The 72089-nt window shown below is 41.2% G+C and overlaps 2 pseudogenes; both read left to right on the forward strand.

Annotated features, from left to right (window-relative positions):
• Nucleotides 1–11132: 11132 nt before the first annotated feature.
• LOC144455681 (uncharacterized) lies at nt 11133–47143 on the forward strand (annotated as a pseudogene).
• Nucleotides 47144–69500: 22357 nt separating this feature from the next.
• On the forward strand, nt 69501–70640 carry LOC110210491 (annexin A7 pseudogene; annotated as a pseudogene).
• The last annotated feature ends 1449 nt before the right edge of the window (nt 70641–72089 follow it).

Here is a 72089-nt window from a genome sequence, read left to right on the forward strand (position 1 = left end):
AGAGAATTTTTCATGTAATTGTGGATCTCTATTCCATACCACCTGCTTTTAAAAAAAGGATATGCTAAATTCAACATATTTTCAAAGCTGTCCTCTTTATATATCTTCTGAATTTACTTTTGTTCTCCTTGGTGCATTAAAAAAATGTTTCTTACTTAATATCACTACTGAAACCCTTCTTCCTCTCCCACCTTAAAAAGCAAGGGGAAAAATCCTTTGTTTTTCATCATTGATCAAAACAAATCCACACAGTGGCCACATTTGAAAATATATGTCTTCTGCATCTTGAGCACTTTACCTCTCTAACATGCTTCATCATAGGTTCTCAAGAGACATAGTTGGTCACTATATTGATCAGAGTTCTTCAGTCTTTCAAAGTTATTTGTCTTTACAATGTCATTGTTATTACATAAATTGTCCCAGTGTTTTCTCATTTCACTCTGAATCGGTTCATACCAGTCTTTCTAGGATTCTCTGAAGTCATCCCATCATTTCTTAAAGCACAGTGATATTCCATTGCATTCATATTCCCCAGTCAATAGGTACCCCCTCAGTTTATCATTCTTTTTTCCTTTTAATTCTGTTTTCAGAATCTGTCTTCTGTATTTCGCTTGTGACTATCCTCTTCAGTATTATACTATGTCTTAATCTCACCCTCCATGTCCTTGACATTTTCCTAGAGAATTTAATTTTATTTCTACATCAAACTGTTTGAGTGTATGTTCAACCCTCCTTTGTCTGGTTCAAATAAGAGTGAGGTTTATCCTCCCCTCCCCCATCCCTTGTTCCATGCGTATGTACTCCTTTTTTCATGCACTTCAATTATGGGTAAAAATAGTGAGTTCCACTCCATTTTTCATATGTATACATACATTCATAGATATGGATATTGACATAAATATAGATATAGATATAAATGGGAACTCTAGATTTGGGCCACAATATTCCTGACACTTTGTTTTTGTTTTTAGGACATAATTGGTGGATTCTTTCTATTTTTACTTTGCCATCTGGTTCTAATAAGTCTTGAAGTTTTCATTTATGATTTCTTGAAACATAGTATTCAGGCTTTTCTTTTTTTAATCATAGTTTTCAGGGAGTCTGATGTTTCTTAAATAATTTCTCTGACCTATTTTTCAGGTCAGTTGCTTTTGATAGTAGATATCTTCAATTTCTTCTTTTTTTTTCAATGTTTTAATTTTGTTTTAATATTTTTTGTAGCCTCATGGAGTTATCGGTTTCTGTTTGGTCCATTCTAATTTTCAGGCAGTCTGTTATCACTTTCTAAGTTATCTTACTTCCATTTTTTTCCCTTTTAGAACAAGGATTCTTAACCTTTTTTGTTTCATGGACTCTCTTGGCAGTTTGGTGAAGCCTACAGACCTTTTCTCAATATGATGTTTTTAAATGCATAAAATATGACACCTAGCATTACAAAAGAAGCCAATTATATTGATCAAATAAGTATCAATATTTTTAATAAATAAGTTCATGGACTTAAGGTTAAGAACCCCTACTCCAGAGCTTCCATTTTGTTTTTATTTCTGGCTTCATTTCTTCTAGGTACATATATTCTTCTGTTTATTCAGATCTATAGTCTCAGTCCCTGAAGTGGGGCTTTGCTCTAAGGCCAGGCTCTGTTCCTTGATGCTTTTTTCGGGTAGGATGATTGGCCTTACTTGGTCACCTGGGTTTCTGTACTGACTTTTACCTCCCACAGCACATCTATATTTAGAGAGCTGGTAGGTTTCAGGCCTCTAGGATCTCTGGATTCTTAGGGTCCTCTTTGGAATCTTAGGTTAGAGTGCTAGGGTCTTAAGAGCCCTGGGACATGGGGTGTCCCAACATAAACACTACCATGTTTGGATTGGTCCCTGATACAGCTGGGTTGGAAACCTTGCTTCCAAGGTTCAAGATGTGTGTTCCCAACCATCCAGGGGCTTACCTATGGAAGTCATCATCTTGCTGCCTCTGGCTGCAGAGCCTTGTGCAGGCTACAGGTGTCTCTGGTCTGTTGCTTGCATCTTGTTTGCCTCTACTGGCATTTCAACAGGCCCCTTTTTCTATGACCTGTGGCCTTCTGGATGACTTTTTGTGCAGTTCTCAGGTGGATAAAGTTATTTACCATAATTTCTCATTGTATTTATAGATAATTTTTTTTGGTGTGGGAACTGGGTGGCTGAGACTCTACTCACGCAACCTCCTTGGACCAAAATCTCTTGATTCCTTTCTTGAATAATGTATTCATGATGTATGGGTGTCAAATTTCAGTAGAGTTTACCTATTTTTGGTCTCTTAAATTCCGTATTCCTGACCCATGTTTTCCAACATATTTTCTACCATCTTTGCTTATTCTCATTTTCATTTCGCACGTCTGTATTTTTGTATTGGCTATCCCCCATGACTAGAACGCTCTCTCTCTTCATCTCTGCCTCTTAGAATCTCTGGCTTCCTTTAAGACTCAGCTAAAATATCACTTCTGTAGGAGACCTTTCTCTGTCCCTGACCTCACTACACTTCCTCCAGCTACTAATGGCTTCCCTGCTAAGCTTACTTTGTATCTACTCTGTACAATAGTGTGTACATACCTATTTGTGAAATTAAACTGTAATCTCCTTGAGGGTAAGAACTATTTTCACTTTTTCTTTGAATCCCCAATGCTTAGCATAGTGCCTGGCATATATAAAGGGCTTAATAAATGCTTATTGTAGAATGTCTCTATCTCTTTACCTTCTATAAGAGATGCTGGTGAGTTGAGCTGCAATAATTTTCATTACAGCCTTTTTTGCAAATATATATCATGAGCGTTCAATATGTGGTGACCAAATGTCCCATGAAATGATGTTTCCTTTTGCCTTTGTTTGGATGATAAAATCAATTCCACCCACTTCTTTACTTGATTCTCCAAGAAAAATCTGTGAGTCATTCTTCATTTAGTTGTGACTTTCCTCTATTTTCTGATTCCATTTATAGTAATAATGTTAAGACTGATACAATTTCATTTTTAAAGTAGTACATCCACTCACTGGTCACCAAACAAGGATCTCATATTTTGAGTAATAAAAGCTAAGTTAATATTTCTAGAGAAGGCAAAAACTTTATTACGGTGAGAACCCTTTCCCTTTTTTCTCTGTTCTGCCACCATCACTAAAAAAGCAGAAGGGAGGACCATGTAGGAGTGAAGGCCATTTTATATTTTCCTTTGTTTCATGTATTGCCAAGGCCAAATAATTCAGTGCCTAGGCTAGTGACAGTGAATTGGGTTGGTTCTTGGAAAGCAGAAATAATCTGTTACCAAAATGGTACTCAAAGCTTTTCCAGCGTTAATAGAAGCTTCCAAAGCTTGGGCTCTGTTAGCAGAGAACTTCATATTACAATGAGGCATTAAGAGTAGGACTTCTCAGAGGAAAGTGGTTAGAACGCCCTCAATAAATGCTGAATGTCTGAATGAAATGAATCCATTGGATAAGGGTGCTACCTAAGGGTGCCTCTTGCTTCTGTCCTTCCTTGCTTTCTTCTTTCTCCTCCTCCTTCTCCTCTTTCCTCCTCTCTTTCTCTCATGGCCTTTTCTGATGAGGACTTCTCCACATGGTTTCAGTTAGGGTGCTCAAGTTATAGGTCAACTTCTCTCTCTTTTCTTTGAAGAATCCATTCTCCCTCCTCTCACTTCCATAGTTGCTGTGTCCAGAGGAGTTCAGAGTTGGGAAGACCTATCTTCCCCTCCTCTCCCCTGGGGCAGTTGACCTCCACCCTTACCTCTTTTTCTTGGAAAAGTGTCAAAGAGGAGATGGAACCTCATGTTCCTGCCTGGATAGACATTGGCAGTCTTGCCTGAGAAATGTCTTGTGGAGTGGAAAGGGGAGGAGGGAAAAGGGGGAGAGAGAGCATTATCCCCTAACTAGCCTTTGTCTTTGCACACCAAGTTGAAGCCAGTGTGTGTTCTGGGGCTAGGGCCCTGGAGGCCTAAAGCATGTGAGAGGCCATGTTAATTTTTCCACGGGGCACAGAGATTTACTAACAAATATGCCATGGTGCACAAAGACCAAGCTTGCAGGAGAAGCCCCCACTCCCAGAACTCTGGTTGCTGGGGTGCTTTGACTCCAGCCTGTCTAGGGAGTCTGCTGGTGCCCTTTGTGGTATGAACTTTCTCTCCCTCAGAGATGAGATAAACAACATCTACTTTTCCTGCTTTCCGCCTCTTTGTCATTGCATCATAAGATCATAATGGATCTGGAGGTACAAGGGACTTCAGAAACCTTGCTCCTTTTTTCCCATTCCATGGGAAGAATTTAGCCCCCCCCTTTCCTCCCTCTGATTCCCAGATGGCAAAGGATGAAATTTTCTGAGTTTTCCTTTCCTTCGAACCACAAGTATTTTTTTTTAATTAAGAACTACTGTATGCTAGGCTCAAATGAAAATAGGAAAGGCCTCCTGTAGGAGGTAATATTTGAGCTAAGACTTAAATGGCTGGACATTCTAAGAGGCAAAGGTGAAGGAAAGAGAGTATTCCAAGCTTCAGACATAGCCAGAACTGAGGTATGACTACGCAGTTTGTTGGACTTAGATGATTGGACATGGAGTCCATAAAACCTAAGTTAAAATTCAGCCTCCAACACTTAGTGGCTGTGTGACCCTGGGCAAGTTGCTTAACCTTCCAAACTCAGTTTTTCATCTGTAGAATGAAGATGACAATAATAGTACCTACCTTACAGGGTTATTGTGAGAATCAAATTATCTGTCTATCTATCTATCTATCTATCTATCTATCTATCTGTCTGTCTGTCTGTCTGTCTGTCTGTCTGTCTGTCTGTCTATCTACCTATCTACCTTTCTGTCTGTCCATCTATCTATCATCTATTTATCTTTTCAGATAGATTTTTTTGAGCCGTAACTGTGCAGCAAGGTGTCATAGTGAATAGTGTTGGACTTGGAATCAGGAAGACCTGAATTCAAATCCTCCCTCAGACACTTAGTTACTATGTGACACTGGGCAAGTCACTTAACCTCTCCTAACTTCAGCTTACCCAGCTGTAAAATAAAGATAATTATAGCACCTATCTCACAAGGTTGTTGTGGGGATCAAATGAGTTAACATTTGCAAAGCACTTTAAAGTACTATAAAAATGTTAGGTATTCCTATAACTAAATTTTCTGGCACCTCAGGAATATTCAGTTGGGTTTGGGGTAGAGGAGTGGGAAAGGGCTTGAGCCCTAAAGTATGACAGCTTCTCTGTGGTTAAGACATTGGGAGCCTAGGATTCTAGTGACACCATGTATGTGACACTGGGTATGAGGTGCCTTCCACGTGGGACTCAGTGGGTCTTGATATATAATTACAATAGTATATAGTTATTAGTATATATAGTATACAGTACAATATACTATATAGTATAATACACTATAGTATATAGAGAGTTATAATAGCATAATTGCCACAGGCCATCTAAAGTATAATAAGCCCACTCCTGGAAGGACAGGGCAGGCAGTGGAAGGGGCATATGTTGTGTCCGGGTGTGCACATTGGAACTGACCAAACTGGCTTGTGGTTAAGAAACTAAGAGGCCAAAGTGTTCAAAGAAGGCAGGGCTTGTTGAAGGAGAAAACTGGGACTGAAGTATTGAAATGACTGGAGAGCAGGGAGTGAAGCCCAGCTCCATAGCTTTCAGCAACAAGGATCTAGACAGGATAGAGTAAACCTTAAAGGTGGAGAGGAGGTTGTTGAGTGACACAACACTTTTATTTTTTAAAGGGTCTGTAAGTGGCAGTGGGGAGCAAGGAGGGTGCCCACATGTCCTTGTGCTAGGGTCTGTGAGCGAACCAACAGCCAGTCTTGGAGAGGTTGCTATGAGACGTGATATCTTCGAGAGAAGGCTTGGTTTCAGTGAGCCCCAGAAGATGGAAAAAACGTGAGAGGAAGAGATCAGGGATCACAGATTTAAGCTAAAGGAGACCTCAGAGATCTCTAATCTAATCTTCTCATTTTACAAATGAAGAACCTGAGACCCAGAGAGTGTAGGTGACATGCCTAAAGTCACATAGAGAGTAAGTGGCAGAGGCTGGGTTCGAACTCATGTCCTTTAGACTGGAAGTACAATCACCTTCCCACTGTATCGACACAAAGGAAGGTCCCAGAGATGATGTGAGAGAACAAATGAAGATAATGACCGGGAGAGCATGAGATTAAATTTACTATAGAGAGGGAAGGGCGGGGGGGGGGGTAGCTTCTGTGGAGCTGCTTTCCCTGCAGAAACCCCACAATGATCCTGGGCATCCAACATGGCATAGGTGGGTCCCCAAGCCAGGGTATTCATCAGTGTGGATCACCAGAGCTTATTGATTTACCTGCATAGAGCAGGAGGTTATTCTACCCTGCCCAGGTGGGAAGGAAGGTACCTTGGAATTGAAAATTATGAAATTATACCTTATACATCCTGTTTGTAATTCCTGTCCCAAAACCAATTGGTATGTAACTCTCTCCTTATTGGTGGAGTTGAAGGCCCTGCCCTGCCTGAGGGGCAGGTGGGAGTCAGAGGGGGAGAGAGAGGGGCAGCAGCAGCAGCAGCAGCAGCAGCAGCAGCAGCAGCAGCAGAAGAAGAAGAAGAAGAAGAAGAAGAAGAAGAAGAAGAAGGAAGGAAGGAAGGAAGGAAGGAAGGAAGGAAGGAAGGAAGGAAGGAAGGAAGGAAGAAGAAAAAGAAGACAAAGAAAAAAGGAGGGAGAATGACCAGACTGCACCCAAAATGCCCCTCAGTGCGCCCGTTAGAGACAGAATCTCGAGGCTGGAGGACCTGCGAGTATACCGAGTCAAGTTCAGCTTATCTGAGTCTCTCTTCTCAGAAAAGCTGAAAAGGAGAATCACGTGGTAGTGCAGGGGAGGAGGGGAGGGAGAGCTTCAGTTCTCAGCATTTCCTCTTTGAGACTCATCATTTGGGTGCTCCTGGCTTCCAGGTTCAAGAGAGAAAATGAAAGAGGCCAGCCTCACTGCAGGTTGCTGAAGAAAAAAGACCCTGGGAAGACACGAGAAGAACTGGGTAGTATCTATCATGTCCATACGCCAGCTTTCTACTCCAGAGACTTTGAGGAGTTTCCCCTTTGTTGTGAGTCAGGACCCTTTCTCTGAATTGAGCTGTTATGTTGCTCCCAAGGAGAGCGCCTTCATTCTGTCTTGTTTGGTATATGTTCTCCTATGTATGCCTTATCTGATTTCTGTTTTGCTATCATTTGAATAAATGGATTTCTTTGCTATTTGATAGCATTGTGGAACTGCTGTTAGGTGGGAAAAGGGTCAAGCTTTGGATATAGGGCTTGGGGTCACCCTTCCCCGCCAGATGACCAAGCAGCACAAAGTCTGCTAACGTTTAAGGAAGCAGATAGATGAAATTCTATTTCGATATTCCCTCTCCCTCTAAGGAGAGCAGAGTGGCCTCTGGCCCCAACCTCCTGCTTCCTTTCCTGGCAAGAATTAAAGTCTTTCTTGGAGAAGAGTTGGAGGTGAACAGACTAGAGATCTCTATTCTGCTTCCCTTCAAGCCCCACACAAGGAGCGTCAAACTGTAACATGTGGGATGTGGGTCTCTCTACAGGGGGGCCCACTTACTCACTCAGTCCTTACATATAGGGCTCAAGGTCACTGGGTCCTATGTGGAAGGCATCCCATACCCAGTGAAATACATCATGTTACTATAATCCTAGGCTTTCAGTCTTTTTTTTTCTTTCCTCCTTACTTCTTAGGATGCTCTGTTCTGAGCTCTCCCCTCCCTTTCCCCCATATCTCCTCTCCCCCACCACATTCCACAGGATGGGATGGTCTGGGTTCCCTTCACCTTTCCCTTGCTTCTCTCTTCCTCACATCATCCAGGAAGGGATGTTCCAAGTTCTTTCCTCCTTCCCAAATCTTCCTATGATTCCTACTCTACATGATGGAATGCTCTGGATTCTTCTCCCCTTCCCCACCTATCTTTTCCATCCACTTCACAGTGTGGGAGGCTCTGAGGTTGGCTGGGCTGTATTGAATTTTCTTCCAGGTTTGTGAGGTGGTACCTAAGGAAAACTCCTGCAAGGAGCTGGGAACCTTCACTGAGAATATGAATAGGAGAATATGAACAGATTCCCAGAACACTTTGAATAAGTTCCTGAATGATGGCCTCAAAATGAGTCACTAATGGATTCTAAGGATATCTGGTATATCATTACAGACTTGATGGCCTGTGACTTGTGTCCGTAACAGTTAGGGAGAATGACCAGATTGCACCCAAAATGCCCCTCAGTGTGCCTATTAGAGACAGAATCTTGAGGTTGGAGGACCTGCGAGTATACCCTGACTCAAGTTCAGCTTATCTGAGTCTCTCTTCTCAGAAAAGCTGAAAAGGAGAATCATGTGGTAGTGGAGATGCTCTCTCTCTTCCAGGCTCAGGATGACCACTGAGCAATGGAGGTCATCTGGAAATATAGGACTTCAGAGCTGGAAGGCAATTGGATAATTCTAGTCCCAATCCTTTAGGTCCAGGAAGTATGGGTACATGAACTGCCAGGCAAAGGAGACCTCAAGTGGCTTTACGAACTTCCTTCACAGCCCAGGAGCAGTGGAGAAAGATTATTCAGGACTGACCCATTCCCCACTGCTGCTCAGCGTCAGAACCACACTCTTAGGGATGCTCTCTTTCTGTCCTAGAAGTAAGAATGGTGTAGAAGAAGGAAAGGCTGAGCCCTGGACAGTGTTTGAAGAATAAAACTAGGGCGAAAAAATCGAAAGGAAAGAAGTCTTCTAAAGAGACAGACTGGGGGAAATGTTGGTACCAGTGATAAATTGATAAGACACCAAGTATGCAAGTGTGGGATCCAAGCCCATTTCTTAAAGGGAGCATCACTTTATAGTAGAAAGGGCACTGGCTTTGGACCTAGAACTCCACCAATGTGACCTTTCATAAGTCGTTAAAACTCATTTATTTGTATTTTTAGGCAATTGGGGTTAAGTGACTTGCCCAGAGTCACACAGCTAGTAAGTGTCAAGTGTTTGATCTGAGGCCAGATTTGAACTCAGGTCCTCCTGACTTCAGGGCCAGTGCTCTATCCACTGTGCCACCTAGCTACCCCCTAGTTAAAACTCATTTTAAAATGGAAGTGGTTGGACTAGAGGAATTTCCAAGTCTCCTTCCATGGCTATAAGCCCTCCCCCAGCTCAGCCTGAAAGATGGTAGGGTGGAGGTGAGGTCAGAGGCTTGCCACTAACCCTTAGCATTTGTTCCTCAGACAAGTTTTGGAACCTGTATGTAAGACTTTTTCTCAGCAGGTTCCAGCACCGAGACAGAGGCTTGCCACCCTCTCGCTCTCCCTTTGTTCACAGGGGTGTTTTGTTATTCACCAGTAATTACCCTAAATGCTACATCTGTTGTCATGACGACATATTTCCCATCCTTAGGTAAAAGCCCTATTTGCAGGGGAGTCAGTCTCAGCCAGGATCCTAGGTCTCCTTCCTCTATTTCCCTTCCCCCCATGTTCTTCTCTTTCGTAAGCCCCTCTTCTCTCCTTTTCAGTTCTTTCTTCCTTTCACTTTTTCTCCTATTCATTCTTCCTATTTCAACTTTGCTTCCTCTTTTCATTGTTGCTCCAAGTTTCTCTGTTTGTCTTCATCTCTCCCTTTTCATTCTTCCCCACACCTTCCCTCCTCCATCCTCATTTTCTGCTCTTTCCTCACTAGATGAAACCCAGCTTTATGACTTTATCAGGTTAGAGTCTGAGCTCTGGCTGAGAGAAGGGCTCTTCCTAGCAGGGGAAGGATTGGGCCTGCAGTAGTCTCCTACCTCCTTGGACAGGTTAAATGGTCAATAGTTATAGTAAATGGCATTCATATAGCACCATAAGGTTTGCAAAATGCTTCACATATATTATCTCATTTGAGCTTCACAACAATACCGAAGTAGAGATCACAGGTCTTGTTATCTCCATGAAGAAACTGAGGTTCAGAGAATTTAAGTGACTTCCCCATAGTCACACAGTTAGAAAGTGTTAGAGGCAGAATTGGGACCCAGTGTGGTGGTCTGGGTGACTGTTGAAAGGAGAGAGATGTTTCCTGCTGGGGAAGCAAGAAGGCAGAGTTCTTTGGTGGTCGACTAGACTGTAAGCTCTCCCAATGCAGGGACCATGTTTTATCTAAACTTTGTCTTCTCCCTTGGGGTCTAGCATTAGTACTCTGTACACAACAGGCATTTAATAAATGTTCACTGCATGAATGAATTGAGTGGTTAAACAATTGGACAGAAGGAGTTTAGAAGCATTGTCTTCAAGGCCTGGAATAAGAAAAATTTCCCATTTTCAGCTTCTTCCTATCATTCCCCCTTCTAGAATGTCAGAGCATCATAGGATCAAGAATCAATTCCTTCCTTCCTTCCTTCCTTCCTTCCCTCCTTCCTTCCTTCCTTCCTTCCTTCCTTCCTTCCTTCCTTCCTTCCTTCCTTCCTTCCTTCCTTCCTTCCTTCCATGAGGTGGGATCCTGTATAAGAGAACCTGGCTATGATTCTCTTCATGAGTATTTGGAAATGAGTTGCCCTACTGAGTGTTTGGAAAGCTTTTCCAAAGAAATCTTGTCTTTGTATGAGGACTCTTAGAAGTTGTTAATATCTCCCTTTCCTCTAGAAATAGGATGTGGAAGTACTGGCTCTTTTGCTCCCCTGGCTCTTTGAGGGAAACCAACTTAGGCCTTGGTGGCTCCTAAGCTGGGGTGGGGGACTCACTGATTCCTTCTATTTTAGTGACCTATCCAGAGCCTCTCAGCCCCAGCACCCCCTCATAAGACTTCTGATGGCTTTATGGCCAGAGGGCAGCGTCATTCAAGTGATGGAAAATGGCTGCCTGATATCTCTGAAGATGCTTTCTCTTCAGGTTTTAAATCTCTTTTCATCCCTCCTGCTTCCTCACTTTCTGCGACTTTACATGTCTTCTTCTGCATGGTATAGTAGAAAGAGGACTGAACTTGCCCTCAGAACCTTGCCACTGACTAGATGTGTGACCCTTGGCAAGTCATTTTAGACCTCTAGACCTGTTTCTTCATCTGCAGATTAAGGGGTCTGGGCTAGACGATCTCCAAGTTCTATTCTGTTTCTGATATTCTCCATTGAATAGGTATGTGTCATTCAGACATGGATATGATGATATCACCGCAGTTCAATAATGAAGAAAGTGAGACTGTGTTTGAGGTGAAACAGTTCCATCCGAAATCCTCTCCAGTTCTGCCCCCTCCACTTCCCACTTACATGTTGGGGCTTCACACAGCCCTCTTTCAACACCCCAGTGACACCTTGCTGGAATGGTCCCCTTTCCAGCCAGAGTTCCGCTGACCTCCCTCAGCCTCCTCTGAGATATATTGTGGATGTGTACTTTCTTAAACAAAATAATAAACAAAAGTGAGCAGGATGTCAAAACCCCACTTGGGGCCCCACTAAGATACATTTCTGTAAACAAGAGGAGAAGGAGGAAATCAGAAGGCACTAGAGGCTCAGCATCTAAGGATGGGGTGGGACAAAGAACCTATGGTCTATGACCCCTGCGTCTCTCAGGAGAGATACATGGGGTCATCGGGCTCTTTGTGGAGAATGGGTCCCAGGTTGATCTCCAGCTGGTGATCAGATTACAGCCCAGAATGTTGGAGACAGAGTGACCCGTGAGTCAACCCCCTGTGATGAAGACAAGCCTCCGCTGGGACAGGTAGGTGCAAGAATGAGATAGAGATAAAGCCAGCCAGTGGTTTGCTTTCCTCTGCCTTTGTTGCCTCTGAGCTATGCTTTCTGAGTTCTAGGGCTTAAGGAGGGAGCATTCTTCCCTCATCCCAATGATCCCTGGAGAGGGACTTGGGGAAGCTCGGAACACACTGTCCCAGGAGTGAGAGCTGTCAAGATGATGGAGATGAAGGTTTATTTTTAACAGCTGAAACATGTCAGCAAAAGCCTCTTCCAGGCCAAGGGGAGGGCTCCAAAGCCCTGAATTTCCTTCCCTCCTTCCATCTCCTCTCTGGGATGTGAGCCACATTCTGCTTGTGGGTTGCAGAGCCCTCGGGCCAAACGGGACCTGGGAACGCCAGCCTCTGACAAAACGCTAGGTCCCTCACCCCCTGCTGCCGTCACCACCCATCCTGAGGGCTCCTTTGTGGAGACTACAGCCCTTCCTCACCCTTCTCGTCTCCTGGCTCCGTCCTTAGGGGCAAGGCGTCCAATAGCAGCAGGCTCTCATGCCGGCTGCCTTTGGTGTCATCTTACTGCTCGCACAGGCAAGTATGGGAAGAGAGCATTACGGAGGGCAGCTCTGCCAAGCTTTGGAGGCTGCTAGAGAGATTGCTCAGTCGGAGTTGCTGCAATCTTGTCCCCAGAGTCCAGCTCCTCCTGGGCTCAGCTCTCTTTCCCGGTGCATACATTTTGGCAAATCTGCTCCCACACTGGACCTGTGAGTTCCTTGGTGTAGGGAACTCACAAACAAGGAATCTCCCTCCCCCAGTGCAGCTCTGTACCTTCTCAGCAATGTCTTGTCTTAGAGAACTTCCCAGAGCACTAAGAGGGGGTGACTTGCCCACAGTCACCCAGCCAGTTTTTGTCAGAGATAGGACTAGAACCCAGGATCTCCTGACTCTGAAGACTTCTATCCAAGTATACTATGCTGTATATTTGGTTAATCAATCCAGTTGGATTCCTAGAACCTTCAATTCCCCAAGAGAACTTGGAGGTCTTGGATAGATCAATAGGATCATAGAATTCAGAGCTCAAAAGACCTTTGGAGATCATTTGGCCCAACCCCACCCCTCATTTGACATATAGGGCAACTGAGGCCTAGGGAGAGAAATGACCTACCCTAGGTCACACATAGCAGAGGGGGAATTAGAACCTGGGTCCTCTGGTTCCAGATCCAATGATTCTTCCATGACACCACAGAGAATTCTCTCTCTTCTTTCTGGTTCTATTCTGCTCCAGTCAAAACAGAATTTTCCTTAAGTACCTGGTCCCCTGAGAAGGCAGGTCATTCTTGGCAGGTTAAGGTGCGAAAGACAGCTCCAGGGGGCAGCTAGGTGGCACAGTGGATAGAGCAGTGGCCCTGGAGTCAGGAGGACCTGAGTTCAAATCAGACTCAGAGCCATAACACTTACTAGCTGTGTGACCCTGGAAAAGTTATTTAACCCCATTGCCTAGCCAAAAAAAAAAAAGACAGCTCCAGAGAGAAAAAAAAGATCCACAATCATAGGCAGACTGGCTTTCCCTGTCCTGAGCTTGGCCTCCCTACCTGATGCCTCCTCCTGAAACCTGGGGACACCTTTGCCACAACCCCACCACTTCTGGGGCCCTGCCCAGCCTTTTCTACCTTTTGCTTTAGTTCAGCCAGGGGTGGCATTTTACAGGGGGGACTTTACTAGGAAACCAAGAGCAAAAGGAAACAAAACAGGAATTAGGCACAGAAATAAGAAGTTTGTAGAGCATGGATTTCTCCCCTTAGGAAACTAAGGTCTTACTTATTTACTTACTTACTTACTAGCTTATCTATTCATTTATCCAACTATTTATTTATCCATTCATTCTTCTATCTATCCATTTGTTTATTTAACCCTTTATTCATTCATTAATTTATCTATCTATCCATTTATTTAACTGTTTGTCTGTCTATCTATCTATCCATCTATCTATGTATCTGCAGGGTTAGTCCCACCTTCCTGTTCCCTCCCTATTCTGAAAACCCCCTCCAGAGGAGAGCACTTTCCTACCCCACTCTAAAGAAAGGAGGTAAGGCAGTACTCCATGGAGGAAGGAGCATTGCCTTGAATAACCAAGGAACTATGTTGAAATCCTGGTTGAGCTACTACCACTGCTATGAAGTTGGAAAGTCACTTCCGGTCTCTGTAAACTTAGGGATTTGCAGTGGATGATCTCCCAGGTCCCTGTCAGCTTTAATTGCAAAGACCCTTTCCCTGGGCTTCAGATGGTTCTTCCCTAACCTTGCAGTCACCTCCTTTTCCCTTCCCAAAGGGAATCTGAAGAAGCCTTCTTCTTGACCCTGACTTGTTTCTCTCAGTTTAGGTAGATTTGCCTGGATGATATTTATTCACAAGCAAGTCATTAAGGCTAGTTTTACCCTTAGATGAAGCTCAACTGAGAAGCAGGTGTAATATACTTAGCTTTAGAATCAAGAGACTTGGGTTCAAGATACTTAACCACCTCTTTGACTTTGTGTGGCTCCAAGATTTAGAGTTGGAAGGGACCTTATGGGGCATTTAGCAAACCCTCTCATTTTACAAGTGAAGGAACGGATGCCCAGAAAGGTCAGGGACTTGTCCAAGGTCATACAAGTAGCGGTGGAACCCTGCAAAATTGGAACCCAAATCCAGTGGGTTTTTTCTTTGGTTTTTTTTTTTAACTATACCACAGTGGATTGAATGAATTGAGGTTGGGGGAAAGGGTTCTCCAATACTCTTAATCTTAATTCTCTGGATAGACCAGAAAACTTTGGGAAAGCACCCAGGAACCCTGGATACAGGGGTGAGTTGGCTATTGCCTACTTCCTGGTGTCAGGACTCATCACCTATATCCTAGCCACAAATATGATCTGTTATCCCCAGGTAATCTTTCTCCTCTTGGCTGAGACATCTGGGATTTGGAGATGAGATCCACATTTACTGAATTTGCCTTCCCTGAGGTTAATGTGAATTCTGGAGTGACTAATATACCTTGATCTGATTTTCCAGGACTGGGTATGTATTTGCCAGCATCCATCCATCCACTCATCCTTCCTTCCATCCATCCATTCTCTCTCTCTCTCTCTCTCTCTCTCTCTCTCTCTCTCTCTCACTCACTCACACACACACACACACACACACACACACACACACACACACACACACACACTTTGAAATGCATTTGCAAGATAGTTGCCTGAGGTTAGGGATGCAATCTATGTCTATGTAACAGAACCATTTAATATAACTCCTTCTTAGCTAGAGAACACAGTCATGTTCTAAGCTTGGAGCACCCATTTAGATGACCAGGGAGGTAGAAAGTGATCAAGGCAACTTCTTTTTGCAATTATTTTTGAGATGTTTTGACCTGCTTTCCAAGATTCCCTCTAATGATTTTCCCAGTTACCCCCTCATCTCTTTCACCCAACTCCAGGGGAATTTTTATAGAATCCTATTCCTACAATTTTATAGTATCAGAATATTTTAAACATTCTGCAACAATAAGACAATTTCCAGCCACAGTAGGAGGAGGGTTGTTATTTCACATTGGACCCTTCTACCATTTTAGGCTGAAATTTATCCCCACAAGTATCAGATCTTCACTCTTGGTAGAGATACTCTGAGCAGTGACTTCCTACCCTGTTCCCAAATCTCCCTTGATGTCATGTAGCTCATTAATTCTCTTCTTACTCCTTTTTTCTGTCTTCATTTTCCCTTTTCTCTCTACTGCTATACCCCTCCCACTCAGACATCTCAAGTTCTACTTGGCTTTCATCCAGGACTCTAGGGTCCAATTACTCAAATGTCTCCCTTCCACATCACCCATGATAAACTAGCACCTATGTGACAGTGGTTAATTAGGAGCTCCATAATCAAATCCAGAGCTCTCCAATCACCTTGGTGATCTTACAGGACAATGGAATTTTGAGGTATCTTATATGTACCTCCTTATGGAGAGTGTGGGCAAACCCATGACATTTGGACACCAAGGTACTGGAAAATTGATGAAAGCCAAGTGGAAGTTGAGGTGTCTGAGTGGGAGGGATAGAATAGTGAGAGAAAAGGGAAAATGAAGATGTAGCTATAATTCATCCAGAGAAATTGGGAAACAGGGCAGAAAGCTACTTATTAGAGTATCTTTGCTCAGACTGAAGGTTTGAGACTTGTGGGGACAGATTTCAGGTTAAACTAGTAGAATGGCCCAATGTGAGAGAACACCCCTCCTCTTAGTGTTGGTGGAAATTGTCTCCCAAAGGAGAGTGTGGGCATGCCCATTGATACCTTGTTGAGAGGACACAGGCAACTCTTGATTGGCTTTCAGTAACTAGAGCTGCCCCAAGATGATTGGCTGACTGGGATTTAGGAGGACAGGCTAATGTCAGAGGAACCACCTTTCTGAGTCAACCTACAAAAGAGAGCAACAGACAATTCCTTATCTCCTTTTTGTTTTGTTTCATTTTGTTTTTTTCTATTCAGAAGTCAGATATAGTACATTAGGATGAAAAGTATTCTTGAGAGGGAATGGAGAAAGGAGAAAACCTGTGTACATGCGGTTTCCTCCTCACAAGAATGGCTGCTTTGGGTAAAAGCACAGGGGAGTTTTATGTGCTAGCCCACAGGTGGCATGGTGGATAGAGCACTGGACTTGGGGTCAGGAAGACCTCAGTTTGAATCCTGCCTCAGATACTACCTGTGTGATCTTGGGTAAGTCACTTAACCTATCTGTGCCTCAATTTCCTGATTGTAAAACAAAGGGGTTTGAGCTCTAAACCCTAGGCTCTTTTGACCACTTGGCCCAAGAGTACTGTTCTTTTTTAAAAAAATTAATTTATTTTGATTTATCAACAATCACTTCCACATGCTTTTGAGTTTAAAATTTTTCTCCCCCTTCCTCCTCACCACCCTCCCCAAGACAGCACACAATCTGATATAGGCTATTCATATACATTCCTATTAAACATATTTTCACATTAGTGATGTTGTAAGTAAGAATTAGAACCAATAGGAGGACCACCAGAAAGAGGAAACAAAACTCAAGGGAAGAAAAAAAATAGCAAATAGTATGCTTCAATCTGCATTCAAACTCCATAGTTCTTTCTTTGGATGTGGATAGCATTTTCCATCACAAGGTCTTTGGAGATGTCTTAGATCCTTGTATTGCTGGGAAGGGTTAAGTTTATCAATATTAGTCATCGCACAATGTGGCTGTTATTGTGTACAACATTCTCTTGGTTCTGCTCATTTCACTCAGCATCAGACCATACAAGTCTTTCCAGGTTTTTCTGAAGTCAGCCTGTTCACCATTTCTTATAACACAATAGTATTCCATTACATTCATATACCACAACTTGTTCAGCCATTCCCCAATGGATGGGCATCCTCTCAATTTCCAATTCTTTGCCACCACAAAAAAAGCTGAGATACATATATATATATATATATATATATATATATATATAATATATATATATATATATATATATATATTTTTTTTTACATGTGGGTCCTTAAGAGTACTGTTCTTGATAGTGAATTTTCCCAGCCTGAAAAGATTACAGCAGCTGGGAGAGTGGTGGGATATCCTGGGGAAATGCACAAAAGCAGATGAACACTTGCTTACATGGTCTAAGGGGAGAGCTCCTGAGAGCAGATTTTCTAGGTTCCAAGAGATAGCAGCAGTCAGAGAAATGACGCAGAGAAGAATTGGATTTCTTGTCCATAGGGAGTTTATGGACAATGGTCCTGAACCCAGCCTCCTGTGTAGAGGTGAGGAGGACTTTGATTTTTTTCTTTTAAATAGTATTTTATTTTTTCCAATTACATGTAAAGACAATTTTTATTATTTACTTTTTAATAAAATTTTGAGTTCCAAATTTTCTCCCTCTCTCCTTCCCCACCCCTCCCTAAAATGGTAAGCAATTTGATATAAGTTGTATATGTACAATCATATAAAACATTTTCTTATTAGTCATGCTGTATAAGAAGAAACAGAACAAAAGGAAAAAAGCTACAAAAAATAAAGGTAGCGAAAATAGTATGCATTTGTCTGCATTCTGACTCTATCAGTTCTTTCTCTGGATATGGATAGAATTTTCCATCGTTATGTGTTTTGGAATAGGAGGACTTTGATTTTATAGGCAGCATGGTCCCAGAATCCAACTGTCTAGTCAGAGAAGATATTGCTTGGACATTATCAACCTTGGGAATTGTCTTGAGACTCTAAAGGTTCAAGTTTGAGAGTTTGGGGACCAGACCTATAGATAAAAAAGGAACTCCTAAGTAGGATGCCTCTTGGCAAAAGAAAAAGATTATGGATGTGGTCCCTGCCAGCAGAGAATTCAGCCACAAATGTCAAGGGCAGGAAGAAAGAGTCCTGGATAGGGATTTATTTGATAGTGGAGTTCTGATGGGAAGAGGGTTGCCTGTCCCAAAGCTTATTCACCTTCCCAAAAGTGGGGTGACCAAACTTTATGGTGATATTACATGTCTTTGGGGTGCCCTGTGAAAGGGCTAGGAATTCATATAAATGTCTTTGTTGTACCACTGTCAACCCCAAATCCAGGTCCTTCACACAAATATTATGACTGCTTTACATGTTTTCAGTTTCAGCTTATGTGATCCTGTGAATCCTTTGTGCCTTTTATGTTCTCTGTGGGGCTAAGCAAAGCACTCCTGTATCTGATATTCATTTGTTACCTCGAGTACTTCTATGGAACTGGGGACCGTGTTGTCCACATTTGTGGGAACCTATGCATGAGAATATTGGGAGTTTTTCCCAGGGTAAACTGCAGGTTGGGAAATAACAAGTCAAAATGAAAATTGATCCATGGGTCAGTCCCTGATGTTGGATGTGATTCATACTAGGCCATAACTGGGGGAGGGAGATGCTACTGTTTATAACTACAATCCCTGCCATTAACACAGACTGCTGCAGGTATGGAGGTTCGGGAAATATGCATAGCGTGGAAAGGCTTCTCTTCTCAAAGAGTTAGTATATTTTAGGTAACGTAGCTTTAACCCATGGTGTAACCTATTGTGATAAAGGGAGTGCTGCTGTCCTTGGCATCTATGAGCTTATGATATCTTACTGGACGTTGGGCAAAGTTGCTGACATAGACATAGCCCATGCCTTTCAGTCTAGGAGCCACTACATGGATACTAATTAGCAGTAGAATCATAGAATCTCAGCATTTGAAAGTACCCGGGAAGCCATCTAGTCCAACCCATACCTCAGTAAGAATTCCTACTAAGCTGTACTTGACAAGTGGTCATCCAACCTGTTCTGGAAGACCTCGACAGTAAGGAGAAACTCACTACAGCCCAAGGCAGCGCTTTATGCTTTTGGCTAGAAGGTTTTCCTTTTATTATCAAGCCTGAAATAGCCTCTTCAACTTGCACCTCTTGACCCCAGTTCTGCCCTCTGGAGCCAAGCAGAAAGCCTAATCCTTCTTCCATGTGGCAACCCCTCAAATACTTAAAGGTTGTTATCATTTCCTCTTTATATCTTCTCTTTTATAGGCTAAGCATACCCAGTTACTTCAAGTGATCCTTCTACAGTATATTCTCTAGGTCTTGAACCATTCTGGTTGTCCTCTGGATGCAGTCCAGTTTGCCAATGTCTTTCCTAAAATATAGTTCTCAGAATTGCACGTCATATTCCAGATATGGTCTGACCATGAAAGAATTCAATGGGACTATAATTTCAATAACATTATCTTCCCATGTTCTAGATGCTATACCATTCTTAATGGAGATTAATATCTTAATAGTCGTGGCTGCCATGTTATGCTGTTGGGTCATATTTAACTCATAGTCCACTAAAGCCCCCATTTCCCCCACATAAATGATTGTCTAGTCGTGATACCTCGTCTATATTTGTGAAATTCTGTTTTGTTTTTAACCCAAGTGCAAGACCCTATATTTATCTCTATAAAATTTCATTTTAATAAATTTGGCCCATCATTCTATCCTTTTGAGATCTTCTTGGAGCCTGATGCTGTCCTGGAACATATTAATTTTCCCTCCCAACTTAGTGTCATCTGCAAATTTGATAAGAATGTTATCTATGACATCATCCAAGTTTTTTTACAAAAAAATATCAAAAAGCACAGGGATAAGAATGAATCCCTAGAGTATTTGACCAGAGATCTCCCTCCAAGTTGACATGGAGCCATTAATCTTTGAGTTTGCCATTCAGCATTCCAAATCCACTTAACTGGACTATCGTCTCACCCATATCTTTCTCTCTTGTCTACAAAGATAACAGGACAAACTTTGTCAAGTGTTTTGCTGGAATCTAAGTAAATTTAATAATACACTCTAGATTTCTGCAAGGAATCAACGTAAACCTCACTGACATATTTTGAACACCTACCCTCTTCTTGCTGCTCTTGTACCTAGCCCTAGACGAGGTGGCCTTAGATTGGATTGGATGTTAAGAAATAGAAAGCTAGGATTGTTTTGATTAGACGGATGGTTCACATCTGCTATGGGTCTCTGATCATGGGAATACAGAGAAAAATCTGGGAATCACTACCAAGAATCAACAAGGACCTATTACGTGAGCAGGCGCTCATTACAAGGCACGCCAAAGGCCTAGGAAACACCATTTCTGGGCCTGAGAAGATGCTCGTCTAGTGAAGAAGGCAATTACAGTAGCGTCCTAATTATTTTCCCTGCTTCTAGTTTCTTCCCTTTCTAAATCATCTTCACATAGCTGCCAAAAAATAATTTTCCTAAAGAACAGATTTCACCTGTTTTTCTTCTACCCCTTTCTCAAGAATATTCAGTGGTTCCCTCTTTGCTCTAAGATGAAATGTAAACTCTTCAAGCCAAGCATTTAAAGCCTTTCACTGTCTGGCTCCAACCTACCTTTCTACATTGATTTTGATTTATTCTCCTTCATGCAATCTGTTCCAGCCAAAATGGTCTCCTTGCTGTTCCCCAAATTTGGCATTACATCTTTTTTTTTTTTTGGCTAGGCATTGGGGTTAAGTGACTTGCCCAGGGTCACACAGCTAGTAAGTGTTATGTGTCCGAGGCTGGATTTGAACTCAGGTCCTCCTGAATCCAGGGCCAGTGCTCTATCCACTGTGCCACCTAGTTGCCCTGGCATTACATCTTCTGCCTCTATATCTTTGCCCAGGGTGTCTCGCATGCCTGGAATGCACTCCTTCCTTGCACCAGCTCCTATACAAAGTCTTTCTTTACCTCCTTGGTGCTTTCTTCTTCCTCAGATGATCTAGTATTTATCTATCTATATAAATGTTGTATCCCCCCCATGTCCAGTAGAATATAAGCTCCTCGAGGGGAACATTCTCCAGCACCTGACATCATGCCTTGTGTGCTTTAGAAATGCTTGTTAAATTAAATCAGATACTTGTTGAATTACATAGTAAAAAATAAAACTAAATACAATAGTCAAAGTTCCTATCTGTGCTGTACAAGCATTCTAAATTTTGTTTCAAAAGTAGAACTCCTAGACACCCCACCCCTACACATACCTCATGGCAGACAGGATGAGTTCAGTCTTGGGGAACCTGTTTCTGATAACATCAGTGTGGTCCCACAAATGAATTTAGCTTGTTTCTAACTGTCTCCTCTTCTCTGTTCCTAAGCAACAAGCTCCTAATAAACAGTTTTTAACATAAAAGCACTTTTTAAAAACTCTGTAAATGTACAGGTGTTATCCATGTGTCTACGTGGGTCTGTCTTGGTGTGGCTAACAGGGAAGTGTAAATAGATATTTCTACAGTCTCCTTCATGCCCCCCCCCCCAGTAGACTTTGATTCCTGCCAGGAGGGAAGTAAGAGACTGGCAGTACAAGGCTGGCCACTCTGCTCTCCTCAGAAAGACAGTACTGGGCTCCAAGTATATCTATCTGCCTCCCTAAATATTGTTAATATAGGGGAAATAATTTTTAGGTTCAATCTACACTCCTGATTTCTATTCCTTAATGGAAAAGAAGTATTCCTAGCTATATACCCAAAGCTTGATTCCCTTCCCACCAAAAGCTAGTTATATATAAAGACACATAATCAACAGAAAAAAAAATACATTTATCTAAGTCAGTATCAAATGGAAATCAGAAAGATTATATATAACATAGAATATGTATAATATATATGATATGTAACATATTTTAATGTATAGATAGATTACGTTAGATTAGATTAGAATATACCAGATAGAACACAAGGTAAATGAGTTCTCCCACTGGGAGTGAGACATTTCAGCTCAACAGAGAGACAGAGACACAGACAGAGACAGAGAAACAGAGACAGTTAGAGATAAAGTTCCATATCTCACCCATGAGGCAATTCCCTGAAGTCTCTAGCATGGTAAACTGGAGACAGGGACACGATTGGGATGCCAGCTTCTTTACACGTTAGCTTCGTTCTGGAGTCTCTCTCCTTTCAAGGACCTCTCCTTCAAGAGAACCTGCAACCTCATGTTTCCTCTCTTGAAGTTCAATGCCAGAAGATACCAATCTCTCACCAATTCTATCCCTCATGAAGGCAGGGAGTATTCAGTAATTAATCTCCTCCAATGAAGAGAGTCTTAGGCAAATGGGCTTGAATGAGTTACATGTATAGAAAAGAGACTTGACTTCAAACCCCAAATAACAAGGAATGAGTACATAGGAAGAGGACCTCCCTTCCTTAGAACAAAACAAAACTCCAAAGATCATTAGGGGAAGTTCTAATAGTATTAGAAGAATTGGGAAACCTTAGGGAAGGTAGTATCTGTGTATAATATTCTCCTGTTTCAGGGGCAGCTAGGTGGTACAGTGGATAGAGCACAGGCCCTGGAGTTAGGAGGACCTGAGTTCAAATCCAGCCTCAGACACTTGACACTTATTAGCTGTGTGACCCTGGGCAAGTCACTTAACCCTGATTGCCTCAAATATTCTCCTGTTTTCTCCATCATCTCTCATACCCTCACCTGTATACCCCATTTTCCCTGTGTTTCTCAGCTCCTAGTCCTTACAATTCCATGACCTCTCCTCAGGTTGAGCTGCTGCTAGCTGTTTGCCCAATACCAGCCTCCTTTTCCTCTTGTCACTGTCTCCTAGAAGCAATGAGCTGTGTTTGTGGTAGACCTTCTTCTCATGATATTGCTACTTGTAATTATTTTTAAACCATTAATTAAGAGGGATACTTTGTCTTTATAATTGTTACTGCAGAAAACCCTACTTCACACAAATAAGATTCAGAATGCTAGTAAAATGTGTATCATAATTTGTTCAATAAACCAGATGACTCTTTATTCATGAGTGTCAAAACATAGTAAGACTTTTAAAGTTCAATTGCTTGTACCCACATACTATCATAAGGTAAGTTTTTTAACCATTTCTCTTCAGATGAAATAAAACTAAATACATCATATTTTTACATTGCATTTGGCTACTGATAACTTAGATTTCTTCCTCTGAAAACTGCCTATTTATGTCCTTTGACCACGTATCAGTAAGGGAATGACTTTTATTCTTATAAATTTGACTCAGTTCCCTATATATATTAGAAATGAGACCTTTATCAGAAAAACTTCCTGCAAAGATTTTTTCCACAAATTTCTTGCTTCTGTTCTAATTTTAGCAGCATTAGTTTTGTTTGTGCAAAAAGGTTTTCATTTTACACAGACAAAACTGTCCATTTTATCTACTGTGAACCTCTCTGTCTCATTTAGTCATATATAAATTCTTCCCCCATTCATAGATCTGACAGGTAATTTCTTGCATGCCCCTCTAATTTGTTTATTTCTAATTCATATACCCCTTTGGAGTTTGTCTTGGTATACAGTGTGAGATGTTGGTTTACTCTTAGTTTCTATATGACTATTTTCCAGTTTTCCCAACAATCTTTGTCAAAAAGTGAGTTTTTGACCTAATAGATAGGCTTTTTGGGTTTATCAAACACTAGACTACTATAATCTTTTGCTTTTGTGTATATTGTATCCCAAATCTGTTCCACTGTTCAATCTCTTTATTTCTTACCCAGTACCAAATTATTTTTGACAATTATACTTTGTGGCATGGTTTGAAATCTGGAATTGCTAGGCTTCCTTCCCACTTTTTTCATTAATTCCCTTATTATTCTTGACTTTTTTTCTTCCAGATGAATTTTGTCAACTATAAGCAGTTACAAGGAACTATTTCCCCCCCACACACACTTTTTAAAAATAGTTTATGTAGTATTTGAATTAATTGTTTTTTAAACGCTTGGTAGAATTCACTTGTAAATCCATCTGGTCCTGTTTTGTTTTTGTTTGTTTGTCTTTTTCCTTTGGGAGTTCATTAATTGATTGTTAAATTTCTTTTTCTAATATAGGGTTATTTAAGTACTCTATTTTTGTAAATATTTATCCATTTCATTTAGATTGTCAGTTTTATTGGTATTTACTTGAGTGACATAACTCCTAATAATTGCTTTTATTTTTTCTTCATTGGTTATGAATTCATATTTTTCATTTTTGATATATTAGTTTGGTTTCCTCTTTTTAAAAAATTAGCTGATGATATGTATTTTATTGTTTTTTTTCTTTTAAAAAAAGGTCTTAGTTTACATATAAAATTTGCTTTCAGCTTTGTTAATCTCTCCCTTGGTTTTCAGGATTTGTATGTTAGTGTTTAATTTGGGGTTTTTATTTTGTTGGTTTTCTAGTTTTCTGAGTTGTAAGCCCAGTTCATTAACCTGCTCTTTCTTTCGTCTATTGGTGAGAGCATTTTGAGATATAAATTTTCCCCTAATTACTACTTTGGCTGTGTCCACAAATTCTGGCAAGTTGATCTATTGTTGTCACTAGCTTTAATGAAATTGATTGTTTCTATGATTTATTCTTTAACCAACAAAATTCTTTAGGATTCAGTTATTTAGTTTCCAATTAATTTTTAATCTTTGCCTTAAAAGGCCTTTGTGGGGGCAGCTAGGTGGTGTTGCAGAGGATAGAGCACTGGTGCTGAATTCAGGAGGACCTGAGTTCAAATCCAGCCTCAGACATATAACACTTACTAGCTGTGTGACCCTGGACAAGGCACTTAACCCCATTGCCTAGCCAAAATAAATAAATAAAGGTTTTTGTGGAATATAATTTTTTATTGAATTGTGATTGCTAAAAGATATATTTAATATTTCTGTTTTTCTGCTTTTCTGTATTTGTTCATAAGGTTTTTATGCCCTAATGAACAGTCAGTTTTTTATGAAGGTGTCATACACAGCTGAGAAATAGATGTGCTTCTTTCTATTCTAAGTAAATATTCTCCAGAGGTCTTTCATATCTAACTTTTCTAAAATTCTATTTAGGTGCTTCATTTTAAATTTTATTTTTGTTTATTATCTAGATCTGAGATGAAAAAATTGAGGTCTCTCACTATTGTAGTTCTACTGTCTTTCTCCCTGTAACTCATTTAACTATACCTTAAAATATTTAGATGCTATGCCATTTATAGTACATAAATGTTTAGCATTGATATTTATTCATTGTCTTTATTCATTAATTGCTTATTAAATTTCTTGTTACCTTTTAGAAAAATGTAGTTTTCCTATTTATCTATTTTAATTAAGTCTATTTTTTGTTGTCGCTTTGTCTGAGATGATGATTGCTACCCTTGCCTATTTTACTTCAGTTGAAGCATAATAGATTCAGCTCCATCCTCTCATTTTTACTTTGTGTGTATCTTTCTGTTTCAAGGGTGTTTCTCGTAAACAACATATTGTTAGATTCTGATTTCTAAGCCATGCTGCTGTCTACTTCCATTTTATGGATGAGTTCATACCATTCACATTCACAGTTATGATTGCTAATTGTGTATTTCCCTCCATCATCTCTGATACTTTTCCTACTCTTTTCCTGCTCCACCCCTTCTTTAAGAGTTTCTTTTGCTTCTGACTAATCCGTGGCTTAATTTAGCCTCCTGTTCATTTCTCTTCTTCCCCCACCCCCATTTCCCTGTTGGTAAGATGTATTTCTGTACCCAACTATATGTGTATGGGTACTCTTCCTCCTTTGAGCAGTTCAGATATCACCCTCTCTCTCTCTCTCTCTCTCTCTCTCTCTCTCTCTCTCTCTTCTCTCTCTCTCTCTCTCTCTTTCTCTCTCACCCTTCCCCTCCTCCTCCTCCTCCTTCTTCTTTTTCTTCTCCTTCTCTCTCTGTCTCTCTCTCTCACCCTTCCCCTCCTCCTCCTTCTTCTTTTTCTTCTCCTTCTCTCTCTCTCTGTCTCTCTCTCTCACCCTTCCCCTCCTCCTCCTTCTTCTTTTTCTTCTCCTTCTCTCTCTCTCTCTCTCTCTCTCTCTCTCTCTCTCTCTCTCTCTCTCTCTCTCTCTCTCTCCTCCCTCCCTCCTCTCTCTCCCTCTCTCTCTCTCCTGCTTGTTGTATAGTCTTGTCCTTGTGCACCCCATACTTTCTAGCTCAGTGTCTGGGTCCATCACAACAACCTCTCTGGGGTCTGTTTCCTCACCTATAAAATGGAAGCAATAATCCTTGAACTATGTACTTCTCAAGGTTGTAGCCATATCTGGAGCCCAACAACTTGGCTTTCAATTCTGCTACTTAATTCCTGTGTCTCTTGGGTAAGTCACTTAAGTTCTCTGGGCCTCAGCTTCCTCATCTGTTACATACTCACAGGTGGACTGTATGACTGCTAAGATCCCTCCATGATCCTGTAGTCCAATGACCTTAAGGGACCATATGAATATGAGCTGTTATTATTGTGTCCTGTTCCTCTCTTTTCTCTTCCTAGTTTATTCAAGTCCTTTCAATTCCCACTGGCCCAACACCAGTGCAGTCTGGGGGAGAGAGACTAAAAATGGGATCTAGGACTCTGGGATTCCATTCCTCCCTTGTTGGGTGGCCTCAAGCCAGCTTTCTAGGTGTCAGTTTCCCTTTCTATTTGACAGTGTCAGACCCTGAGTCTGGACATTCACTCAGTAGGGGAGAGCTCTGGTATCAAAGGAGCTGGATTTGAACCCTTAGCTTTGCCATTTACCATGTAGGCAAGTCCCTTCACCTCTCTGGGCTTCAGTTTCCTCATCTGTAAAATAAGATGGTTAGACCAGATGGCCTCTGGTTTGCCTTCCACTTCTACATCTATGAGTCTACGCACTTAAGACTAGAAGAATTCTAAAATCCCTTCTTTCTCTAAGTCTATGGCATTATAAAGAAGGGGGAAGGGAGGAGAAGAATGCTCTTCTTGGAAGCTGAAAAGAACTGGATTCTTGAAATGCACAAGGGAGAGGAGATTGTCCCAAAGAACCCTCTTATCCTCTGGCCCCTCCTTCAGCCTTCCTTAGATTTGTGGTTGTTATTGACTTGTTCCTTCTGCCATTTGTCTTTGGAAATGAGGAGATCCCTTGGATAGTGGGAGGAGAATCATAATGTCCAGTCTTCCCCTGGGAGAGGTGGGATTGGGGTAAATCATGCCCCCTTTCCATATCCCTAAGCCATATATTCTTAATGCTCCTCATGTCATGGACCCCTCTGACAATTTAATGAAGCCTGTTGATCTCTTCTCAGAATATTTTAAAATGCATAAAATAAAACACATAAGATTATAAAGAAAACCAAAGGTTAGTGAAAATTAAAATGTGATTTTTTTTCCCATCCAAGTTCATGAGGCCCCTGAAATCTACCCATGGACCCAGATGAAGAATCCCTGCCCTAGAAGCTCTAAAGGAAAAAAAGATGGAGTGGAGAGGGAGGGCATCCCAGGGAGAAAGGGGAGAATGGAGAAGAGGTTGTTGCTGCCAGGCAGCAACAGATAGTCATGGGGATATCAGAGATAATCAGAGATGGTGATAATGTGTGTTAATCTGCTAATTGTATAGATACAAGCTCCATTTCTTTTTTCAGGACCAGCTGATATGAGCAACCTCCTTTCCCCAGCTGCCAAAGCTCAGGGCCCCTGAACGACAGTTCTGACTTAGGGTACTTTATGGACAGCACTGACCCCGTTCCCTGAGAGCTGGCCTGGCCTCAGATCCCACCTCTCTTTGCACTGTGTCGCTCCCTGCTGGTTCTACTTCCAGCTAGGGAAAGTGGGATACTTACAGCTGTGTCTGGGGGAAGTGGGAACCTCTAACTCTGAATTCAGGGTGCTCTCTGGCCTCTTGGGTTTTTCTCTTGGGCCAGGCCAGGCCTTAACCCTGTCAAACACCCCCAGCCAACTGGCACAGCCTAGTGCAGCTCTAATGAGGCCACCAGAGTTTATTTTTCTGCAGGGCACACTTAGCCTGAGCTAATGACTCCTTGCAGTTGGGCCTGAGTGATGTCCCTGATGTCTGGAATAAACTGAAATGTAGTTATCTGGTCCTTTCTTTCCAGCCAGCTAGGAGACTCTGACAATGGAATTATCAGCTCTCCACCCAACCCCCACCCCTCCCCACCCTGCCATACCACATCCCAGTCCCTTTTTTGCCTGCCTACAGTGGACTGAGGGGCAACCCCCAGTGCTCAGGCTGATGCCCTGAGGGGGCTGATGGCTTTTGTTTCTAGCACAGGATTGGAATAAGATCAGATAGGCCCTGATTAGGATATATATGATGGTAATATTGGCCCTGTGGAAAAGATGGGCACCCCTTGGCACTTGGGCAGAGCTCAGCTAGCCTTCTCCAAGATGATTTCAGCCACCGCCCACTGTGTTCAGGACCTCCTATTGGATGAAACCAAGCCTCCTGCCTCAGTTGACTCCATTCAGGGCCAGAGAAGTCTGTTTCTAAGGTAACCAACCACCAAACAAGGCCCAGGTGAGGCCCATGTCCTCTGTGACTGTGGCATTTACTTATTTCTTTATTAGATCGGTATAGTGCCTGTCCCCCAGAGTGCCTACGTCATGGCATTGATCCTTCCTGCTTCCAGCCAAATGTGGCTGATAACACCCCAGACTGATGGATAAGCCCTCTGTTCAGATAGCAGACTGTTCTGGTAACTGTGCCATTAAGAGGATATAAAAATAATGCAAACGAACCCTAGTGTGCCATGTCCCGCCCGCTTGCAGGTTTGGGGCTACCACAAGGCCAATTACATGCCTCTTAGCAACAAGAATCTGTTCAGTGAAAGCATGAGCTTTAGGTTTTCCTCTAACAGGGATGTTAGGGCTGGCCCCAGACAACAGCATCATAATGGGGTTCCACTGTATTTAGCTCAATTTTCTGACCCGCAGATCAACTAAAAGCCAGGGCACAAAGGATTGAATCATCTGTCCCCTAGTTGAGCCCACAGGTATCTGGGAAACAAGTCTGCCTCCCTACCTCTGTTTTTCAGGCATAGGAAGAGCTGGGATCTAAATTGGTTATGATTGTTAATTCTGAGTAGTGCCCGCCTCCTCTAGCACCTTGTTCCATCAGTCTTCGCCTTTCTTTCTTGTATCCTCAGTCCCTTCCTCTTGCCTGGCTCCTACCCCTACTAAACATATTATACCCTTGCCTGGACCTGGCTGTCCCCTTGAGCTACTAGACTAGCTTTTCCTCTCTTTCAAAGTCAACCCTTTCAAAAAGAGAGGCCTTTATGTGTTGCCCCTATTTCCTCAGTTCTCATTCATCTTGGCTTCTGGCTGCAGTCTTTTCCCGAGCCTCATCTTCCTTCCCTACATCATTTGACACTCCCCTCACCCCTACTCTCTACTTGATTAGCTTCTGTATGTGACACTGCCCTCTCCTGGTTCTCCCCCTACTAGTCTCATTGCTCCTTCGATGTTGAATTCTCCTTCCATCCCAAAAGAACAGTGTCTCCAAGGGCCTTGCCCTCAGGCCCTCCTTTCTTATTTTTCTACCTTTCTCTCTAGGTGAAATTATCAGCTCCTATGTCTTCAGTTGTAATGTCTGAGCAACTGATTCTTGGAATCTGTGATTTCCTTCAAGACATAGCCCAAGCACCATCTTCTTAACGGGGTCTTCCAGCCACCAGGGCCTTCTGCTTCCAAGGTTACCTTATATCTTTGCATGTGTTTTAAATGTAGCTTTATATGTATTGTCATATCCTGATAAGTACACACTGTTGCCCTCATCACAACATAAACTCTTTGAGGGCAGGAATGATCTCCCTTTTGTTCTTGTATCCCCAGCACAATGCTGGGCACATAGTTAACATAAATGCTTACTTGCTTGCTTGATTTTCTTATCTATATCACCATTCCTGATTGTTCCCCTGAAACTTGACACCTCCTCTGAATGCTTCATTAGCACTTAAAATTTAGTATGGATCATAACTAAGTAGCTGTAAGATGGGCCAGGGTTTAACTGGGTCCCAAAACTAGATAGAATGACAGGTCTTAATTAGTCAGTCATCAACTAGCATTAATGTCTCAGGGCCACAAAAGGTAATTGGGAGTGATTCCAGCAAAACAAAGTAGGGAAAAGTCCTGGTGGGCAGATAGATAATACTGGGGAGATCTGGTACAGATAATGGGGAATCAGTGATAGGATTGGAGTTTAATGGCAGGAATATAGTCTTTGAAAAGACTAGAGTGTGGGAGAGGGGCAGGGGAGGCAGTATCCTAGTAACCAAAGCAACAGGATTTCTTGGTAGAGATTCAGAAATGACCTATTATTTGGAACTGGGATATATGATAAATACCCAGTTATTAGAGGAACAGAACAATGCAACATAGTATAATAGATAGAACGTTGAGCTTGAAGTCAAGAGGACCTGTAACATTCATCTGCTGCATGACCTCGAACAAATAATTAACCTCTCTAAGCCTCAGTTTGCACATCTGTAAAACTAGCATAATCATACTTATAGTATTATTATATAATATAATATATAATACATTATAGTATAATATGGTATGGGATATATAACATGGTATAATATAATATAGTACATATAATACATTATAGTATAATATGTATAGTATAACAATATATAATACAGTATAGTATAATATAGTATAGCTTAATATAACATAGTATTATAATACAGTATAGCACAATATATTATAATATAGTATATATAACACAATATAGCATAATATAGTATATATAATATAGTATAGTATAACATATATAGTAAAATAGTATCTACCTCACTCACAGAGTTATGAGGTTCAAATGAGATAATATATGTAAAATATTTTCCAAAGTTTGTGCATTTAGGTGAGAAAGGGCAATAAGAGGTCAGAGCTCACATAAATCAGGTTGAATTTGGGGTGAGGGCTGACCCCCAAAAAAGGATGTATGTGAAGTTTCTCTCTCTCTCTCTGGTTTTCTCCTCACCCCAGAGTAGCTTCAGGGAAATTTCTAAAACAAAGCTTAGGTGTGTCTGGTTCATGTCCAAGGGTCTTCTTAAAATGCAGGTGACAGAGTCCTTTAAAAATAATAATAGTAATAATAATAAGTATGATAGTTGGAATTGTATAGTACTTTAAGGTTCACAAAGCACTTTACAAATATTAGCTCATTTTTTCCCCTCACAATAATCCTGGAGAGTAGGTGCTATTATTATCTCTGTTTTACAGATGAGGAAACTGAGGCAGACAGCAGTTAAGTGATTTGCCTATGGTCACATAGCTAGTAAGTGTCTGAGCCTGGATTTGAACTCAGGTCTTCCTGACTCCAGATCCAGTGCTCTATCTACTCTGCCACCTATTGAAAGCACAAGGTGAATATCAGTTATAGGACAGCTGTCTATTTTTCCAATAATAATAATAATAATAATAATAGCTAAAATTTATATAGTACTTAGTATGTGCCCCACACTGTTAACTGCTATACAAGTATTATTTCATTTCATTTCAATGGCTTGACCAGCTATTTCATTTGATCCTTACAACAACCTTGGGAAATAGATGCTATCATTACCCCCATTTTGTAGATGAGGAAACTGAAGCTAATAGAGGTTAAGTGACTTTCCCAGGGTCACACAGCAAGCAAGTGTCTGAGGCTGAATTTGAACTCAAGTCTTCCTGACTCCAGGCTCAGCCACAGAAACTGTGAAAAAACAACAACAAAGAATTAAGCTTCCAAACCCCGAACAAAATATATCAAGTGGCCCATTAACATTCAGAATACTCTCCACAGAAAGTAAACTTGTGCGGTGAAACTTTTGAGCAGATATTTTGCATTGACTTTAGACTTTGCATTGACATTGTCCAAGCATCTCCAAAGATCCAGATCTCTTGACCAGCCAGGGCACGACCCTTGTTGGTCCTTTTAGCTAAAATGATCTTGCCAGGAGTCATCTTCTCTTCCTAGGTAAGGCTGCAGAGATTGGGGCTGATGGTGAAATCTTGAACACAAGGCCTCTCAACTCACAAAGTTATTGCTAGGGTTGGAAACCTTTCTCAGTCTCATTGCCTGGTAGCTGGCCTGTGCTTTGGGAAGGAAGCAGCTGGGAACTCAAGCTTGCCGGGACAAGCACATTTCCCTCTGCATTTGCTTGTGTTGCAAACTTGACATTGCTACTGATGGTGAGGAGAGGACAGAAATCTCCCATTGCTAGAAGTACAAGAGAGAGAAAATATGAGTAAAGACAGAAGGAATGAAAAGAGAAGTGGGGAGTCATTTCTGCAACTCTTATAGGTTACCTCTTTATAGAGGAGAGAAATTCCCAGAGAAGAGTCCAACCCCTTGATTCAGTCACCAATAGTCTTCAAAATCTCACCCCAAAACCTGGAAAGACTTACATGAACTGATGCAAAGTGAAGTAAGTAGAACCAGGAGAACTTTGTACACAGTAACAGCAACATTGTACCGACAATGAACTCTGAATGATTGATCTATTCCCAGCAATACAATGATCCAAGACAATTCCAAAGTTCTCATGAGGAAAAGTGATTTTCACATCCAGAGAAAGAACTGATAGCATCTGAAGGCAGATTGAAGCATACTATTTTCACTTCCTTTTTTTGGTATTTTTTTTCTTTTGGTCTCTAATATAGAAATGTCTTATATGATTGCACATATATAACCTCTATCAAATTGCTTACCATCTAAAGGGGGGAGTGAGGGAGAAAATTTGGAACTCAAAATTGTTAAATGAATGTTAAAATTTGTCTTTATGTGTAATTAGAAAAAAAAATACTAAAAAACCCCTCACTAAGTTCCTGGGGTCCAATTGGGAGTTCCTCTGTCATTCCATCATTTCTCTCATGCCCAGCTCCACAAGAAGTGCTTCAGTTCAGGAAATTGGGGGGAAGGGTGTCTTCTGATTACACCTGCCACATGTAAATGGACATTGTTTATTTTTATTACAAAGTCACCACCATAAAAACCCAATCACCAAAGAATGAGGTGAGAGTACTAGAATAGCCCCGGGATAGATCTATATCCATATAGATATAGATACATTTTCCAAAAGTAAGACTTTGCTCAAGAAATTTTGACCAGGCAGAGAAATAAAATGCCACTTTAGGGCCTGATCACATTACTAGAGCCCAACATTGCTGGTGTGTTACCACCATATTTATTCATTACTTCAGTGGTGTGGTGACCCTGCTAATATATTTCCTCCATTAATGTGAAAGACAACAGATCCTAGTCTTCACGTTCTGTATAATTCTTGCCCACATTCTTCCCTCATCCTCCCCAGAGGACCCACCCAACATTCTCCTTCTGGAGACCTTCATCAAGGTCTTTTTACATTTTATGGGAACTGCTTGCTTTTCCATCTGTTTTTACTCAGCCCTGCCACATGATCTTTCCACCTCCTTTTTTGATCGCTTATTTTCTTCCTGTTATTTAATAAAATGGAATGTAATAAAGAAAAATGTAAAATCTTACCCTCAGCCTCCACCTGCTCTTCTGATTGGTCAGTTACCCTTCAGAATCTCCATTAGAGGGAGAACTCACAGCTGACATGCAGGTTCTGACGCCCTGCCCTCCGACCCGGTTTTTTTTTCAGCTCCCTTTTGGTGAAGTCTTCCCCTTTTAGAATAAAAGCTCCTTTAGGACAGGGGCTAGCTTTCTTTTTGCCTGTATTTGTATTCCCATAGTACAGTACAGATCCTGGCACACAGTAAACAATGCTCTTACTCTGTCTCTCTCTCTCTCTCCCCTCTCTCTCTCTCTCCTTCCCTCCCTCTCCTCTCTCTCCCTCTCATTCTCTCTGTCTCTGCCTCTTGCTACTTTTCTTTCTCTCTTCCTTTCCATCTCCCTCTCTCTCTTTCTCTCTCTTTTGCTGCCTCTTACTGTCTCTTTCTCTCTCTGTGTATCTCTCTGTCTCTGTCTCTGCCTCTCTCATGTATCTATACCATCTAACTAAATCAATTTCATAAACATAGGACGGGATAGGAGTTACTGGACAGCAGTTCATCTGAAAAAAAAAAAACCTGAGAGTTTTAGTGAACTACAAACTCAATGTGTCAATACTGTGATATGAAAGTCTCATCCCACCCCAAAGGAAGGAGGGGGAAAGACTCATGTAATCTGCAGTTGCATTAAGAGGCCAGGACTGGAGGGTGATAGTTTTCCGCTACTGGTCCCTGATCATAAGATAATTAGAACATTGTGCTTAGTTTTGGATGCCATATCTTAGGAAGGACACTGATAAGCAAGAGTAGATGTTCTTAATCTTTTTTTGTGTCATAGACTCCTTAGGCAGTCTGGTGAAACCTTTGGATTCCTGTTCAGAATAACATTTTAAGCTCGGTGGCTTAGTAGATAGAGTGCCAGGTCTGTTGTCAGGAAGACCAGACATTTTGCTTGGACATTCAGACACTTGCTAGCTGTGTGACCCTGGGCAAGTCACTTAACCTTTGTTTGCCTCAGTTTCCTTATGTGTAAAATAGCAATGATAATAGCACCTCCCAGGGTTGTTGTGAGCATCAAATGAAATAATACTTATAAAGCACTTAGCACAGTGCCTGGTTTATAGTAAATGCTATATAAATTTTAGCTACTATTACTAGTACTATTGCTATTACTACTACTACTATAAAATATATAAAGTGAAAAACAGGATTACAAAGGAATCTAATAATTTTGAAATACAGTTATCAAAATATTAAAAGTTCAAAGTTCATGGATCCCCTGAAATCTATCCAAAGACATTAAGGAGTCAATGGACCCCAGGTTATAAACCTGTGAATGAGAAGGTATCTAGAATAGGGTAACCAAGGATAGTGAAGGACCCCGAGTTGAAGTCAAATCAGGATCAAACAAACGAAATGAGGATGTTAGGAGTCCTCCACTTTGACAGTTAATAATGGGCAGCCTTTCTTAGATGTATTCTGTATTTTACAATTAAAGCTAGTGGCTAGCACTTGTTTTGAATACATGAAGTCTAGAGAAAAGGACATGGCAGGGAAGTATAGCGGGGACACCTGATAACTGTCTCCGATTGTTAAAAGGGGTGTTACATAGAAGCGGGATTAGCAGCTAGGCACTGTCACAGATAAAGCACTGGAGTTGGAGTCAGGAAGAGCTGAGTTCAGATCCCCACTCAGAACATACTAGGTAGATGACCCTAGAAAAGTCACAGCCTCTGCTGCCTCCGTTTTCTCATCTGTAAAACAAGGCTAATAGTAGCACGTATCTCCCAGGGCTGTTGTAAGGAGAAAATGAGATAATATTTGCAAAATGCTTTGAAAACCTTAAAGCGCTATTTAAAAGCTAGCTATCATTTAGCCCCAAGGGCCAGAATTAGAAGCAGCGGGTGGAAGTTGGCACAAATTTAGGCTTGATGTATGAACAATCTTCCTAACCCTGAGAGCTATCCCAAAGTACAATTGGCTGCCTCAGGACATAACAAGTTCCCTCTTACTAGACGTCTTTGGATTTACATCTGAAGCCTTTCATATGTGTAGTGTCCCCCAATTACAATGTGAGCAAACTCCTTGAGAGCAGGACCGTCTTACTTTTCTCTTTGTATTCTCAGTGTTTAGCACAGTGCCTCCCATACAGTAATTGCTTAATTAAGGCTTCCTCCCCCAAATTCAATTAGAGGTCAGTAGGACTGTATTTCTTTTCCTTAATGTCCAAAATCAGACTAGTGCTCACAGGTTCAAATATCCAGTCATATTTGACTCTTTTTTCTAATTCACTTCCCCTTTCACCCTTCTTCCTCCACTTCAATTCAATCAGTTGCTAAAGTCTGTCAATTTTTCCTTCAAAATATTTCTTGATCCCAGGCCTTCTTTTCTATTCCCATTGCCATGCCTTTCTATTTCAGGGCCTTGCTGTCCAAGATGTCTGAATATATCCAATAGCCTCCAAAGCAGTACTGTCTCATACCTCCTCCCACTCCCTGGACCCTATTGATAGTCTCTTTCTACTCAATTCATTGCTGCCAAATTAATATTCTCAATGTACCATTCTGATTATATCATTTCACCACTTAAAAACCTTCAGTGGCTCGCCATTGCCATCCTTGCCCTGATATTCAAGGCCCTACACAATCTGGCCCCTAATTACGCTCCAGCTTTGTGTCCTGTTGGTCCCCATCACCCACCCCAGCCACACTAGTTTTATTTATCCTCCCCAAACCAACCCTTCGCTTTTTCCCTCTTATGCTATTGTTGCCTCTGCAGAAAACATTCTCTTTCCGTCTCTACTTAGGGAAATCCTACCTATTTTTCCAGGCTTAACTCCAAAACCACCATGTTCATGAAACTTGCCTGATTCCTCACCAGTGATTTTTTCCCTCTTTTAAAAGTAGGTTGCTCCTACTTCTCTTACTACACTATTCATATTCTGCCTTGTGTTAACATGATAACCTGGCCCCTTACTCTTTTGTCTTCTTATGCTTCACCCCCTTCCATATACTCTACAATCCAGCAACAATCGCTTTCTTGTTACTCCTCCCAATTCCATGCCCTTTCACTGGCTGTACCCCAGGCCTGGAATGCTCTCCCTCCTTTCCTCTGCCTCCAGGCTTTCCTGGCCTCCTTCAAGACTCAAAATCTCACTTCCACAGGAGACTTTTCCCATTTCTTCCCCTCTATTTACCCTACCTTCCTTTAGTGTCTTTCCTCGGATATTACCTTCCAAATATACCTACACACACACACACACACACACACACACACACACACACACTGCACATAGTTATTTGTATGTTATATTCATCATTAGAATGGGAGCACCTTGAGGGTAGGGACCCTGATTTTGGCTATCACTATATCCCTAGACTTTAGCACAAACCTTGGCATATAGTTGTTGTTGGTGGTGGTTTCATTTTCAAAGAGGACCAATGACATTGTGAATTGGATTTAAGGGAGGTAGAATTGAACAAAGTTGTCAGCCTCACTTTTTCCTCAGTGTCATCGGAGTCCAGTGGTGAGACAAAAGTCAAGATGACTGGTGATGGCCTGGGTTTATTGGATGACCTTGGTGTCTTCAGTAAGTGTTTTCAGCTGTCCTCATGGCACATAGTAGGTCCTTAATAAATGCTTGTTGACTGACATGTCTTATCTTCCCTAATATGGTGCTAACTCCATGAGGGCAGGGACTATGTCTGTTCATCTTTTTAGATTTCATAGCATCTAAAATGGGAGTTTGTGTTTAACGGGTTCTCAATAAATATTCATTGGTTGAACGAATGAATGAACTTTGAGTTAGGTGTGGATGTGCATGGGGTATGTGGTTATGAAATCATGGAAGGAGGTGAGGGAAAAGAATTCTAGAGGATTTAGAAGCAGATGAGACTTGGTTTTCTCCTTGTAATGTAGGGGGCTTGGCCAAGCCAGCTTTAGGAATTCTTGTACAGCTATCAGCCTGAGTCTAGAAGGCAGGGCCAGTTGGGGGTGATAGGTGTGGGGAGCTGCTGGCTTTTGCAAAGGAAGGCTTTGGGATGGGGCATGGGCTTAGAGATTCTCAGAAATGTGCAGAGGCAAACAGGAAGCTCATCAGGGTTAATTCCCTGGCCTGGGATGACCCAAGGCTACAGGCCTTTCAAAGAAAAAAAAGAGCTTCATTTGGAGATTCACTTGGGCCAAATAAAAGCTAAATGGTATTAGCCTTTTAGCCTTCTATCAATACATTCATCCATCCACCTAGCCATCCATCCATCCATCCACCCATCCATCTTGGCTCCCTTCCCAATGCCAGCTGGGTCTCTTTCCCTTTCCTGAAGATAACTGAAATAGCAAGTCAGGCCTGAGCTATTGACCCTGAGTGAGGAGAAGGAGGCAGCCAGGAAGGAATGAAAGGCAGTTCCACTCACCCTGAACGAAGGCCATTGGCAGCCACTGGCCTCTTTTAAAACTTCTAAATTAAAATGAAATTGATCTTGTGTTAAGGGGCTGTTTCATCAGGGTCACTGACTCTAGGATGTGGAGGCTGGGCCAGGGAAGGAAGGCAGGCTTCCCCTTCACCAGTTCAGCAGGGACCTGGGGCCTAGACAGCTTGCAGAGGATGAGGGCAGGGGTTGGTGAAAGAAGAGAGAGAGGGAAGATACTGGCTGCCAAGATATTATAGGAAAGCCTGTTTTGAGTCCAAAAGTCCCAGATGGACCCTCGGGAAAAGGCCCAATTGTTCTAAGAGTGGAGAAGGGAGGAAAGCAGAAGAGGCCTTAGGCCCAGAGTCTCCTTTGCCATTACTTCCTCTAAATGTCTGCATCCAGGAATGAGAGAATTTGCTCTCCTTTTTTTAATCCCCAAATTTCCAAGCCCTGATTTCTTTTTCTTTTTTTTTCTCCCCTTTTCTTTAAGGTCCAGGAACTATGTATTTCAAGATGTGCCAGTTTCCCTTCCTCCCAGGCAGCTGAGGCTTATTCCTCAGTCTATAAGCCTTTATTAAGCACTTACTAAGGGCGAGACCCTGAGCTAAACACTGGGCTACAAAGAAAGGCAAAAACAAAGTCCCTGCCCTCAAGGAACTCCCACTCTAATGAAGGAGACAATATGCAAACAGCTATGTTCATACAAGATTCATCCCAAGTAAATGAAAGGCAGTTGCAGAGAGAAGGCCCAAGTAGTGCTTATCTAAATGAGCTGGGGTTTCCTCCAATGCTTAGATTTATTTTGGGAGCCCATGCATTGTGTCCAATAGGCATTCTTTTTAGAGAGGCTGCTTAGCTCTTCCCAAGGACCCTAGAGTCCCTGCTTAATGGAGCCATGAGTATTTCTCTAGCCCCGGAGAGGAGGATGAACAACCAAGTTCATCATTTGAAGGCTAGTATAAAAGTGAGCTCTGAAGCCTGCTCTGTGGCTGCCTCTGCCCTGGGCACTTCTGTTCTCGTGATAAGTCTGCAATTAAGACAAACTAAGGCACAACATTCCAAGTGCAATATATTTATTAGCGAGGCTAGTAATTGCCAATAATAGAGGTCAGAGGTCTCTCAGTGACCAAAGATACGTTACAATCAGAGAAACTTTTTAAATTCAATTTGATTATATATGTTTATTATATAAGGCTTACGAGTGCCAACTAATTAAGATTGTGATTGATTCATAATTGTGCTTACTTGCATAAGAGGGGTCTCCAGAATCCATATGAACAGGGAAGAGCTAAATAACATCCTCTGGAAAGTCCCCTACCAGATACCTTGCCTGCCTTGCTTTACCAGAGAGATCCCAGTGCTAGGAAAAATATCTCCTGGCCAGGTTGTGTCATCTTCCATCCAACTTTCTTATCTTCCTCAAGAGGCAGGAACAGTTTATAGACTGTATAATTTGCATACATGGACTCTTATCAACTCTTCTACTAGCCCCTACACAAAGTAAATCCCCATTTAAGCCCTAGAAATTTGTTAGAGTGATTACTAAAACTTTTAACTATTAATCAATAATCTAAATTTCACACTGTTCTTGACTTTGATTCCTTCCTCAGGACACCACTGCCCTGGGCCAGCCCTGTCCTGAGGGTCACCAAAGGCTGGGGAAGAGCCTTCTCTTTCCTTCTCTCTGAAGGAATCATAGAATCACAGACTTAAGAGCTGGAAGAGAATTTAGATGGTCTCTAGTGCAGTGGTCTATGCATTTTTTTTGATCCTGAACTCCTATCAGTAAAAATTTTTGAGCATGCACCCCTCATATGTGCACATTTAGTTATTTGTAAATTATATACATATTATATTTATATATATTACTATACTAATATATGCATATGATATATATATTACTGTACTAAAATATACATATATGTATTACTGTACTAATAGATACATATATATGTCTTATTGTATGGGAGAAAATTGGTATTAGATTGCCTACCAAACTGAAGGTCTACAAAGCTATTGTGCAACCTCACTGTTGTATGCCTGTGAAACCTGGACAGTATACCAAAGCCATTCCAGGAAACTGAATTGCTTCCGTTTGAATTGTCTTAGGAAGATTCTGAAGATCACCTGGCAAGACAAAATACCAGGCACTGAGGTCCTTTCTTGAGATGAACTGCCAAGCATTCAAACTCTAATGCAGAGAGCATGTAACAGCACAAATCTTAGAGAAATAACACAAGGCAAGCACTCACACGGAGGTCAAAAGAAGTGATACAAGAACACTCTCAAGAACTTTGGAATTGATTATGAGATGTGGGACACACTGGCACAGGATCACCCAGTCTGGGGTGCCCGTATCAAGGAAGGTGCTGTGCTCTGTGAGCAAAGCAGAATTGCAATAGCTCAGGGAAGTTATGTGGTACAGTGGATGGAGCACAGGAGGGCCTGAGTTCAATTCCAGCCTCAGACACTTGACACTTACTAGCTGTGTGACCTTGGGCAAGTCACTTAACTCCATTGCCTGGCCAAAAAAAAACAACCCCAAAACAAACAAACAAAAAAAGAACAGCAATAGCTCAAAAGAAACGAGAGATGTGCAAATTTAGAGACATCTCCTCTCCAAATGTTCATATGGACTATTTGTGCCCAACCCACTGTAAAGCCTTCTGAACTAGTCTTGATCTTATCAACTATAGTCAGACATGGTATACTTTGACCCCAACATGGTGATGTCATTTTGGTCTTCTTCAAGAATGAAGGACAACAACTTATGTATTACTGTACTAATATATATATATATATATATATATATATATATATATGTATATATATATATATGTATATGTATATATGTGTATATATATATGTGTATGTGTGTGTGTATTACTGTACTAACAATTAGGCAGTTGGATGGCACAGTGATTAGAGTTCTGAAATTGCAGTAAAGTAGACCTGTATTTGAATCTTGACTCAGCTACTTATTAGCTGTGACTCTGGGCAAGTCACTTAACCGCTTTGTGACTCAGTTTCCTCATCTGTAAAATAGGGATAATAATAGTACTTACCAACCAGGATTCTTGTGGAGATCAAATGAGAAAACATTTGTAAGGAGCTTTGCAAATTTTAAATCTCTGTGTAAATGTACATCTATATATGTACATCGTAAACCACACATAGACAGAAATTTTAAAAGCATGAGACAAAGATGAAATATCTTGATCCTAGAGTCAATAGCGAGCTTCTGGAGTTTATTGAGTAGAGGAGTGATGTCACCAGACCTTCCACTTAGATCAGTCCCTCCAGCTTTCGCAGCCATGTAGAGGTGTCAAATACAGAAATGCAGAGCACAGCCTGAGCTAGATTAATGTGGAATTGGGAAATGTTATTTGAAATAAATACAAATACAATAGATAGTTATATTTTAAAAACTAAGTCAATATGTAGTCAGCGGGGATCTTTATATACAGATCAGTGGCTCCTATTTCTATTTGAGTGTTGATACCACTGATAGAGAGTATGAATTAGAGAGGAGAGAGAGTAGAGGCAAGAAGACTGATTAGGAAGGTATTGCAATAATCTGAGAGAGGCAATGGGCTTTGGAACTGGGGTAGTGGAGAAGAGAGAAAGGGGAGATGAGTGAGATGCTGTGAAGAGAGAGAAGTGGAAGCTGATTTGGCAACAGATTGTGCAGTCGGGGTGAGGGAGAGTGAGGAGTCAGAGAATGTGCAGGTTTTTGAACCTGGGGGACTCCAAAGATGGTGGTACTCTCAGTAATCCATTTCCTTAAAAAATACTAGTCTACTAAAAAAAAAACCTAATCCCTCACACTTTAGGGGGCTCTATTTGAATTTTCCACAGTTTTGACATGAGCTTTAGCTTCTGTGCCAGAGCCATATTTTTTTTTATCCTTCTTACATGTGATCCTGTGATATTTAAAATAAAAATATTAATAAATAAATAAAAATTAATATGGTTCTGTTTGTAAATTATACCAGATTATTAGTTCAATCAAATGATAAAATATCTGCTTCATTTCTCAGGATTTGTTGGCCTGTGTTAAGAGATATCCCAGATAATTTACAGCAGCTTTCTCTTAAAATATTTTTGTATTTGTGCTGTTAATAAACTGACTAATTTACATTAAAAAATACTTGGGAAGTTTAGAAAAGGTGCAAGTTGTAAGAAGAAAAAAATGTGAAGAGTTCTTCCATACAGATTGCAACTCATCATGCCTGTCCATCCTGTATGACTGCATAAAAGTGAAAATCAAGACCATGGGAGAAGTATGGCAAGAGAAGGAAAAAACCCACATTTAAGTCAGTTCAATTCAACAAGCATTGTTTGGCCATATAGGATAAGAAGAGAACAATGAACCAGCAAGGGAGAATGAGTTCTCAGATAGGTAGAGGAACCAGGACAAAACAATGTCCCAGAAACCAAAGGAGTGTGCCGAAGGAGGGGGTGAGCATAATGATGCTGACTGCTGCAGAATACTCAATAAATAATAATTCACCTATCTACCTACACAACATTTTCCTCGAGTTGTTGTGAGGTGGGTGGTGTACAGATAAGGAAACTGGGCCTCTGTGAGGTGAAATGATTTGGCTAAGGACACATGGTTACTAAATGTCATAGCTAAGGCTGAAGCCTGATTCTCTTAGCTTCAGACCGGAAGTCTTCCCACTAGGCCACAATTCGTGTGACTCATGATAACTATGAAGCTCTAGGTCAAAGATGCTCCTGGATGCACATGTGACCCTCACTGGCTGACCCCTCCTTGTCTTTTTGGACTAGCACATAGTGAAGCCTCTGAGTCTCTCTCCATATCTGAATGAGGATGGGCATCTCTATTTCTTCTCCTACTTCTTCCCTTGAGGCTCTGAATCCCTTTCCTCTCTCTCTGTGAAGACTCTGCCCTGCATCTCTGGCATCAGGTGCATGTGGTTCCCTATATCAGTCGTGTAGATGCTCTGGTCCATGTGTATCCCAATACCTACCTGTGTGGTGCGGCTGGGTAAATAATACTCACAGGGTTGTCATGAAACTCGAACAAGACATGAGAAAGTAATTTGTAAACTATTAAGTGTGATGCAAATAACAGGAGCTATTATTTAGGCTATCTGAAGCCAAGGAACATGTTTTATATTTCTCTAATATTCCCCAACAGAGCCTCTCAGGGGAGTAACATAGACAGACCTTTGCTATATCCCCGTCAAAAAAAGGAAATGAGGTTAGTCAGGAATGGTCATGTTGGCCCTTACTGATCCCAGTTTCCCTTTCAAGATGTTTACTTACTATATACGTTTAATAAGATGTTCTAGAATTTAGACAGGGAGCAAAGCTTATTAACCTACAGTTTGCTAACTTCATTTGTTTTCATTTTTGAAAACTGGGACAACAATTTCCCTTTTCTAGTCCTAGAGCAATTCTATTCAACAATCTTTTAAAAATCATTGATAGTAGCTCAACAGTAATAGGAGCAGCTGGGTGGTGCAGTGGATAGAGCATTGGGCTTAGAATCAGGGAGACTTGACTCCATGAGTTCAAATCTAGCCTCAAATACTAGCTGTGTGACCCTGGGCAAGTCACTTAGCCCTGTTTGCCTCAGTTTCCTTATCTGTTAAATGAACTGGAGAAGGAAATGGCAAACCAGTCCAGTATCTCTGCCAAGAAAACCCAAAAAGAGTCACAAAGAGTTGGACACAACTGAACAATAACGACAGTTTCTTCTAATGCTTTCAATACTGCATGCTGTTTGTCTCATCACCAAAGGAAGGCAGTGTTCCTTACTTAGCTGAAGTTTCACCTACGTATTAGCTGTTTTTATTGTGCCCTTTCCAATCTAATTTTCCTTGGCAAAGCAAACAGAAGCAAAATAAGAGACAAACCTTATTTCTATCATCAGTTATCATTATTCTATCTACCCAACACTGCATTTTTATCCCTTTTTGGACCCTTCTCCTTCCTCCAACATAGGTTTAAAAAGCCCCTCTTTTTGGTTCTTGGTGTTCATTGCCAATTCAATCCCAATTCATTCTGAGAGTTAGCATTCCTGACACTAATCTTTTTTTTTTCACAGAGCAGTTTCTTTCTTTTAAATTTTTATTAATATCTCTTGCTTTTGAGAAGCATGATGGCATAATAGATAGAAGATCTTAGAGTTAAAAAAGATCTGGGTTCATACTGGAAAGCAATTTGAAACTATGCCCAAAGGGCTATAAAACTGTGCATATCTTTTGATCCAGCAATACCACTGCTAGGCCTGTGTCCCAAAGAGATTTTTTTAAAAGGGAAAAGAACCTATTTGTACAAAAATATCTATAGCAGTTCTTTTTGTGGTGGCTAAGAATTGGAAATTGTGGGAATGTCTATCAATTGGGGAATGGCTGAACAAATTGTGGTATATGATTGGAATGAAATATTATTGTGCTATAAGAAATGATGAGCAGGATGATTTCAGAAAAACCTGGAAAGACTTACATGAACTAGTACAAGATGAAGTGAGCAGAACCAGGAAAACTGTGTACACATTAACAGCAATATTGTATGAGGAGAATTGTGAATGACTTAGCTCTTCTCAGCAATACAATGATCCAAGACAGTCCCAGAGGATTCATGATGAAAAATGCTATCTACTTCCAAAGAGCTGATGTTGTCTGAATACAAACTAAAGCATACTATTTCTCTCTCTCTCTCTCTCTCTCTCTCTCTCTCTCTCTCTCTCTCTCTCTTCTTTCTTTCTTTTTGTCTGAGTCTTCTTGCACAAAATACTAATATGAACATGTTTCACATGGTTGCACGTGTATAGCCTATATCATAGGCTCAGGGAAGGGAGAAGGGAAAGAGGGAGGAATAGAATTTGTAACTCAAAACTTTAAAAAACAACAACCACAACAAAAAGAAAGATCTGGGTTCAAGTCTCACCCCTAACACAGCGACTATTGAAATCTGGCTGTCACATAACCTTTCAGTGCCCCAGACAACTCTCTAAATAGTATAATTTGCAAAGAAGGTATCAAAATGCATTGGTAGTGAAATTTCAGATTCAGTTTCATCCCATTCCGTCCTTTGTTTTCATATCACCTTCATACTGAATATATCCTTCCACTTTCCCTACCTAGAGAACTATCCTCTGTGACTAAGAATAAGACAGAAAAAATTAGTTCAGCAAAACTATACAGCGTATCAACAGTCTGATAGTATACTTAGCGTTCCACACAATATACCTCACTCCACCCATACCCACACATACACCTTTGCAAAGGAGAGAGAGAGAGAAATTTTCTCATCTCTGGTCCAGAGCCCAGCTTGGTCATTAGAATGATACCGTGTGCCTAAACACTATTCTTAAAGTATAACATCACACTTTTGTATTCACCCTCTTTGCTCCCGTCTTCTGGGCATGGGAAGGTTGAACATGGCAACAGCTTTTTCTAAGCTCTATCTCTTCCTGGACTGGAACTGGCTTTCTCACCCCACTTGAACCTACTCTGGCAGGTAGGGTAATGTCCCCAGAGGGGCAGCCAAGTGGCTATTACTCACTCTTAGTGTTCTAGGGTGACCCTGGTGTGAGGATATACTCCTACTGCTCACTAGCATAGCTCCTGAGCCTCCACTGGTATGGTTCCCATTTACACAAAATCAGTTGCAATAATACCATGAAACACATTAAATGAGAAGAAAAAAGCAAGAATAATCATGGTATTTACTCGATAGAGATAAAAGCGGGAGTAACCAAACATCACAATTCACACATAAACCTGGGTCACACTCTCCAGTATTCTCACTATACATGGAAGAACTATAGTATCATAGATTCAGAGCTAGAAAGGACCTCAGAAGTCATCAAATCTAAGATATCATTTATAGATGAAGAAACTGAGACCCAGAGAGGTTAATTTACTTCTCTATTGTCACACAACTATTAACCATTTGAAGCGGGATTCAGACTCAGTTCTTCCTGACTCTAAGGCTACCACTCTATCTACTACATCACCTAGCTGCCAACAGTGGGGAAGCAGACACACACAGAAACTTAGCAGTAAGGCACATAAGTAGAGAAAATGCCTTCACATCCTTAATCTCTTTAGGGAAGAGTCTGCACCACACATTACCAAGTTGTCTAAGTGCATAGCCACTCATGCTAGGGTGCTTAAAAAAAAAGTGTAAGGCTCTTTTAGCAAACCATATCAGCATTACACTTATTTGGTGAAAATCAATTCTATTAAGTTTGGGTCTGTTAGCAGCTAGATGGTGCAGCGGATGGAGTATCTGGCCTGGAGTCAGGAAGAACTCATCTTCTTGAGCTCAGATCTGGCCACAGATACTTACTAGCTGTGTGACCTTGAACAGGTCACTTAACCCTGTTTGCCTCAGTCTCCTCATCTGTAAAATGACCTGGAGAAGGAAATGGCAAACCACTCCAGTATCTTTACTAAGAAAACTCCAAATGGGGTCATTTAGAATCAGGCATGACTGAAAAACAATCCTTCCTTAACCTGGACTCTGCGCTGGATCTCCTCCATCATAGTGGCAAATAATTTTGGAGCTAGGAAGAGTTTGGAAGATGGGCTGGGTGAATCTAAAAGAACGGATGGGCAGTCATAGATACATTGATTGCTACAGCTGGAAGGAAACTTAGAAATAATCTGGCCTGGGCCCAACATTTTACAAATGAAGATGGTGAGTCCCGGAGAAGGAAGTGATTTACCCATGATCAAGCTGCTGGTCAGTGACAGAGAGGTTGCCAAAGATTTAAGATATGACTGAACTGACTCCTTGTATGAGCGAATTGAGCGATTTAAACACGGAAGTGGCGAGCCCAATCAAAATCCTTTGTCAGATTTTGACTTGAGTGATGCCTGAGATCTCCAGACAACCACTAACTCCCCTCCACAGAAAACTTGGTTTTGATGATCCCTTGAGTGATGCCTTAGATAATAAAAATGACGGATTTCAGTGGTGGTGGAGGCAGGCCCAATATAAAACCTGGTGAACAACTAACAGATAAGAATTGAGAAGATATTATAGAGGGCAGCTACAAACCGGACAAGGGCAAAGGTGATGGCAGGCATGATAGCAATGATGACCTGGGACCCGGAACAGTAGCAGAAACTGAGACAATTCCCAGCATAATCGGTGTCCTTGCAATGGCGCTCATTGGAGCAATCTCTAGTTATATTTCCTATCAACAAAAGTCATTTTGCTTTAACATTCAACAGGGTGTCAATACAGATGGTGTCAAAGGACAAAGCCTGGAAGGTGTGAGGACTGAAGAATCTTCAGTTAAATATTCAGCATTGCAAACCCAATCTGCCAAGAAACCTTCGCAAGAAACTCCAAAGTTCTAAGTCCACAGCAAATACACACATACACATTTCAAATGCTTTTAATTTGTTTATTTAATTCGGATTGGAAGCTGTTCTTCAGCTGTATGGAATAACTGGCTTCTTACTGGCATAAGCTTTTTTTGGTGGGGGAGAGGATTTGATTATTTGTGTTGGGCTGAAAAAATTTATCGGTAATACATCGAAAAGTGATCAGGGTAGGAAAAGTGCAATTCACTCTAATGTGCTGTGAGTTAACTGGCCCAGCCCTTCATGGAACAGAAGTGTCTAAGACAAAGGTGATGAAAACCCAAGAGAAGATTTATTCTAGCTGCTAGGGCCCACTGGCTCCCTGTACTCATAGACAATAATTTTCCCAAGGAAGCCCAGGCCTATGCTTCTCTAGTGCAGCTGGAAAATTGAAATAAGGTAAGGTTAAGAACTTGGGTAGTCAGGGGTGATACAGAAAAAAGAACAAGGGAAATAGAAACTAAGCATGAGGGAAGGATGTAAATGAGTGTGGAGGTCACTGAGTAGAAAGAGAAAAATCCACATTGTAATACTATATATATTTCAGGGTACCCAAACCTGGACTTTTTTTCTGAAATTTTGCCTGAGGGAGTGGTCTTCAACATGTGCAACCTGACCCCTCCTCAGCTTTCTCAGAGTGGGAAATGCAGGTGTTTTTTATTTTCCCAACCTAGAACAATCAGTTATAGAAAACATCTGTAGCATTAATGTTTATTTATTTACTTATATTATTATCTTGTGCCAAGAGCTCGTGACAAAGATAACACTACCTGTAAGTATATGGGAATGTGTTTATATCTGTAAAAGACTGTGATTGAAAACACCTATGGCTATACATAATTAGACATTGTGGCCTAGTGGATAGAGAAAGCACCATGTTTTGATTTCCTCCTGATTTGTTTTCATTTCAGAAAAAAAAAATATTTTTTTACATCAAGAGAGGATTGTTGTTCATTTTATTTTGGAGAACATATCCTTAATCCTATGAAAATTAATTAGCAGAAACAGCTTTCTCAGCCATCACTTAGAAAACTGAATGCATTAGTGTAACATTAGAGTTTTAAAAAATCAATCTTAGGCCCTGAGCACATGTTCAAGGGGCAGGATGAAAAAAATCTTTTTTTGTGTTTGTCAAGTTGAAAGAAATTTGGTGCTATCACTGGCCAAAGATAGTTTGATTCCAGTCCCCACTGGGCCTTTCTGTGACTTGGGGGAAGGGTCATTGCTTCAGTTTTCTTTCCTACAGAATGAGAGATTTGAACCAATCACCAAGGGGTTCTTTGCCTTTCAAAATCTGAGACCTATTCAGAATAGGAACAAAGTAGCTTAAAATTGAACCATCAAGAGCTATTTTAGAAGTAAAGATGAAAAACATTTTAAGGGGCAGCTAGGTGGCACAGTGGATAGAGTATGGGCCTTGGAATCAGGAGAACCTGAGTTCAAAAGTGACACTTGACATTTACTAGCTGTGTGACCTTGGGCTAGTCACTTAACTCTGCTTGCCTCACCAAATGAAAAACAAAACTCATTTCATAGAGCAAATAGAATTCTATTTGCATAGAACCTCTCAACTACATTCTAGCCATGTTTACCTAAATTAGCATATCCACAATTTCCACACAAGTCTTAACCACCCTGCTTTCCTGTAAATATTTTTAAACTAGTCTAACCACAGTACTCTCATGTAAGAAATGTCTTATGAAACTTTTTAGAAGTACTTTCTTAGCTTTAAACTGTGTTAAAGAACACTATGTTAATAAACACTAAGAAACAAATTATAAAGAAAAAATGGTACAGCTGTTACTTAAGTCAGGAAAAGATCTTGAATTTAGAAAAAAACCTTTATATCTTCAACAACAAGGGAACTCAGTAGTTCACTGCTATAAAACATTTGAGAAATATGTCTAACTTACAGAATATGCAGAGAATATATTAAAAAACGGATTTCCAGGAACAACTTCAAAATTAAGAAAAATATTTTAGTCTTTATGTTTATAACTTTTAAGGATATTTCCTATCTATTTTAACAGATCCAAATGTATTAGAAGGTAAAATTCATGTCATAACCTTGAATCAAGAGATTTTTATATACTAATAATATCATTTATATAGTACTTTAAGGTGCTTTCCATAGATTATCCCTAATAATAATATTTATAAAATGCTTAGCACAGTGCCTGCCACATAGTAAGTGCTATGTAAATATTAGCTATTGATGATGGTAACAATAATAAATTGTATAGCACCTACTATGTGCAAAGTGCTTTATAAATATTATCTCATTTGATCCTCACAACAACCCTGGGAGATAGGTTCTAGTATTATCCCCATTTCACAGTTGAGGAAATGGAGGAAAACAGAGGTTAAATGACTTGCCCAAGCTCACACAGCTAGTAGGTCTCTGAAGCTGGATTAGAACTCAGTCTTCCTGACTTCAGGCCCAGCGCTCTATCCATTGCCTCACTTAGCTGCCATTTCATCCTCACGGCAACCCAAGAAGGTAGATGCTATTGCTGTCCCCATTTTACAGATGAGGAAACTAAATCTGAGAGAGGTTAAGTGACTTCTCAGGGTCATACAATTAGTGTCTGAGGCAAGATTTGAACTCAGGTGTTTCCCACTTAAAGTCTAACACTCTAACTACTGCCCAGAGTAGCCTCTTAACAGACAAACAGAGAAAAACAGGTACGGAACAAATAAAAAGTAATAAATGTAAAAATAGGAAGACAGAACAATAAAAGTTGGGAGAAACTTTCCATATATCGCTGCCATTGCCTACTTTGAAATATGTCAGAGGTGTGTAATTAGATGCCAAATAAACTAAGAAAAATTACAACCTGAACTTGTAGGGAATTGAGTCATTAACTTAGGAACCACTGACGAATTAAGTTTCACAATCCACAAAAAAACAATGCAATTCAAACCTTTGTGATCAGAGCTAGACTACATTATAGGTGCAAACATCTGACCTAATGAGATTCTTTTAGCATTTCGGTCATTAAAAGCCCTTGGATGGTATATAAGAAATAACTTACGTAAAATTGACTTCATATGAAAAGCTTATGAATACATTCCAGGGTATTTCTTCTCTATTCTGATAAACCATCACATTTCCACAATGATAATCACAGGCCTCATTCAAAACAGGGAGGAAAGAGTAGATTTGATAGAAAGAAAAACAAAATGAATCTGAATGCCACGAAATTATAATGACCAATCTTGGCCCAGAAGAAGAGTTGAAATAATAGCAATAATAGCTAGCATTTATATCATGCCTTAAGGATTACAAAGCACTTTACAAATATCATCTCACAAGAACTCTTCGAGATAGGTGGTATTATGATCCTTATTTTACAGATAAGAAAAAGCAGGTAGACAAAGGTTAAGTGATTTGCTATAGGTCACATAGCTAGTGTGTGAGGTTGAATTTGAACTCAGGTTTTTCCAGACTTTAGGAACAGTGCTCTATCCATTATACCACCTAGCTGCCTCGATGTATCTAAAAATGTACCTTCTTCATGGGGGGTTGGGAAAGGGGACTGTTAATTATAAGCTGTAGCAAACTGAAGGGATTATGGGATTTATTTAATTTTGTCTTTGCTTTTGTATTTTTATCCCCAGCACTTAGAATAGTGCTTGACACACAGTAAATATTTGATAAATGCTTCCCTCTCAACACTCCTCCCATTCATTTATAATTTTCTAATTATAACCTTTGACATTCTGAAAAATCATCTGTCAATGAATTGATGGACCACAATGCATTGCAGACATCTTTACCTCCATCAGTGTCTGGCTTTCATGCAGGTCCTTTCAGTACATTTATCTGAGGGGCCAGTTTTCTCTTAGTTCCTCAAAATAGTCTATGTCTCTCCTGAAGCATTTTTTATTTGAGGAGCTGTGTTTGTTCTCAAGTTGATTTTTATCAGTGCTCCTTAAACTTTTTCAGAAACCCAAATGCCCATATAACAAAGTGGTAATACCTCACAGGTCATTAGAAAATCAAAACTGGCCTATTTGCATCCATCTGTATCTTTTTCGTTGGAATTGTTTCTGTTTGAGTCTTTCAGATTTAATTTGGGAGATCTTCTTCTCCCTCTTGTGGTTTTAGGACTTGAGATACTGCCTATCCTTTCTCTAAACCTTCTGAAATCTCCTCTAGCAAAATCTAGGGTACATGGCAGACCTTTCTCTCCTTTGTCACAAATTCTTAGTTGGAGCAGACACTTGTCTCCAAGGTTCTTGTCATTTCTATGTCGGTCACCATCCGTTCTAGAGTAACAGTTCCTGAAATAGGAAGTTACTAAGGGAAGTCATTGATGGGTTAGCTGCTTCTTCGTTCTTGCCAATAAGAGTTCCAGTGCTGTATTGGTAAATGATGTCTCCCATCCCTGCTATGTCCTGCACCTGCATCAGGTTTGTGACCTCTTTTCTTGACTTTAACATTCATTTTCCTCTTCTGCTAGGTATATTCTTCTGACTTCTGATTGCTGCTTCCATTGATCTTCACCCAATGCCTTCCATTACATTTCCTCTGGTTCCTGGATTCCCCACATGAGGGCATCTTAACATGCATGCAATGCCACTCTGCCCCAACTTTGTTCTACTTTCTTCTTTTGACATAAGGTATCTACGCTTCTGAAGCCACGTTCTTGTCATAAATATCTTGCCACCAAGTCTCAGTGATGTCTGTGCGATCAAATTTGCCTCTTTGTGTTAGGATCTATAGTTCATTTTGCTTTTTATCCATACTTTGAATATTTGCATACAGGCATATTAGGTTTTGGGCTTATTTCGGGCTCGTTTCTTAGATTTTGACTCCTGTGAGTAATGGGACACCTCTACTGTTATTCTTCTACCTGTGTCACAACAGAGGAAATACAATGATTGCTTGTTGTTCAGTTATGTCTGGCTCTTTATGACCCCATTTGGGGTTTCCTTGGCAAAGATGCTGGAGTGATTTGCCATTTCCTTCTCCAGCTCATTTTATAGGTGAGGAAACTGAGGCAAACAGGGATAAGTGACTTGCCCAGGGTCGCAGAATTAGTAAATGTCTGAGACCAAATTAGAACTCAGGAAGATGAGTCTTCCTGATTCCAGGCCCAGCACTCTACCAGTCAATGATAAATAGCTTGTTAGACAGATAGTTTCTTTCCTCTACCATCCAACCTTTCCATTTTAAAACCCTCATCTCAGATTTGCAAGAATCAAAGAAACATTTAAGTAGCCCTTAATAGTTGCAAAGCATTCCTAGCCAAAAACTCATCAATTATTAAGTTATAGTTCATACATTCAAATCCTGTTCTCACCATCCTCTTAACCAGCTTTTCATTGTCCAATCAGCATTCTTCTTCCAATGCCTCTGCCTTCAACTGGCAACAGTGATAAAAATACCAACTCTGGCCTTGAGGTCTTCAGTTCCTTGCCCAAGCCTTCTCAACCTCTAGAAATCCTTTCTAGTTTTTTTTTTCTGGCAGTATCAATTATCCCCGTGTGAATCACCAGAAGTGGGCAATGGTTATCAATTTTGACAAGTCTTGGGGGACTCTCTATCATGTGCTACATACGTACTCTGGGAAGACTGCCAGCCTCTCTATTATTAATGTCAGGTTGACAAATAGCTACCTCAGTACCCCTCAGCAGGGAGCCACCAATCTCCACTACATGTCTCTTCTTCCTCTGACCCCTACTGGATTATGTCCATTATCTTGTCTCTCTAGGGCTACTTGGATTTGACAGTAGAGAACATCTGAAAGGGATTTAGAGGGGACATGGTAGCTGTCATTAGGTATTTGAAAGGCTATCATATGGAAGAAGGAATAGATTTGTTCAGTTTGGACCTAGAGGGCAAAACTAAGAGCAATGGGTGAAATTTGCCAAGAGGCAAATTTTGGCATGATGGGAAGAGAAACTTCCTAACAATCAGAGCTATGCAAAAGTGGAATGGGCTGTCTTAGGAAATAGTAGGCCACCCTTTGATGGAAGGCTTCAAGCAAAAGCAAGGTGATGATTCATCATGTATGCTGTAGGAGGGATTCTTCTTCATGTAGTAGGTCCCTTCCAACTCTGAAATTCTGTGATTCTTTGTGACTTGGAGACAGAGCAATAAAGAGAAGACACAAGGCTCCACATACTTCCCTAGCACCTCCTCTTTCCCACCTTCAGAGATAAATCAATAGCAAAGGAACATTCAAACCTGGTAAGTACACTGGTCAGAAGTCTTCTTCTTTCCTCCCCCTCACCTCTCCTGTGTCCAGGTCTCTCTCACCACTGAAAATCTAAGGAGGTGTTGTTGTTCACCCTTTGTTTTTGAACAGGCCTGATGACGTCACTGGGTGATGTCTTGATTTGTACATGAATTGGATTTAAGTGAAGCAGAGGTGCACAAAGTTGTCAGCCTCACTATCTCTTCCAGTCATTGAAGTCCAGTGATAAGACAAAAGTCAAGACAATCAACAGTGGATGACCTTGGCATCTTTAATGTCTGACTAAGCTCTAAGCACTCCACAGTGCCTGCTTTAGCCACCTTTGTATCCATTGGAACAATTGTTCTCATCTGCCTATTCTGCTGGGGGAAAATCTACACATCCTTTGGTTAGACATCTCTCTAACTCGCTGATGGGTCTGAGGCCTGTCGATTACCATCAACCTGTTTTATCCCTTTAGAGACATATTCTTATATTATGATAGACTAGTATATTATATATTATATAATTTTATGCTATGGTATATCATATCATACCATAAAATATCACATTGTGTTATGTTATGTTATATATTATTAAAGAGGCATATTAAAGATGATAGAAACCCATCCTGCAAAGAAAATCCACATTACCTAGGCTAGGTATATACCCAGTGAATTATCTTTGGAAACAGGATGAAAAGAGAGAGAAATCTGCTGTCAAGTCCTGCTGATTACTCTGTAGCGCCCCTTTCTGTGTATTCTGAGGTAGTACCTCCCAATTCTTGCTTACACTGATGAATTGGATCTCCTAGACAGAGGCGGGAAACCTATAGCCTCGAGGCCACATGTGGCCCTCTAGGTCCTCAAGTGTGGCCCTTTGACGGAATCCAAACTTCACAGAACAAAGTTTAGATTCAGTCAAAGGGGTACACTTGAGGACCTAGAGGGCCACATACGGCCTTGAGGCCGCAGGCTCCCCATCCCTGTCCTAGAGTATGGCACCTACCTCAGATTTCAAGAATATCCTTTGGATATATATTCCTAAAACTAGGGTTCATGAGGCCCCACTGGTGTGTTTACTTTTAACAGTCAATCAGTACACAAATTAGCTCAGAAAAAAGGTATTTACTAAGATGGCATCATAAGAACAGTAGTTCTACAACCATTCCCCCCACTCCCACTAAATCACATAGCAGTTGTAAGAAAAAGTAGAGAATGAATAGTAATATTGCACGTGGAACACATGTCTCCGGGCCTCAGCTTTCTCAGCTTTATAAAATGAGGAGGCAGATGACCTCTGAGGTCCTTCCCAGCTCTAAATCTATGATCTTGTGGTTCTGTGGTCTTATGATACTATTTCAGGGTCTCAAAGTCCTTTCTCTCCTAATGGGATTTTCATAAAGCTCAACTGTTGATTGCCAGGCCTAGCTCCAGGGATGTGCTGATAAACATTTAACAACTTGCTCTCCACGAATGCAGGACACACTTTTAAGTTTAGTCTGCATTACTAACATCTGTCCATCACTTTCTCAAGTCTAGACAATCAATAAAATAATAAATCTATCCCTGATGTATAGCGCATGCCAATTACTGACTTAGAAATGTTCCCACTGAAAATTTAACAATTGGTTCTCAAAATCCAGTAAAAGCTGGCTCCAGCACACCCCTGTCCCAGTTCTCTCTTGAATTCAAAGCCATTAACTCTCTTCTCTAGTGCCAGGGGTCATCCTAAGAATTGCTTCCTTCTTTGAGTGATTGTATCCAAGTCTGGAGAGTATGTTTCTACTCAATTGCTGGTTCTTTCCTGGATACTCCCAAATCAATGAACTCTCAAACTGCTGGATGGGGTCCCTCCTTCTAGATAAGTAGCTCTGCTTCTAAATTGTGGCCAATGACAGAGGAAGGGAAAATCTCCCTGCCCTGCCCCCCACCACAAGGAGAAGTTCTGTGTTCTTCCCAAACTGATCTCTACAGTTGTCTCCAATTCTGAGTGTTATCCTCAGAAGGCTAAGTTATTTTTTTTGTTTGTATGTTTGTCTTCCTCATCCAACAGCCAGATTCCCTCTAATTCCATCACAAAAAGGTGTTCATATTTTGTAAAGGGATCATAGTGTGTTTAATACTTTGCTAACATATTAATTTCTTGTCCTCTGTGATTACATCTGTGACTATATCAACTAGCCGAGGGGAGGGCACCAAATGACCCCCTCCTCTCCTCCTCATGCCTCTTCCAATATGTCTTTTAGATTTTAGCCTTTCTCTCTGTCTCTGAAGCTATCAACCTTGGCAGCCTTTTACTTCCTGGAAGATAGCCACTCTGTCCCCTTTAAGTCTAACACCCCTGTTGTTTTCAACTGTTCTTTATAAGACTTGTTTAACATTTTTTATTGAAGACTCAGATGGTGGCAAAGACGGTATGCTTATCAAATTTGCAGATGAAACAAAGCTGAGAGGCATATCTGACACACTGGATGACAGAATCAAGATGCAAAAGGTCTCAACAGGATATAACAATGATTCAAATCTAATTAGATGTTATTTAATAGGGATAAATGTCAAGTCCCACATTAGGTTTTGTTTTTTTGCTTTTTGGTGAGGCAATTGGGGTTAAGTGACTTGCCCAGGGTCACACAGCTAGTAAGTGTTAAGTGTCTGAGGCTGGATTTGAACTCAGGTCCTTCTGACTTCAAGGCCAGAGCTCTATTCACTGCACCACCTAGCTGCCCCCTCCACATTAGGTTTTAAAACAAACACACACATACACACACACACACACACACACACACACACACACACACACACACACACACAGCCACACAAATACAAAATGGGTGGTGCTACTGATGTTGGGAGTGGGCTAGATAGCAATTCACATGAAAAAATCCCTGGGGGTTTTTGTGGATTGTAAGTTCAATAAGAGATTCCCCTGTGGCTTGGTAGCCAATAAAGTTAAAATGAGTTCAGGCTGTATTAATAATCCCCTATCTGGGTGGGTGGGGCAGTTAGGTGGCACAATGGATAGAGCACTGGTCTTGGAACCAGAAAGATTCTTCTTCATGTGTTCAAACCCAGCCTTAGACCCTTACTAGCTATGTGACCCTGGGCAAGTAACATTTTTGAAATTTTAAAAAAATTTTTATTTTTTGGCAATTAGGGTTGAGTGACTTGCCAAGGGTCACACAGCTAGTAAGTTTCAAGTGTTTGGTGTGAGTCCTGATTTGAACTCAGGTCCTCCTGACTTCAGAGCCATTGCTCTATCCACTGCACCACCTAGCTGCCCCCTCTGGGCAAGTAACTTAACCCTGTTTGCCTCAGTTTCCTCATCTGTAAAATGAACTGGAGAAAGAAATAGCAAACCACTGTAGTATCTTTGCCAAGAAAACCCCAAAATGGGGTCACGAAGAGTCAGACACAACTGAAACACTCAACAACAATCTGGGTGAATATACCCCCAAAGTCCTATCCTGGTCCCCCATTCTCTCCTCTTCTTTCCTCTTCTCTTATTTTCTTTTCTTAGAAACCCTCATTTTGTTTATCACCTCTTTGCAAATGACTCATGGATCTACATATTCAGGCTAGTCTCTCTCCTGATTTCTAGTCTCACATCATGAACTGCCCATCTCAAATTTGATATCTCCAATCTAGACCTCATTCTCTTCCCTCCCCCAACCCATCACTCTTCCTATGTTTCTTATTTCTTAAGAGAACTCCAGCATCCTTCTAGTTGTCCAGGTTCACGTCAGTCATCCTAACCCCTTCGCTCTACTCACCACCATGTAACCCATCAGCTACCCAGCCTTGCTGATTCTATTGCCATAATATCTCCGGAATCCTTCTCTTTACTCACTGAGACACCATCCTAATTCAGGCTTTTATTACCTCCACTGGACCATTTCAGTGGTTGCCTAGAGTATTGCCGCTGCCTCCTAAATACTCTTGCTGCCTCTAATTTCTCCCTTTCCTAATCTACCACTCAGTTGCCAAATCACTCTTCCTAACCACGTAGTTTCTTGCTCAAGGACTTTTAGTAGTTCTCTACTGTGTCTAAGAGAAAATATCAACTCTCTTTGGCATTCAGAGTTTTTCCCAATGTGCTTTCCAGTGGCCTTTCCAGGCTTATTGCACATTGTTCCCTTTCAAACAATCTAGGTTTCTGTCAGGTTGGCTTACCTGCTGCTAGCTGTACGTAAAGTTCCACTTTTTAACTCCGTGCCTTTGCATAGACAATAGCCCCTGCCTGGAATGTCCTCTCTCCTCGCCTTTAACCTCTTCAAAGCCCTGGCTTTTTTTTTTTTTAGGCAACTGGGGTTAAGTGAAAAAAGAGATTCTTTATTTTAAGCATTTTGTATTCTAGATTTCTTTGTTGTTGTTTTTAGGCAGTTGAGGTTAAATGACTTGCCCAGGGTCACACAGCTAGTAAGTGTCAAGTGTTTGGTCTGAGGCCAGATTTGAACTCAGCTCCTCCTGACTTCAGGGCTGGTGCTTTATCCACTATGCCACCTAGCTGCCCCCCAAAGCCCTAGCTTTCTTCAAGGTTCAGTTTAGGTGCCATCTCCTCCTACATGAGGCTTGTACCTATCTCCCCAATTGCCAATAGCCTCCCTTCTTGAAATTGTATTGTATTTATTTTGAATAGATTTTTATTCTTTTATCTATGTGCAAGTTTTCCATTCCTCCTTCTCCTCCACCCCTTGAAAGAATGCAAGATCCTTAGGTCAGGGATTATGTCATTTTTTTCTTTGTACATTTAATACCTGTGGACCTGGCACACAGTAGATACTTAATAAATACATGTTGATTGAATGAAGGTATGCAAAGCAATAGATTTGGCTCCATATAAATGTAATGTGAGGACAGCTGCCCAGTGAGGGTCCAAGCCTTAGAGCATGTATAATATATGCCTTACCCTATCCCAAACTATATGGAGGTTTGGTGAGGCAACTTCTGGGTACACCTTCATTAACCACCTAGCTGCACCCATCTGGACTTCATCATTTCCCCAAGAGCCTCGTCATTATGCAAGATCACATCAACCCAGGAACTCATACCTCATCATGCTCCTGGGGCCCCTCCCTCTGACTGGAGAAGGTAGAGATGAAGGACTCCTTCCAGAAGCTCCATTTTAAGGAGGGTGCTCTAATCAGCCATCTCTTCATTTCCCACTCAGTTTCATTCCTATGGATTTCATCATGCCCCTTACCGCCCTGCTCCAATCCTTCCACCTTCCCCTCTCCCTCCCCCCCAGGACCTAGTGCTGGCTTGGCTTGTTATAGAACTTGGTACCCACCCAATTGAATGTTGTTACACAAATGCCCAGCCAAACAGGTGCGGCTTCTCATCTGAGGGGGGATTAGGGGGTGGGGGTGGGTGGGTTGGGGAGGTGGGGGTGGAAGGGAGTCGCCTGCCAGTTGAACCTAGATCCTAAGTCCCTTCAGAGAGAGTTCCATATGTTCTGGGAAGTTTGGTAAGGGCCAGGTTTCCATCTGAAATAGGAAGGTTGATTTTCTTTACCTTCTTTTCTATGAAATGTGAAAAGCTGTTTCGAGCACCAAGACAGGCCCTTATTAAGTATTAGGTAAGCAATAACCTCTGAAAAGCATTATAAAGTTTTTTTAAATCTACATAATGCTGTATCTAGGGGGGGGCAACTGTGATATTAGCATGTACGTATGAGATTGTGTAAGGTCTATGGCACACTGACTATTTTAAGAATCTTTTCCTGTATGGAAAAAGAGAAACAAGTGAAAGGACCATGCTAATGCCACCTCCCTGGGACCCCAGAGAACTGCCGTATCAAAGACATTGACAATGTGCTCAAAATGTATTCCCATTCCACTTAATGAGGATGACAGCTTCTTAAATGGGGGAATAATTTAATGGAGGAGCTGGTCAATAAAGACCCAGTCCTTAGAGTGAGTGTTCACGATATGTCCTGCTTGGTACCAACCCATGTGGAAGCTTGATAAACCTGCTTCTGGGCATGTATATTAGAGGGAGACATCCCCTCACTTCAGAGCATACCCAAGTATTCTCTGGCTATTCCCTCTCAGCATACTGTTTAGTGATTAAAAGCCTTTTCATTGGCTGCTGGGCCAGAAATGAGTATGAAAACAAAAAGTTCAGGTGCAGAATCTCTTGCTCTCTTCCCTGGAAGCTTTAAGTAAGGGGAAGAATAATGCTATGCACCTCTGGGTGCAGAAGGAACATTAGGCCCTATCTTCCTCCCAGCTGCCAAGTGTCTGTGAACACGTGGCGCCTCTACTTGTTTTTATTTTTCCCTAATCTTAGTTGAATGAGTATCTGGAGTTGTAATAAGCTAAGATATGACCTTGGGAGCTTCAAAAGCTCGAAAGAGTAGTAACTGGAGTCAGTAGCAGAATCTCCCGGTAGCTGCAGCTTCTCCAGAGATGCAACTGCCTGACTTTAGGATAGAAAACAATGAGCCAGCCCATCTGAACAAGGGAGTAACTTGTCCATCAGCTCTGCCACATCCAGAAGTGAATATGGTGGAGGTTTGGTGAAGAGATCCAAAAGGCCTCTCTGGTTTTCGGTTTTGTTTATGTTTTTCATTTGTGGTAAGGGGAAATGTTCCATTGCAACCATTTTACATTTGAACCTGCTCTACCCAGGGACCACATGGCTGTGTCAAGTGCAGAGTGTACTCTCTGGTTCTGGAGATGTACTGTGGTCCTTGCTATTCCTTCTCTGGAAATATTCCTTTGTAAAAGCTAATTAATATTAATTTGCTAATTGATATTGTGGAGATGTAGACTGACTAAATGATATGGCAGAATATGATGATTTGGTCTTATGAGCAATAGTAATATATGTATGTATATAATTGTACCTAATATATGTATATGTGTATATATAATACAATATAATACAACACAATACAATACAATACAATATAATGTATTATATATTATATATTATATTATATTATATTATATTATATTATATTATATTATATTATATTATATTATATTATATTATATTATATTATATTATATTATATTATATTATATTATATCATATTATATTATATCATATTATATCATATCATATTATATCATATCATATCATATCATATCATATCATATCATATATCATATCACATCATATCACATCATATTACATCATATCATATCATATCATATCATATTATATCATATTATATCATATTATATCATATTATATCATATCATATTATATCATATCATATTATATCATATTATATCATATTATATCATATTATATCATATTATATCATATTATATCATATTATATCATATTATATCATATTATATCATATCATATTATATCATATCATATTATATCATATTATATCATATTATATCATATTATATCATATTATATCATATTATATTATATATATACACCCCTAGAGCCCTAAGCCAAAAAATTGTTGTTATTGTTGTTTAGTTATGTCTGACTCTTTGTGACCCCATTTGGGGTTTTCTTGGCAAAGATACTGAAATGGTTTGCCATTTCCTCCTCTAGCTCATTTTATAGATGAAGAAACGGAGGCAAACAGGGTTAAGTGACTTGCCCAGGTCATGTAGCTAATAAGCATCTGAGGACAGATTTAAACTCAGGTCTTCCTGACTCCAGGCCTAGTGTTCTATCCACTGTGCCATCAAAGGGAAGAATAGGCAGATGCCATCTCAGAACTCAACCTGCCAGCGTGAATGGAGGTTGGGGAGAATGAACCCAGAGCCTGTGCTATATAAGGAAAAACCTCCTAATCATAAAAGCTATCCCAAAATGGGAGGCCCTGCTTTTGGGAAATAGGTAGCAAGTTCCCCATCACCAGAAGTCTTCAAGCAAGGCCTGGATGATCCTATTTCAAAGCAAATCTACAGAAGATACCTGTCTAGGTAGGTTGTATTTGATGCCCTCTGAAGTCTCCTCCAAATCTGCTCATGTGTGACTCTGTGTTGTTCATAACTCCTCCGTGTCCCGTTTGTTTGGGATGCTTTTTTGGTTGTTGATGTCCCTTCGAGGATGTACTCTGACCAGGGGAGAGTGCAGCGCAATTATCATCTCTTTCCCACTGGACATGACGTTTATATTATTTCAGCCTAAGATCGTATTCATTTTTTAGTAGCTACACCACATCGTTGGTTCACATTGAACTTGTTTTGGTCAACGAAAACTAAGCCATGTCCCTCCCACTCTGTACTTGTGCAATTAAGTGTTTTCCCCCCTCCCCACCTAAATACATCTATCCCAGCTAACTGTCGTCTTCTCGGTTTTGGCCGAGTGTGTCAGCTTGTTGAGATCATTTTGAATCTCAATTCTCACAAGGCTGGAAAGAACTATTTGAGCAGTGAGTAGTTAGGCTTGCGCAAAGTGGTGTCTCCGGGCCAGTAGCAAGCTTTACGCTTCTCATCTGCCAGAGAAGGAGGTGCTGACTCGCAAAGGAGACAGAACAAATTTCTGTGAAGACAGCGTGACTGAGGACAACGCGATACAGTACAACAAACCTGTCCTGAGCAGCTCCTGTCTGGAGTACAATGTGCCAGGTGGTGGGAGAAATTAATTGTTTCTCTCCTGTATTTAATAACTAATTATAGTATTAGGACTGAGGTTTTCCCCCTTATCTACTTCCTCATCCAGAAACCAACCAGTATGGGCAATCTCTCTTATAGATTTACTCAGGCCAAGATCTAATCAGACAGTAGAAGAAATTCTAAGTTTGGGCTAATGGGTGCATTCCTGCTCATTGTGTTTGCTCAGACAGGTCTGGGAAGTGTTGATTCTCCCTTTTGTCAGACAGATGATATGGAAATTGACGTCTCTTTGACCAAGATTTGGGTGACCCACATCACCGTACCCCAAGACCCTCATTGTAATATAGCCTACCCTGTCATTGTAATATTCACTTTCTCATTAACTGTTAACCAATCAGAGTGGATTCCCCCCCCTCACAAACACCTACTCTTTGAAGTACATAAAAACTATGAGCCTACCACCATGAGATCTTTGGTCTAGGAGAGAGATAGCTAAATGATGATCCTTTTATTGAAATTTTGGCATTATTAATACAATGATTAAATAACCCAGAAATTACATCTCTTGGACTTTTTAAAATGCCACAGTGGAGAATAGATATGAAGTTTGGAAAAGACAGAATCTCTGTCCTGATGGAGTTTACAGGCCTCTAAAGGAATACGACACCAATCACACATAGTTAAAACATAATATTACAGCATAGATACATTAGTAAAGTACAAAACAAAGTTCCATGTAAGATCCTAGGAAGAAGGTCATTGATACCTAGGGAAGCAGGAATAGCTTACTTTAAGACATGGTATTTGGATTAGGAATATTTTTTTAATGGAAAACTTTATTGTAGATGGAGTGGGATAGCTGGACACAGTTTAGATGATTCTAATTTTGTTGGCAAGCATCATGGTCTGCAGCAAGTCGGACATAGGCCTTCTTCTCTCCATCGGGCCAGATCCACATGTTCACCTTGGCCACGTTGATGTCATACAGCTTCTTCACCGCTTGCTTGATCTGATGCTTGTTGGTCTCGATGTCCACAGTGAAGACCAGGGTGTTGTTGACCTCAATCTTCTTCATAGCAGACTCAGTGGTCAAGGGAAGCTTAATGATGGCATAGTGGCCAAGCTTGTTCCTCCAAGGGGCACTTTTCAGGAGTATTTGAGCTGCCGTTGAAGTCTTAGTGTCTTGGGTTGCTGGATGGTGGGGAACATTTAGATCTTCTTCTTGTGGCTATGAACAACCTTCAACACTGCCTTCTTGGCCTTCAAGGCCTTGGACTTGGCTTCTGTCTTGGGCGGGGACAACCGCTTCCTTCTTCGCCTTTGGCTCCATCTTGGGGGAAAGAGTAGATTAGGTCTTAAAGGATGGGTAGAAATTTAGCAGGCAAAGAGAGGGATGGAGGGCATTACTGGCATCAGGAACCTACTGAGCAAAGCCGTAGAGTCATTATAAGAATAGTATGCAATTAAAAAATAAAGAGGGGCAGCTAGGTGGTACACCCTGGAGTCAAGAGGATCTGAGTCCTAATCTAGCCTCAGATACTTACTAGCTGTGTGACCCTGAGCAAGTCACTTAACTCTATTTGCCTCAGTTTCCTCATCTGAAAATGAACTGGAGAAGGAAATGGCAAACCATTCCAGTATCTTTGCCAAGAAAACCCTAAATGGGATCACAGAGAATTGGACATGAATGAAATGATATAACAGCAAACAACAGAGAATAAAAAATTGTCCCAAGTAGCTGGGCACAGAGTATGCAGAAAGGGAGTGTTACATGTTCTAGGTGCCTTCTAGGCTGCAGCTGACAGATTAACCCACTGATGGGACTCTCGGGGGTAGTTTTGAGTGGAAGTTTGTACTGTTTGGATTTCCTGTTTGAGCTTGGATTTAATAATTTGGGAGAAGATGTAGGAGTCCTGGAAAGAATGTATGGAATGGAGAGCAGGCAAAGAGCTAATTGGGGTGTGAGAAAAGGAGACCAGAGGCTTTTCTTTCCTGGCATCAGCAGAGTAGTTAGAGATAAGTTCTTTCCCTGAAGCAATTAGAGCCTCCAACAGCATTAAAACAACAGGGAGAGTTCAACACCAATCATTTGGGAGAGAGCACAATGCCAAAACTTCCAAAGAACCACGAGTGAGAAGTTGTAACAGTTCTCTTTAAATTTAGTAGAGGAAGTAAGGATTAAGATTGTTGACAGTTCAGGTTTAGTGATATGGTAACTATATGTACCTAGGTTTTTCTACTTAATAGGATCACAGATTCAGAACAAAATGTCAGAGGTGGAAGGCTCCTTAGATACCCCCCAGTGCCTAGTCTAATCCCCTTTTCTTACAAGTGAAGAAATCTAGGCTTAGAGAGTAAAGTCACCAGCCCCATACATTACTTACAAATCAGTGGCAGTCCTAGTACTAGACCCTAGTGTTTCTTCAAGTCTTATTCTATGGGTTGTTCCAAAAGTCTTAGTAAACTACATGAAAATTTTTGCTCAGTTGTGTCCAACTCTTTGTTACCGCTTGTGGGGTTTTCTTGTCAAAAATAGTGGTTTCCTTCTCCAGTTCATTTTACAGATGAGGAAACTAAGGCAAAAGGGGTTAAGTGACTTGTCCAGGGTCCTACAGCTAAGAAGTGTCTGAGGCCAGGTTTGAACTCAGAAAGATGGGTCTTCCTGACTCCAGGCCTGGCTCTCTATACATTATAGTGTCACCTAGCTGCTCCAAGATTTTTAGGATGCCTTGTATGTTGTATCATTATTTAAATATTTCAACAATCTCTAATTTCATTGGTGTGGGTGCTCATCATATCCATGCAGATGGAACTCTTCTATGACTTAGTACATTGGATTTAAGAAATTCTGTGGGACAAAAAATTCTCTTCCCTCTGGTCAACTGGGTAATGAGTTTTTCTAAATTTAGCTAGGCTTGTCCTTGGGTGACAAACATACAATTGGTCATTGGGCTTATACTTCACAGCTTGATTGCACCTACCATGGCCTGAGCTCTGCCATGTAGCCTTAGAAAAACATGGATACCATAACCTTTAGTGGAGCATAATGTATCTTTAAAAAATTATCAACAATGTTGATAATTATTCATTGGATAATATTAACAATTTGTTGTTTTAATAAAGGAATCTATTTTGTAGGGGGGGAAAGAACATAATTGTTTGTATTCAGTCCTAGGCACCAAATTTTCAAAAACTGAGAAGCTAGAATATTTCTAGAGAAGGGTGGTAAGGATTATTGTGGGACTCAAAAACCATACCACATGAGGCTTGATTGAAGGAACTGGAGGTATTTAGCCTGAACATGGAAGAACCAGAATTCTCAAGTCTTCTAATATTGTATTTCAACCATTGTCTTTTAAAGATATTGAAGATTATTAAAGACATCCAAATATTTGAAGAGTTGTCATGTGCTGCTTGGCTCCAGAAGATGGAATTTGAACCAAAGGCTAGAGGTTATAGAAAGGTAGATTTTGGATCTATGTGAGGAAATGCTCTATTCTAAGGTGGAAGGGTACGCCTCTTGAAGCAGTGAGCTCCCTATGTCTTTAGGCCTTCAAATGAAGGATAGATAGCCACTTGCTGTGGATGTGGATGTCGTAGAGAGGATTCTTGTTTAGATACCAGATGACCACTTTAGATGGTCCACAGACTGACTAGATGTTTACTATGGCCCTGCTAATTCCAAGATTCTGTGATTCTATGAACTAGCTTTCCTGTAGATCCAAGCCCATAAAATTATACCTTGGTAGAATGGAAGCTCCCAGAAAGGCAGTGAGAATTGTAGAGAAAGGCAGAATCAGGATGGCTTCCTCTCCAGTAATTTTCTACTCTCATTCCCCTGCTCTAATAAGCTCCATGGACAGGTAGGTGGTGAAGTAGGTAGAGTGCCAGGCCTGGAGTCATGAAAACTCATTTTCCTGAGTTCATATCTGGCCTCAAGACACTTACTGTAGCTGCATGACTCTGCGCAAATCACTTAATTCTGTTTGCCTCAGTTTCCTCATCTGTAAAATGAGCTAGAGAAGGAAATGGCAAACCACTCCAGTATCTTTGCTAAGAAAACCCCAAATGGGGTCACGAAGAGTTGGACATGACTGAAATGACTACACTACAATGAAAACAAGCTCCTTCCCTCCCTCTATGACACCATCTCAGGAGGTCAAAATCCACGGCAAGATTCCACCAGAGCAGCACTGAGGGCAATGGGGAGAGTGCGAGCCCTCTGTCTGAACTGTCATGAGACTCTTTCCCTAGGCCATGAGGGTCCCAGTCCCTGGGCCCAGCAGCACCATGTGCTGTGGTTCAAAACACTTCCTGAGGCATTGACAAGGAAGGAATTTTCCTCCCAGCCTCCTAATGAGAATCCTAGCTGTCCAGAGCAGCTGTTTTGTAAACACAATGGCGCCTGAAAGGAGAGGGAGCTGGCTGCCAGGAGTTATGGCCAATATTATTTTTTAAAAACAGCTATTCGGTGCTAAGGGTGGTGTCTTCTCAAGTCTGGTTTTCCTCAGTCAGCTGCTAGGTCCACTCCTTTCCTCCTCTTCAGCCAGGATCATTCAGCCCATTGTGACATAAGTGATGTTTATCTTGGGAGCCTGTTTATTTCTTTCAGCACCTTAGTCCTCTTCCATTTTCCCTGTCCCAAGACCTCCAGTGCCCTCATATTGACCCAAGGCTGCTTAGACCTACCCATACCAGCCCTCCTTGAGCAGTGCCGCATGTTCCAAAGTGTTCTCTTCTTCCTCCTCCCCCTGCCTCATATCTTTGGTGCCTCATTTTCAGGGTGGAGAAAAGCTAAAGAGCACTGAATCTGAAATCACAGGACACGAGTCTGAGCCTTAGCTCTGCTACTGTGTGACTTTCAGCAAGTTGCTTGAATTCTCTGGACCTCATTTTTCTTATCCATAAAATGAAGGGGTTGAACTTGATCATCTGCTAGGGCCCTTCTAACTACAAGGCTGTCAGTTTATATAAATTAGTTCATACTAAGGTATATGACTAATAATAATTTATACATGAGTGTATGTAATATACATACAGATATATACATATACACATACACACATACACATATGCACATGTGTTTTGGTTTTCTGTCCTTGGTTCTCAAAGGGGACCTTGACATCAGGAAGGTGATGCCATGAATTGCAAGTGAATTGGATTTAAGCGAGGGAGGGCTGTGCAAAGTCACCAGCCTCACTCTCTCCTCCAGAGCCACCTGGATCTAGTGGCAAGATATAGACCAGGGTGCCTGGAAATGACTCCCAATACAGTGCCTTTTTAAGCTAAGGTCTTTTCCAGGTCTCAGTTTGATTGAGGCAATGCCCATTCAATGATTAAGGCTAGGTAAGAAATGAGGTAGAGAATGGCCTCTTTTACCTATTAAAAAAAAATCAATCTGGGAGGGAAAGACCCTCAAGGTTTCTGGCCAAAACAGAAACAGTTGCTATTTACATTTGGTCTGAGCCTTCAGCGGCCCAAACAATGACCAAGGGCAACTTGGGCTGGAACCTATTTTTGACCAATCAAAGAGAGACAGAGTGATTTGGATCTAAGGCATGGTCTTTAAGAAAGAAATCTAAACCCCAAGATATCTTTCAGGGTGTCAGCAATCAAGATTTACATTCCTTTGGGTAGAGTACCCACAGGTAATGTATATGTGTGTGTGTGTGTGTGTGTATGTGTGTGTGTGTGCGCGTGTAATATATATAATAACATGTATACTATATATCTTCTAAAGCATTTTATTTACATTATTTCATTTGCTTGTACAATAACCTGGAGGTCGGTAATGAAAGCAGAATATGTGGCTCAGAACTGCAGCTGGCTCACAATCTTGAAAGATTTTCAATAATAATTTAACAATGGCTTAGCTCATACCAAGGCCTTGTGAGCAACTGAATTTGGTTCATTTCTATCTTTCCACTAAGAGTCTTCAGCTAAGTGACACAGATTATGATAGAGTGCCAAGCCTAGACTCAGGAAGACCTGAGTTCAAATCCAGCCTCAGATACTTACTAGTTGTATGACCCTGGGCAAGTCATTTACCCCTGTTTGCCTCAGTTTCCTCATCTGTCAAATGATCTGGAGAAGGAAATGGCAAACCGCTCTAGTATCTCTGCCAAGAAAACCCCCCAAAAAGAGGTCATGAAGAGTTGGACACAACTGAACAACAAAAACATCTTGGAACTACTGGATCTTCTCAGCATGAGTCCTTTAGCACATGCTCACTGCATAAATATTGCTGTCCCCATTTTGCAGATGGACAATAGAGGAAGGGCAGTGTTGCGGAAAGAATATTGCATTTTTGTTTTGTTTTGTTTTTAGGCAATTGGGGTTAAGTGACTTGCCCAGGGTCACACAGCTAGTAAGTGTCAAGTGTTTGGTCTGAGGCCTGATTTGAACTCAGGTCCTCCTGACTTCAGGGCCGGTGCTCTATCCACTGTGCCACCTAGCTACCCCCAAGAATATTGCATTTTGAAATAGAAAGACCTTAGATCTAATCCTAGCTCAAGCAATAAACATTTATTAAGTGCTTATTCTCTGCCAAACACTAAAGAAGCAAAAGACAGTTCCTGCCTTCAAGAGGCTTACAATCTAATAGAGGAGACAGCATGCAAACAAACAGATACAAAACAAGATATATACAGGATAAATAGGAAATAATTAGCACAGGGCACCTGCATGACCCTGGACAAGTCAACCTCTTTGTTCGTTAGTTTCTTCATCTTTAAAATGGAGAGGTTTATATTGGATGATTTCTAAAGGCCCTTCTTACAAAAATCTATGACCTCCTATGACATTTTGTGGAATGATGGTAGCCTGGGCCCTTCATGAAATGATGGTTTGGGGTCAGGGACTCACCCATCAGAAGAGAGGGCCACAGGGCAGAGGAATGGTCAGGACGAGGAGGCTGCTGGCCAGGACACAGCGAAGTCCACAGAGTGATGAGTAGAGCAGGATCAGAGAGATGCCTTACTCATCTTTGCAGCTCCTCAAGGCCCAGGAGTCTGGTTCCGTGGGCTTGGACTAGGAGTCAGCAGAGCCGGATTTGAATCTTAGAACATTAGGATTTTAGAGCCAGAAGGGACCTTAGAGATTTTCTCCTATAGGCTCTGCCACTAACCAACTGTATGACTTTGGGAAAGTCTCAGAACCTCAGAATCCTCAAATCTTTGAGCTTCTTAGAAAGGGGCCTTGTAGTCCAAGCTCGTTATTTATCAGAGCAGTGAAGTGATTCACCCAAAACCCTTCACCTAGCTAGTGACAGAGCCTGGAGAGCTTCCTCATCTGTAAAATAGGCTCAAAAATACTTACCCTGCCTACCTCATAGAGCAGATCCAGAAATGCTTTGAAACCTAAAATGCCATGCAAATGTAAAGGATTATAATTTTTGAGGCAAAGATATGTTTGGAGAAGAATGGAGCCTAAAGCCCTAGTCACAAAAGATTGCTTCTCCATATTAACACAGAAAACCCAGGATGGAGAATAAACTCTTTACCACCCACCTGATCTGTTGGAGTAGTGTGTGTGTGTGTGTGTGTGTGTGTGTGTGTGTGTGTGTGTGTGTGTGTGTTTTCCAATTCTCTGGGCTCTGTTTAACCTGACTAGAGCTGCTATCAGGAGCATGATGGTGGGAGGCAATGGCTCCATGGGGCATTCCAGTCCCAGTGGGTAACACCCCTCCTTCCCCCCTCTTCCTTGTCCAAGAGTGTGAATGTTTCTTGCTTTGGGAATTTAAAACTGTTTTATTTCCTAAACGAAGAGAACAAAGCTCCCTTAATAACAATAATTACTGGGCAGTAAAGAGAAACTGAAAGGGCTATGTATCAGGGAGCTCAATCAGGGAACAATGAGGATGACAGGCTCTGATGGGGATGATAATCATATAATAGCACATTGAGCTGATACAGCTGAGGGGTGTGCTGAGCACTGGGGATGGGCAAACACCAGGTTTGCTTTGCTTCTTGCCTTCCTGTCCTGGTGTTTCCATTTCTCCACCATAAGTCCAAGCTCCTGCTTCTTATCCTAATCAGCCAGCAGCCATGATTCAAGGTACTCAGGGGACAATCCGACCTGCTGCCAACTTCGATGCTATGAAGGATGCAGAAGTTCTCCGAAAGGCCATGAAAGGGTTTGGGACTGATGAGCAAGCAATCGTGGATGTTGTCGCCAATCACTCCAATGATCAAAGACAGAAAATTAAGGCAGCTTTTAAGACCATGTATGGAAAGGATTTAATCAAAGATCTCAAGTCCGAGTTAAGTGGAAATAGGAAGAACTGATACTTGCCTTGTTTATGCCACCTACATATTATGATGCTTGGAGTTTATGGAATGCAATGAAGGGAGCAGTAACTCAGGAAAGAGTATTGATTGAGATTTTGTGCACAAGATCAAATCAGCAAATTCGAGATATTGTCAATTGTTACCGATCAGAATTTGGACGAGATAGCGAAAAAGACATTTGATCAGATACCTCAGGACACTTTGAACGATTACTTGTATCCATGTGTCAGGGTAATCGTGATGAAAATCAGAATGTGAATCATCAGATGGCTCAGGAAGATGCTCAGCATCTTTATCAAGCCAGTGAAGGGAAACTGGAGACGGATGAATCCTCCTTTAACATGGTTCTTGCCACAAGAAGCTTCCCTCAGCTAAGAGCTACCATGGAGGCCTATTCCATGGCCTTCCCACACTGTGACTTGGTTTCTCCTCCTGTGAAAAAGGAGTTCACAGGGGCAGCTAAGTGGTGCAGTGGATAGAGTACTGGCTCCTGGAGTCAAGATGACCTGAGTTCAAATCTGGTCTCAGACACTTAGTAGCTGTGTGACCCTGGGCAAGTCCCTTAATCCTATTGCCTCCAAAAGAAAAAGGGATTCACAGAACCCAAAGCTAGAAGAGCTTTTTTTAAATTTTAAATCCAACAGGCTCACCTACCACTACCCCTCCTTGACCAAATGTGTTTGGTCTAAATCCTCCTGGTCCAGTGGTTGTTCTTGTTTTCAGTCATGTCTGACTCTTCGTGACCCCATTTGGGGTTTTCTTGGCAGAGATATTAGAGTGGTTTGCCATTTCTTTCTCCAGCTCATTTTACAGATGAGGAAACTGAGGCAAACAAGGATAAGTGACTTGCCCAGGGTCACACTGCTAGGTAAGTGTCTGAAGCCAGACTTGAACTTAGGAAGATGAGTCTTCCTGATTCCCAGGCCAGTGTTCCAAAATCCGCTGAGCTACCCAGCTGCCCCTGACCTGGTGAGCATGTAACCACATCATTCTTTAAGATTACCATAGAAATGGATGCTACGGTCATCCTGAGAAACCCCAATGCTTACTTTGGGAAAGTCCTCTGAGTCCAGTTTGGTTTCTGCCTTCACTTCCTCAGAGGAGGTGGTGGTGGATGGGCTGGTTCACAGGTGTGGAGCATCACCTATATTGTCAGATTTCTTTTCATTTATTGATTGCTTTTGTCTTGTTTTTCCATCCTTTTCTTTCTGCCTTTTAAAAATTCTTTGCTATTAGGATGGCTCTTTGGGAGGGCAAAGGAAAAGGGATAAAGGAGAAAATTTTGGTGACGCAAAAACGAAAGATATCAATACGAATTTATTTTTATTTTTTGTGAGGCAATAGGGATTAAGTGACTTGGTCACACAGCAAGTAAGTGTCAAGTGTCGGAGGCTGGATTTGAACTCAGATCCTCCTACTCTAGGGCTGGTTCTCTATCCACTGTACCACCTAGCTGCCCCTAAGAACTTATTTAAAAAAAAAATTAATGAGGGTGATGGGAAGAACCTATTGCCTCTTCAGTGAAAAAAAAAACAAAACAAAAAACCAGAGGTCTTCAGCTTCCTTCATGTAGCCCTACATGTATTTAGTGAGAGTTCTCGTGCTCTGATTCAGCTTCCTTTTGGAGAAAGAAGGCAGCCTGGGTCCCAAGTCATCTAGGCTGAATGGCCCCAGTTCTTTCATGTTTATCATGGGCCCTATTATCTATCTTTTGGATAATTTTTTGGCTTGTGTTTCCCAGGTGAGTGGAAAAGACAAATCAGCATTTTAAAGTTCCTCTAGCAACATGCACTAACTACTACTCAATGTCCAAAGCACATTTGCAAAGTGACTAGAGTGAATGCTTGGTAGGGGATCGGGTCGCACTGCAGCAAACCCTCTCATGAAACATTTCTTGAGTTGATGTGGCATATGGCACTAACCCGAGC

Source organism: Phascolarctos cinereus, unplaced genomic scaffold (genome assembly GCF_003287225.1).
Source record: "Phascolarctos cinereus isolate Bilbo 61053 unplaced genomic scaffold, phaCin_HiC Scaffold_2;HRSCAF=192, whole genome shotgun sequence".
In the NCBI taxonomy this organism is placed as follows: Eukaryota; Metazoa; Chordata; class Mammalia; order Diprotodontia; family Phascolarctidae; genus Phascolarctos; species Phascolarctos cinereus.